Genomic DNA, 63,198 nt, shown 5'->3' with positions numbered 1-63,198 from the left:
GTTTTGTGTATACAAAAGATGTGATGGAAACGTGGTGGTATTTCTTGTACTATACGTAGATAACATTTTTGGTAGTTGGAAACAATATCAAAATGTTGTCAGAAGTAGGGGTATGGTTGTCCAAATAATTCGATATAAAGGACTTGGGAGAATGTATATATTTTTTAAGATCAAAGTAATAAGGGATCACAAGAAAAAATATATTTATTCCAAGCTTGATACATCGAAAAAATCCTTGCTCGTTTTAAGCATGCAAAACTCCTCAAAAGGTTTCTTACCTTTTAAGCATGGAGTGTCTTTATCTAAAGAGATGTCTCCGATGACATTAAAGGAGATTGAGGACATGCAGGCAGTTCTTTATGCTTCGGCAATTAGACAACCTAATGTATGCTATGCACGAGATCAGAAATCTGTTTTGCTAAGAGCATAGTTAGCAGATATCAAAGTAACCCTAGACAAGGACATTGGACTGCAGTAAAGTATATATTAAAGTACCTTAGAGGCACTAAAGATTATATGCTAGCTTACAAGGCAGTTAATTTGGTTCCTATGGGTTGTATGGATTTTGACCTCCAATCGGATAGGGACAATAATAAGTCAACCTCAGGGTTTTGTGTTTATTTTAGGAGGTAAAGTCATAACTATGGAAGAGTGATAAGCATAGGTGTTTTTCTGGACTCCACCATAGAAGCTTAGTATATGGCAAGCCTCTGAGGTAGCCATTAAAAGCTGTATGACTCAATAACCTCAAGATAGACTTAGATATGATTTCTGGTTTGTCCAAAGATTATTACAATTTATTGTAATAATGTTGGTGCAGTAGCAAACTCGAAGAAACCATAAGTCTATAAGGCAAGTAAACACAATAGAGCGCAAGTACCACCCAATACGAGAAATCGTATAAACGAGGAGAAGTTGTTGCTGCATAGATTGCATCGGATGATGACCTATTGATCCTTCCACTGAGGTCCTTAAGGCAAGAGCTTTTGATGGGCATGTTGAAGGGTTAGGAATCAGATGTATGGCAGCAGATATAGCAGCTTAGTCTTTTAGTATAAGTGGGAGATTGTTGGAGTGTATACTAAAAGCCTAGCTTTTGGTATAAACATTTATCTAGAAATAAGAATCACATTGGTCGAATGTCTACATTTATGATAAATGTAGTTGTTCAATTAATTTATATTGTAGATGACATGATGTGTGGTGTCACACACAGAAGATCATGTTATCAGTAGCTTATAAATTATAAATAGTAGCTCACGACCATGATGGAAAGGAACAAACCATTGGAAGGTCGTAGTGTAATTAGGTATTAGTTTATCTTGACTATATAATTACACTAGTACACTCAGAGTGTATTGAGTAGGACCATTTGAGGTCGTTTCTTTTATACTGACTTTATAAAGAAACAAAGACCTCGGTTATTATGGAAGTGTGTGCTCTTAATCCTAATGTAATAACAAGCACATATATTTGATATTTATTTCTTTAATTTATCAATGGGTGAGATTTAGTTCGTTGAATCAATAAACCCGATAAGTTGGGAAATAGTATCACTTATAGTGTGTGTTGTTGATTATAGAAGGAAACTGTGTCCTAGAGATACTAGGTTGATAATGTCCTCAAGAGGAGCTCATAAAGATTGTCATATTAAACCCTGCAGGTGGACTTAGTCCGACATGATAATAAGGTTGAGTGGTACTACTCTTGGTCTTAGATATTAATTAAATGAGTTGTCAGTAACCCACTTAATTAGTGGACATTTGATATCTTAAACACAGGGAGACTAACACACTCATAATAAGAAGGAGCCCAAAAATGTAATTTGGGATTGGTGCGGTAGTTCAATGATAATTCTCTAGTGGAATGAATTATCATTGATAAAATTAAAGTTGTGTGTTCGGGGCGAACACGGGATGCTTAATTTTATCGGGAGACCAAAACCAATTCCTCCTCTCGGTCCCTATCGTAGCCTCTTATTTGTAGAAGTTTTATACCCACCTATACCCACCTTCTATACCCACTAATAAGGGGCCGGCCAAGCTAGCTTGGGAACTAAGCTAGGGCCGGCCTAGGTATATTATTGGGTGGCCGGCCCTAGCTTGAACCCAAGCTAGTGGGGCCGGCCAAATTAAATTAAAAAGGGATTTTAATTTTAGTTTTTATTATGTGGAAGAAATAATTTTTTAAAGAGAATTAAAATTAAAATATCTCTCTTGTAAAAGATCTACAAAAGATTAAAGAAAGAGATTAGATCTCTTTCCTTATTTGTAGATTGATGAGTTATTTTATTTTCTCTTTAAAAATTATCCACATGTTGATAAAATTAAAATTATATAAATTTCCTTTATCAACCATGAAGAGATTTTTAAAGAGAAATTTTATTTTTAAAATTTCCGGAAACAAATTAGGAAGTTTTAATTTGTTGATTAAAACTTGTCTAATTTATTTCCTCTAGAAGTGGCCGGCCATTAGAGATTAAATTGGGAAATTTTATTTAATTTTTCTCAATTAAATCATGTCAAGGAAATTAAGGAAATTTTATTGTAATTAAATTTCCTAATTTGCCTAGGCCAAGGAATATAAAAGAAGGGGTGAGGGTGCCTTCACAAGAGATAACCTCTATTGTTTTCTCTCCCTTTTTCCTTGGTGTTGTGGCCGGCCATTACCCTCTCCCTCTCTTCCTCTTGTGGTGGCCGAATACTTCATCTTTCATGGAGTTCTTGTGGTGGCCGGATACTACTTGGAGAAGAAGAAGAAGAAGGAGAGAAAGCTAGCATCTCTTGGAGCTTGGTTAGTATTTTGATTTTCTTCTTTGGTAAAGTTCTTCCTTTGTGGCCGAACCTTGCTTGGAGGAGAAGAAGGTGGTTGGTGGTTTCTCATCTTGGTAGATCGTTGCCCACACAACGTCCGAGGTTAGAAGAGGAATACGGTAGAAGATCAAGAGGTTTTTCTACAAGGTATAACTAGTAATTTCTATTTCCGCATCATGCTAGTTATTTATGGAAATAATACCAAATACAAGAGGCTTACGTTCTAGTATTTCGAATATGTTTTTTTGAAGTTGTGTTCTTTTGTTTCTTTCTTTTCCTTGTGATTTGATTGTTCTCTTTGGTTAACCTAAAGTTATTTTAGGAAATTAAATATTAGCTTTCTATTAAAGGTTTTGTCTAGTCGATGGTGGTTGCTCCCATATCCAAGAAGGCCATGTGCCTCGCCACGTCAGTACTGGGAACCTTTTATGGAAATTAATATTTAATGAAATTAATAACTTAAGGAGACTTGGGTCGAACGTGTTAAGTTCCGCAGGAGATCCAAGTCAAAACCTAAAAGAACAAATAGATTAAGTTTTGGATCAAACGTGTTAAGTTCCGCAGGAGATCCAAAATTTAATTTAAAAGAACACATGGTAGCTAGGAAAAGGTTCAGATCTTTGTACAAAATTTTTGTACAGTGGAACCTATAGGCTTTCCGAGTAGCAACCAACAGTTAGGACTTTCCCAGTCAAGTCTCCTGTCAACCTTGACCTACTTGACTTGTCTTCTCATCAACCTAGTCAACCCTTTGACTATCTCCATAATCGGACGATTGCTCCAGCAATCTCCTTATATTGTCAAACATCAAAACTCAAATCCTGACTCAAGCTTGACTCAACTCAAGCTTGACTCAACTCAAGCTTGACTCAACTCAAGCTTAGTCAAACTGGTCAAACTTGACCTAGGAAAATTGTCCCAACAATCTCCCCCTTTTTGATGTTTGATAATACCTCTAAGTTAGGCTAAATCCCATAGCCTTAATCTCTTCTTTATACCAAGGCTAAATCCCATAGCCTTAACCTCTTCTTTATCACAAGGTTAAATCTCATAGTCTTAGCTTCTTCTTTATCACAAGGCTAAATCTCATAACCTTAACCCTTTTCTTTATCACAAGGCTAAATCTCATAGCCTTAACCTCTTCTTTATCACAAGGCTAAATCCCATAGCCTTAACCATTTTCTTTATCACAAGGCTAAATCCCATAGCCATAACATCTTCTTTATACCAAGGCTTGAATGAAGGTTTCCTTCATTCTCTCCCTTTCCTAGAGGGCAAACTCTCCCTGCTTGGGATGAAGGCCTAACTTAACCTTCCATTCTTCCCCTTTGTGGCACATCAAAAACTGAAAACAAACTCTTCTTCATAAGAGTTAACTCTACGTTGTTTACAACCTTATATGTTGTTAACAACCCCACAATGAAGATCTCATATTCTTCATTGCCGCCAAAGCTCCCCCTTTAGCTCTACTTCACTTCACAATGCTCATCCTCGAGCATGTATCAACTTTCCAATGAAACTCTCATTCATTGTATTCAATGCTCCCCCTTGAGTAGTAATCTTCTTCTCAATGCTCATCCAAGAGCATTTTTCACTTTACCAATGAAGGTCTGATCTCGTCCATTAATCTAATGCTCCCCCTTGAGCAGTAACCTACTCCACAATGCTCATCCAAGAGCATTTATCATCCTAGCAATGAAGATAACCAATCTTCCATTGTTCCCCAATACTCGACCTTGAGTATTATCCATCACGAAGGTTTAATCCCCTTCCAAGGTCCTTGAAGATAAATTTTCATGCATTCAAGGAGTAGCTCCCCCTAAAAACATGGTCAAACTTCTGTCATTGCACCAACAATGACTTGGAGTTCCTAAACAGTTAGAAAAATCAAAACTTGAAGTTTTAAGGTTCAAAATTCAATAATGAAACTAAACCCCAACCTAAACTTCTCCTAAGTTTACCTTAACCAATCCATACTTGCTTTCATCATGAAAACTCCCCATAAATGTATACAAATGTATTCCAAGAGATTTGGAATGGTTATTGGAACTTGAAGTAGCTTAAAGTGCTGAAATCAGGCTTTTCATGCCAAAATCAAACTTCCCAATCGATTGAAGTTGGGACTCAATCGATTAAAGCTACTTCAATCGATCCATTGATCGATTCCGCAAGCTTCTGCTTGTAAAAATTCCCTCTGAATCGATCGGCTGATCGATCCAGCCTGGGTCAATCGATCAGCTAATCGATCCACTGACCCTCTGTTCATGGGAATTGGCTTCCCAATCGATCGACTGATCGATTAAAACTATCCTAATCGATCGGCTGATCGATTGGGTTTCTGATTTTCTGAAATTTAGTTTCAGCGAAATTCAGAAACTCTCCAAAAATTATACAAAATTATAAAAATCATGAAAATTCATGTAGATACTCTTTAGGATATACTCTATCAAGGAAAAATAGTTTTCTATGAAAATACTTCCTATTTTCAAAGAGTGACACAAATTTGAAAACTCTTGAAAACTTCAATGTTTTCTCCTAGTTTGTGTCTAACTATTCAATGATGATTACTATCAAAAGATAGTTTTCACCAAGGTTTTCCAAAAGCCTTTTAAAATCATTTTCAAAACCAATATCCAACCATGTTCCTTGGGCTCAATGCACATGACTTGTACATTAGTTTTCCCAATGACTGGAAAACACATAACTACGTGTTTTGATGAACCTAAAACTCAACAAGATGCACTAAATCAACATCTTGAGTTTTGTTCACCATCCTAACATCTCACTTGTATCTAATGTTTACTAAAACACATACAAGTCACCTTATGATTCTTTGTGAGATGTACATTTGGTTTTGTCCTAAACTAAGGGATCATGCATAACTATCTAGGTATTATGAAACTTATGATCATCCACCTAGGATGTCACTTGGTGTCATCCTACTTGTTGAGATATTTACCATTCATGATAAATGCTTTTTGTCCTTAATTACAAGGAAATTAACATAATGTATGATGTTACATGGCATACATCAAAATAAGCAATTTTCAAAAGAAGAAAAATACTATAGCTACATGATGTATGTATGGCATGACATAGTATTTTTATGTTTTTCATACTAAAAATGAATGCAACACATGATGTCATGACATGTGATAAGAAATCAATCATGGCAATTTAGCATATATAAAATATACCTAGATAGACTATCTAAGTATCCTTAATCCCTTAGCTAAGTCTTTAAATTCTAATCCTAGATTGCCTATTGAAGAAATGCCACAACCCAACTTGGTATGTCTTTTACCCTTTCCTATTTGTGCCAATTGAAATTAAAAAATTAAATCCTCAAATTTTATTTGCCACATTTTACTCTTTCTAAGAGTGACAATTTGGATTAAGATTTATATTTCCCTTAATTCCATAGGAAAATGTCAAATTCCCAATTTGGCATTTCTTTTGCTTCTCTCAAGTGTGTCAATTTAAATTAGATTCAACTCCTCAAATTTTGACACATTTTACTCTTTTAAAGAGTAACACTAATAATCCTTCTCATTTTCAAAGGTTAGTAAAACCTTGGAAATGCTCTCCAAGTGCCAACTTCATCACGGTTGGATTCACTACCCTTCCAAATAGAGTTGACACTCTCTAGACCCATGTAGGGTGTAGAGAATATGCTCCTAGGAACCCAAAATCTATTAGTGCTCCTTGGATGCTTTAGGTACTCACTAGGGATAACTTCCCTAGTCACCTTCCTAAGGACCTTTCTAGGCTTCTTAGAAGCCTTGGTCACTTCTGCTAGGTCAACTCTAGAGATTACTTCCCTTGTGACATTCTTTGTAACTTTGTTTGACTTCTTAGAAGTCTTAGTCACATTGGTCTTGACAAACGTACTCTTAGGGATGACTTCCCTAGTATTTTTGGCTTGACCTCTAAACTTAGGATTGGTCCCATAGCTATATGGAACCCTATGATATTGAGTCTCACTCTTCTTGGCTTTAGATTTGTATCTCAAACCTTTATGACCATTGAATGACTCTTGTCTAGTCCTCCCTAGAGTTTGCTCATTTTGACCCTTAAGAATATTTTCCATTCTTGCTAGGGTCCTTTCTAAGTTATCAAGTCTTGACCTCAAGACTTGGTTCTCCGTCATTAAATCCATATATTTGGATTTTCTTGACCCCTATGAGCATTTCTATATTTTGGCATATATCTATAATCCTTAGAGTTATTGTCTAAGTTACTATCTATCTTCCTAAACTTAGGTGTGGTAGTTCTAGCATGAGGAGGAATGTATTTTCCCTTAACGCTATCATGCTTCCTACTTTCATGATAATTAGCATTAAAATGATAAGAATTACTTCTAGCATGCTTTTTATCTTGTGTCAAAGGAATAGATTCATTAAATGATACCTTGATTTTTACCTTGGAAGCTCCCCCTAGGCTTGTGCTTCCTCCTTTGACTTTGGTTGGCTTCCTCTCTTTAGAACATTGACTTCGGTAATGTCCTCTTTGTTTGCATGAGAAGCACACAATGTGCTCCTTGCTTTTGTGTTCCATGGGACCAACCACTTTAGGCTTCTCCTTAGCCTTGGTTGCCACTTGGCCTTCTTCTTGGCCAATTTTGGACACTTGCTCTTATAGTGTCCATGTTCCCTACACTCAAAGCAAAATGATATGATGTTTATTATTTACAATCGAAATTTCTATACCTTTGCTTGTAGGGGTGGCACTTAATCCTCCATTTGATTTATCTTGCATTATGGAGGTTGCATCATCTTCTTCTCCTTCTCCTCTTGAGGGTGTGGGTGCTTCCACCTCTTCAACTCTTGAGGATGTGGATACTTCCACCTCTTCCTCTCTTGAAGATGTAGAAGATCTCTCATCTTCTTCCTTCTCCTCCTCTTCCTTCTTCTCCTCGAATGTTGACCTTATGTCAACATCGGATTGGTCCTTCTCTCCTTAGGCTCATCCACTCCTTGAAATTGAGTGGGGTTCTCATGATAGGCAATGACCTTTTTCCAAAGATCACTTGCACTCGTGCATTCACCTACACTCAAAATTATGCTACAGGGTAATAGATTTAACAAAATTTTTGTTACCTCCTTATTCGCCTCCGCTTGCTCCCTTTGTTCCTCGGTCTAATGTCGAGTTCGGAGGCGCTTACCCTTCTTGTCCGTTGGATATTCAAATGTGTCCTGCAAAACAACCCATTGGTTTCAATCCATTTGGAACCATGTTTCCAACCGAGTTCTCCAAAAATTGAAGTCCTCTTTCTCATACGGGGGTGGAATTCGAATGTCCCATCCGAGGGGTCCTTCGTGTTGGTTGCTACTAGAAATATCGTACTGGTTTCCCTGTATAAAAATTTTGTACAAGTCCTGAACATTTCCTAATAACCTTTTGTGTTCTTTAGAAATTAAATTTGGAATCACAAACGGAACTTAACATTATTGATTTCAAATTCAACTTATCTGTTCTTAGTGGTTTAGACTTAGATCGCAAACGATGCTTAACATTATTGATCCAAATCCACCCATGTTACAAATTTAATTAAATATTAATTTCAGAGATCGGCTTCCAGGTTAAACATGGCGAGGCACGAGGCCTTCTTGAGTATGGGAGCATCCACCACTTCCTAGACAAAGCCTTTCAACGAAATTTAATATTTAGTTTCCTTATAGTAACCCTAGGTTTAACCAAAAAGAACAATCGAATCATAAGATCGAAAAAACAACTTTGAATCACAAATCCGAAAATCTAGAATCATTGGCCTCTTGTATTTGGTATTTCAAAATCCATACAAAGAAAACTAGTATGATGCGGAATAGAATTACTAGTTATACTTTTCTTTGTAAACAACAACCTCTTGATCTTCTATCGTATTCCTCTTCTTATCTTGGACGTCGTGTGGGCGACGATCTACCAAGATGAGAACCACCACCACCTTCCTCCTTGCAAGTTTCGGCCACCAACCTTCAAGCTCCAAGGGATGCTAGAACAAAGCCTCCTTTCTCTCCTTCTTCTCCAAGCAAAATCCGGCCACCACAAGAGCTTCAAGATAGGGTGCCACCGGCCACTAAAGAAGAAGAGAAAGGAAGACTAGGGCTCGGCCACACCAAGGAAGAGAAGAGAGAGAATAATAGATGTTAGGTTATGAGGTGAGGCATATCTACCCTCTCTTTTATATTCCTTGGTCTTGGCATATAAGGAAAGTTTTAATAAAAACTTTCTTGTTCTCCTTGCCAACAAAAAGAAAATTTAAACAACAATTTCATTTTTAAACTTCAATGGCCGGCCACCATCTTGAGCTCCAAACAAGGAAAGTTTTAAATACAAAATTAAAACTTCCTAATTTGTTTTCAGAAATTTTTAAAATAAAATTTCTCTTTAAAAATTTCCTTCATGGTTGGTTATAAAAGGAAACTTTTATAAATTAAAATCTCTCTATTAAAATATGTGGATGATTACAAAAAGGAAAGTTTTCTCCAAAATTAAAATCTTCCTTTCAATTTACAAATAAGGAAAGATATCAAATCTTTCTTTTAATCTTTTGTAGAAAGCTATAAAAGGAAAAAATTTATAATTTTTAAAACTCTCTTTTAAATCATGAGCATGGTTGCAAAAAAGGAAAGTTTTATCAAAAATTAAAATCTTCCTTTTAACTACAAATAAGGAAAGATATCAAACTTTTCTCTTAATCCTTTGTAGAAAGCTATAAAAGGAAATATTTAAATTTTTAAACTCTCTTTTAAAACCATGGCTTCCACATAAGAAAAGATTTTAAAAAATAAAATCCTTTTATTTTATATGGCCGGCCACACCAAGCTTGGGCTCCAAGCTATGGTCGGCCACCCTACTTGGCTCAAGCCTTTGGCTTGGCCAGCCCAAGCTTGGGCTCCAAGCTTGCTTGGTCGGCCACCTAAGGGTGGGTAGAAAGTGGGTATTTGGTGGATATAATTCTCTATAAATAAGAGGCTACGATAGGGACCGAGAGGAAGAATTGGTTTTGGTCTCCCGATGAAATTAAGCTTCCCGTGTTCGCCCCGAACACCCAACTTAATTTCATCAATAATAATTCATACCACTAAAGAATTATTATTAAACTACCGCATCAATCCCAAATTACATTTTGGGCTCCTTCTTATCATGAGTGTGTTAATCTCCCTGTGTTTAAGATGTCGAATGTCCACTAATTAAATGAGTTACTGACAACTCACTTTAACTAATATCTTAGTCCAAGAGTAGTACCACTCAACCTTATCATCATGTCAGACTAAGTCCACCTACAGGGTTTACATGACAATCCTTATGAGCTTCTCTTGGGGACATTATCAGCTTAGATTATTAGGACACAGTTTCCTTCTATAATCAACAACACACGCTATAAATAATATCATTTCCCAACTTATCAGACCTCTTGATTTATTGAACTAAATCTCACCCATTGATAAGTCAAAGAAATAAATACTAGATATATGTGCTTGTTATTATATCAGGATTAAGAGCACACACTTCCACAATAACAAAGATCTTGTTCTTTTATTCAGTCAGTATAAAAAGAACTTACCTTAAATGGTCCAGTTCAATACACTCTGAGTGTACTAGTGTAATTTTATAGTTAAGATAAACTAATACCAAATTACACTACGACTATTCCAATGGTTTGTTCTTATCCATCTTAGTCGTGAGCAACTATTTATAATTTATAAAAAATGATAACATTATCTTCTGTGTGTGACACCACACACCATGTTATCTACAATATAAATTAATTGAACAACTACACTTAGCATAAATGTAGACATTTAACCAATGTGATTCTTTATTTCAAAAATAAATGTTTATACAAAAGCTAGGCTTTTAGTATACACTCTAAGGGGGTGTTTGGTTCTTTCCTAGGAATAGGAATCGGAATGGGAATCATTGTATTGTGGAATGGGAATGAGTATGAGTATGAATATCACTCTTAAAAGCAATGTTTGGTTAATTGCATATTTTCTATCGGAATAAATCAAAATTTTCTTTTTTACCCTTAAAAGAAAATAAGAGAAAAAATTAGATGTGAGAGAAAGATGAATGTGAGAGAAAAATATGATGAAAGAGAATGATGAGAGAGAAAGTATGATGAGAGAGAAAGTGTAATGAGAAAGAATGAAGAGAGAGAAAGTGTGATGAGAAAGAATGAAAAGAGAGAAAGTGTGATAGGAGAGAGCATGATGAGAGAAGTTGAGAGAGAAAATATGATGTGAGAGAAAGTATGATGGGAGAGGATGAAGAGAGAGAAAAATGTAATGAAAAAAGAGGAGAGAGTGTGTGATGAGAGATATTGAGGAGAGAGAAAGTATGGTGAGAGAGAAAGTATAATGAGAGAGAAAGTGTGATGGAAAAAAAAAAAGAGAACAGTGAGTGTGATGGGAGAGATTGAGGAGAGAGAAAGTATGATGAAAGAGAAAATGTGTTGAGGAAAAAAAAGGAGGGAGTGTGACAAGAGAGATTGAGGAGAGAGAAAGTGTGATGAGAGCGAAAGTGTGATGAGAAAAAAAGAAAAAAGAGTGTGATGGGAAAGATTGAGAAGAGAGAAAGTATGATGAGAAAAAAAAAAGAAGGAAGAAAGTGATGAAAGAGATTGAGGAGAGAGAAAGTACGATGAGAGAGAAAGTGTAATGAGAAAAAAAAAGAGGAAAGAGAGTGTGATAGGAGAGATTAAGGAGAGAGAATGTGTGTGATAAAATGATGAGAGAGAAAATATGATGAGAGAGAATAAGGAGAGAGAAGTGATATGAAAGAAAAAATAAATAAATATATTTTGATATTTGATATTAAGGGAGAAAATTTTAGTTTTAGGTCAAGGGTATTTTGGGAATAAGGAAATATTTTGATTGATGAAAATAGGGTAATGACTCATTGAAGGGGAGGTACATGGGAATGAGTCATTACCCAATTTCAAGGATTCATTCCCTTATTTGTATTCTTATTCCTATAATCCAAACATTAACAATGGTAATCAATTATTCTCATTCCCATTCCCCACTCTTATTCCCCTAAACCAAACGCCCCCTAACACTTCGGACTCCATCTTCTTCCTCTAGTTTCTTGCTCTCTTGGCGGTTAGTCCATAGAAGAGCGACCTCGCTCTGATACCAATTGTTGGGACCGATGTGCCTGCTAGAGGGGTGGTGAATAGCGGCTCATCGCACGCTCGTCGGTTGCGTCTTGATGATGATATGCAGCGGAAATAAAATACAAGACTCACACAACGCTAACAAGTAGATTTACTTGGCATCCACCTCAAGAAGAGGTGACTAATCCAAGGATCCACACATGACACGCTATCTCCATTAATGAAAACCTCCTTCTTGGTCATAGCCGGAGGCGGAGAAGCCTCATACAAACTCACACACAACACAAACACAAATACAAATACAAGAAGAAACTCTAAGAATACAAGTGAATACACCTTTCTTCTTGCTACTTGTTGTTGCCTCTTGAACCTTGAAGATGCCCCTCAAGTGCTTTCAAGAACTGGCATGAGTGTTGGAGAAATCGCTGTGAAGATCGCTGAAAAATCACAGGAAGAAATCGCAAAGATCTGGCGAAGAAAACGCTCTGCCCAGGCTATATACAGTGCCTCCAATCGATTGAAATCAACCCCAATCGATTACCACGTCAGCACCGCGCCATCGCAGTTGTCCATCACCTGCATCCTGCGCAACGGTCACTTCCCAATCGATCGACCGATCGATTGGGACTACCTGAATCGATCGCTCGATCGATTCAGTGCCTTTCTGCGCTCTCGCGTCCACGTGAGAGCTTCTGCTGCCCAATCAATCAACCGATAGATTGGCAGCTCCCAATCGATCGCCCGATCGATTGGAAAAGTCTCTGTGCTCGCAATTTCATATTCCAATCGATCGACCGATCGATTGGTCCTTCCCACAATCGTAGGACAGTCCAAATCGATCGACTGATCGATTTGGACCCTGTTCAATCGATCGTTCGATCGATTGAACACTCTGAACTTGACTCAAACTCAAGTCCAAAGTCTCAAACCCAACTTCTGATCAATCATGACCTATTGGGTCTCCATGCCTAGCATTTGGCCATACCCGACCAATCTCGAACTAGCCTTCTAGCCTCCTCCATCAGCCTTGCATCCCTCGGATATCTCCTCATCCTTCACGCCTTACCTTCAGGAGCTTCCTTCGGCCTCATCCTAGTTGTCGAGTCTTCCTTGCCAAGTCATACCAGGACTTACCCTGCCAAGACCACATGCTTGGGCTTTCCAATTGCCTGGCTCCTCACCAGGACTTTCTCCTTTGCCAAGATCACACTTGAACTTTCCAACTGTCTGGTTCCTCACAAGGACTTTCTCCTGCCTAGCTCCTCACTAGGACTTTCTTGTTGTCTGACTCCTCACCAGGACTTTCTCCTTTGCCAAGATCACACTTGGACTTTCCAACTGTCTGGCTCCTCACCAGAACTTTCTCCTGCCTAGCTCCTCACTAGGACTTTCCCGCTGCCTGGCTCCTCACCAGGACTTTCCAAATGCCTAACATCCAGTTAGGACTTTCCCAGTCAAGTCTCCTGTCAACCTTGACCTACTTGACTTGTCTTCTCATCAACCTGGTCAACCCTTTGACCATCTCCATAACCGGACGATTGCTCCAACAATCTCCTTATATTGTCAAACATCAAAACTCAAATCCTGACTCAAGTTTGACTCAACTCAAGTTTAGTCAAACTGATCAAACTTGACCTAGAAAAATTGCCCCAACACATAGTACATCTAAAATTTTAGCATAAAGTTTATATCATCCATACAAGATATCCTGACAAAAATCTAATATATAAAAAAACATACCTTACTTTAGATTTTGGATATCTTAATATGGTGATAGAAATATGTAAGATCTGAAAATGATCATGGAAAATTATAATAGAATTAGAGATGTATATAATTTTTTAAAAAAATAATAGTAATATTTTTGACTGAAACACAGAGAAAAAATTAAAAGCTAAGATAAAAGATAACATATCTCAAAATGATCTACTTAGTAGGGGAATCGTCGGGATCCTCAGTCTCCTAGGACTCAAAATGATGTAGGCGCGACATCTGTGAATTGGGAGTGAACACTACTGTAAACGCTTGCATATAGTGAACTATCTCCTTAATTCAAGCATGTCACTTGCCCATCTCTCATACCTTTGCGTCCCTCTCAACCATTATTTCTTCCAATGATGAGAGTTGAGTCAATAAATCTTGATTTTCCACCCGTAATGCGTATACCTCAGTATATGAGGTAGAGGAACTAGGACACCCCCTGACCCCTAGAGCCCTCATTGTGTCAAAGATAACTTTGGCCTGAGAGTCAAACCCGTAGAGAGAGGTCTTCTTCCTTCTACCAACGACATCATAATAAATGTCATTAACCTCATTAGTGGAAAGAGGTTGTAACCCCTCTTCATGTGCACTAGGCTAAGATGCCTGTGCAATTCTAGTGGACATTACTTTCCATGTCAAAATAATAATTTTATTAACCTCCACATAAAGTCTACAAATATATACAAAAAAATAATATTCTTTTGTTAATTGCTAAGAAATGTCAATCGACAAATGACTCATCCTTCTTCTTATAGGTTTTGTTAAATATCTCTCAACAAGTGGTAGGTCTCTGTAATTCAGCAGCTTACGTATAGAGAATGCAAGTACATTAAAACTAATAAAAATATATATATAAGAAATTTTTATATAACTTAATTTTAAATTTACCAAGTCAAAGGCATGTCCCACGATAGAACAAGATCCAACAGTATAATGTGTGGTTGTGGATCCGGTGCTCAGCCCAGCAGGCTTTGAATTGGGATTGTCTCGAGCAATTGATGAATAGGACTGTCAATGTTGGGCAACCCAAATGGCCCCCTAAGCCTCCCAAACTACATCAGGGAACTCAAATGGCCTGGTGCCCCTCCTTCTCCACTTGTATAACATGTTCCTATACAGTTTAGCGTAGTTGTTGTTCTAATTTTTTTTAAAATTCAACCACGCCGCCCTCCTCCTAGACATACCTCTTCTACAATAATATATTTTTAGAATTAGTATCATGTTAATTTTAAATTACAAAATACATTTTATATTCAAAATACTTACCAATAATTCACCATAATAGAAGTCATTCATATCCTGATATGCAAGCCTCTATATAGTACCAAATAGGGATAATCATTCTTTAAACCTCTTGGATATGTAGGATGCAACCTGATGGTCATCTAAGACAAAGTTATATGGAAAATTATCATGTATGAGATATGTGTGATAAATAAAAAGAAGATTAAGTACTGGAATAATTACTAAATATATAAATACTTATTAGTCACTAGAAACCCTCAAAAAAATCTAGCTACCATGTGCTCTATGTCCTGACAGCATAACTATATATACAAAATCACAGTATAAGACACACATTTGAAATAATAATATGTTCTAACTAGGGGATGAAAAAAAATTCATATAATATACCATGATATTGTTACTAATTTTTAATCACCTGATGTCATTCTGAATCAACTAAATTAATATTGTGCAAGTTCTCATCACTAGACTCTATTAGTATATCAACCTCCTCACTTCTAGATATCTCTCCATCATCTATTTCTTCATAAGTGATATTAACATCTATAAATAATTGTGATATAGATTGTATTTCTGAATCAACTGAGTATATCTTGACTTCTTTATTTTGATATGCATCATGGTTTTGAGAAATTATGGTGTTCGACATTTTTATAGTTGATTGAGGCTTTATTTGATACACTGCAAACCATATACTAGGTCTTCTTCTCTTTGTTGGGTACTCAAGATAGAATAATTGACCAGCTTGCACCACGAAGATAAAAGACTCAAACTTGTTGAATCTTTTATTTGTGTCAACATCAACTAATTTGTAGAAACGATGTATTCTAGTACCTATTCTTAGAGTTGGATCATACCCTGAACATCTGAATAATACACACATTTTTAAAGGTAAAGCAGAATACTTAACCTCCATGATTTTCTCAAGTCTACCATAATGATCAAATTAAATATCATTGTTATTTGTGGATCATTTTACGTAAACAGTAGAATTATACATAAAAAAAAAAAAGGTAGATCCGCTACCTTAGCGGCCCCCTAGTGAATTATACATAAGCCATTGTGAATCCTTCACATGAAATTTAAATTCATTAACATAATAACCTGAGTAGACTATTATGTTATGGAAAGGTCCTAATGCAAGATCTTTTAGCCTTTCATCTTGCACATTTGATATTCTACGGTAATTCACTTATAAGAGTAGTTATGATATAAATTATATGTATATATAGTACAGTTGCATTGTAATAAATAATTAAATCGCTAATTTACATAAATTTGAAACCAAAATCCAAATTCATCCTTTAACTTGTAATCTACCTCACTTGCACTTATTGATGGATTTTGTAAGTGTAGTTATTGTTCGTGCAAGCTATCAAAGAATATAATTTGAAGACATATTAGACAACATGTCAAATATACAGACAGCCATGTGTGTGTATATATTTGAATTATTACCTTATGTATGGTTTAACATCTTTACAGTTCAGGAGTATATATGTTTGCAGTATGATATTCTTGTTTATTTAACCGTCTAGAAATAATTGCACTCATTGTCTTACCAGAAAACTTGAAATAGAAAGCATCTCCGGATCAATTGGTTGACTATCATTGGAATTTCAAGAATGCTTATGATTTCTAGTTTTCACATTATTAGCAAAATAATATAAGCAGAAGGAAGTTGCTTATTCAACCAAATATATAGTACATATTGATCCCTCAACTCTTACTTTATTACAAACATTATTCTTTAATTTTCTCAAAAACCCTTTCAAATGGATACATCCATTTGTATTGCACAAGACCTCCTAGTTGTACCTCACAATATAAATAAACGGGTAGATGTTCCATTGAATCAAAAAAATTATGTGAGAATATGTGCTTAAACTTGCAGAGTATCATTGGAATGTCTGTTTGAAGCTGAAGCATATCAAATGTCATAATAACTCTTAAAGTCAAATCTCTAAAAAAATAGACTCAATTCTGTAAGTGCTTGTCAAACATTATTAGGAAGTAGGTTATGGAAATCTATTAGAATTGGTCTTTGCATGAACATGTGACAATCGTGACTCTTCATTCCAAACATTTTAAATTTATTTATATCCACACAGTGAGACATATTTGAGGTATATCTATTAGGAAATTTGATTGCTTTCAACCAAGTACATAATGTTTACTTATCTTCTTTGTCCAATGTATAACAAGCCTTCGGATATTATCAGTTGTTTCATTTTGAAGCAACTTAGGTATGCTTACTAATTCTTTTAATTCCTCACGTAATTTTATTGTATCTTTAGTTTTTCCATGAACATTCATCACAGTATTAAAGATGTTATTGAAGAAATTTTTATCAACATGCATCACATCTAAATTATGTTGAATGAGCAAATACTTCTAATATGGAAGCTCCCAAAATATGTTTCTTTTCCTCCAATCATAATTGTTCACTCTAACAATGTACATATTTATATCATCAAAATCATCCTAATATATTGGTACAAATCTATATCTGTCAATTTCATTAAGAACTCCTTCACCTGACTTCCATACTGGGGGAATTTTCTTAACCATTTAATTCCTTTTGAAATATTTCTTATTTCGCCTGAATAGGTGATTAACTAGTAAAAATTTATGATGATTATCAAACCAGGATATCTTTCCACTACAAGATAATGAAAATACATCAGACTCCTCATGCAATATAGACATGCTAACTTGTCAACCGTGCTCCATCTTGACAACATTGAGTATACTGAAAAATCACCAATCATCCATAACAAAGCGGCATGCATTGTAAAATTTGATTTACTTACAATGTCATAAGTCTCCGACCTTATATTCCATAAATGATTCAGCTTTGCAATCAAAGGTTATAAAATCATAGTCATTTGCCCCTTTGGATTCTTAGGACCTAGAATAAGCACAGTAAGAAACATGAATTTGTCTTTCATGCATATCCATGGTAGTAAGTTATATGGTGTTAATATAACTGGCCAAAATAAATATTTTTGTCTATAACTTCCAAATGGCTGAAATTCATCTGCGAAAAGTCTAAGTCTCACATTAGTGATATATGTTGGTCCCCTGGCGGCTATGTAGAGGGGGTCAATAGCCTAAAATAAGAAAATGAACATCTTTCTCGACTTACAGCTTTATTAAAATAAACACTTGCATAAAAGAAATTAAGAAACTAATTAAAGAGAGAAAGAGACAGAGATTTTACTTGATTTGCAATTAGAAGATTGTTGATCCAAGACGTTGAAAGCCCACTAAAGTCTCCTTCAGGCGAAGAAGCCTCTTATAGTAGTCAAAGCACACAATTACAAAGCTAAACTCAAATAGAATTGTGTTCAAGTGTTCTATTTAGCTTTTAGGATCACGACTGTATTTATAGCCCTGATTGGGGTGTCTGGAAAGGTTCTAGGTGCCTGAACGTGGATAAAATTTTATTTAGGTCGCAACGGATCGTGACACATTAAATTTTGATAAACTTTTTGGTCTGGGCACCTAAAGGGGTTCTGGGCGCCCGGACAGTGTTGATACGGCCCCCACTAGGCTAGGCGCCCAGGTGATCCGAGAGTGCCCGAACCAAAGTCAACCTCCCTGTTGACTTTTCGGTTTGGGCTCTCGCTCCGACTCTGCTCACTTAGGTGATTTCGACCATCCTGAATAGGGCTCATCCAAACTCATTTTCTGACATTCTCGACCAACCTTCCGCTCTGACTTTTTGTCCCTCAGAATCGCTACGCGCTTCCTTCTCGTCCGCCAGCGTACTTCGCTCGCTTGGGTTATTTCGGCCATCCAGAATAGGGCACACCCAAACTCACTTTCCTACCTTCTCAAGCAACCTTCCGCTCCAGCTTCTCGTCCCTCTAAATCGTTGCATGCTTACTTCTCGTCCGCCAGCGTACTCTTTCGCAGCACCTCGTCCCTTAGATACACCGAGCCCGTCGACTCTCTCTCGTGTCGTCTTTCTCGTTAGTTACATCTTTCGCTCGACCTCCTCTACTACTAAGTTCCTGCACACTTAGACACAAGGATACCAAAATATAATAGGACCTAACTTGACTTGGTTAATCACATTAAAACTATCACGGAGTATTTACAATCTCTCTCTTTTTGATGTAAGCATTCCCAAGTTGAGTTAGGGTAAACCACAAACAAGTAACAGTAAAAAAGAATTGCAAGTACATGATTTTTAAAAAATGTACTACCCTCCCCCTACACTTAATCTCTAATTATCCACCTTTGATCACATTAAAAATGGGGTATTCCATGAAAATAACTTTAAAATGAATTTAAATCATAGTGTAAGGGATAAAAATAAGATGATTATTATCGAAAAAATAAAAAATATTTTTAATTATTCAAAACTTCAAAGAATTTTTATAATGGTTAAGCATAAATATCCAAAGCTGAAATAAAATTTTCATGAAATTTTGAATTTAATTTAAGCAGTAATAAATAAAGATTCATTTTCACTAAAATTTTCTTAAAAATGGTTTCTGAACTCAAAAAATCGTGAGAAGTTTTTTAATAATGTAATAGAGGAAGTATTTTTTAGAAAAAAAAATAAACTTTCAAAAATTTTAATTTTTAAGAATTTTTAATATTAAAAATTTTTATTTGGATAAATAATTTATAGAAAATTTATCAATGGTCACAAAACTTTTGAGAATATTTTTTTAGATGGAGAAAATTATAAAGTTTCACAAAAAAATAAGTTTTGTGAAAAAATAGCATTGCAAGATATTTTTAAATTAAGAAATATAATTTTTTTTGTTAGAAAATTAAAAACTAATATAATAATCAAAAATTATGATAATTTTTCTACCGATAGAAAATGAAGTCATCTTTCTAAAAATTTTAAATTATAATAATTTCTAACAAAAATTATACAAAGAAATTTATTTGAAGGCATTAGACAATTTTAAAAAAAACTCTAATTCAATTAAAGAATAGTACATGCATAATGATTTTTAATTTAAACAAGATTTTGGAACCGAATAGAGGTTCTCTTCAACTGGGTTAATTAAAAAAATTTTAAGAATATACTTTGGTGATAATTTTTTAATTTGGCGCTGATGATATCTAAAATGTCAATTTAATCAATTATAATTTCGAGATTGTTGAAAATGTGGGCATGCAAGATTTTTTATTTCTATTTTTAATTTTTTTATTTTCCGTTTTTATTTTATCGAAATCTCCTAATCGATAAAACATTGCTAAAGTTCCTTTTAACTTATTATTTTATTTTAATAAACTTTTATTTTCTATTTCTAATTTGCAAGAATTTTTTGATAATATTTTTATAAATTTAAACAATTTATCCGAAGGTATAGATCGTACCTGACTTACCTGACTTACCTTGTCGATCTGAGAATCTGATGCTCCCCCTGTAGAGCTGCTTTCTTCTAATGTTCTTCCCCTTTCATTGATGCTCTCGATGCTCATCTTGTTGGTTGCTACTCCAGAATATCGTACTGGTTCCCCTGTACAAAAATTTTGTACAAGTCCTGAACCATTCCTAACAACGTATTGTGTTCTTTAGAAATTAAATTTGGAATCGCAAACAAAACTTAACATTATTGATTCCAAATTCAACTTATTTGTTCTTAGAGGTTTAGACCCGGATCGTAAACGATGCTTAACATTATTGATCCAAATCCACCCATATTACAAATTCAATTAAATATTAATTTCAGATATTGGCTTCCAGGTTAAACATGGCGAGGCACTAGACCTTCTTGGGTATGGGAGCATCCACCACTTCCTAGACAAAGCCTTTCAACGAAATTTAATATTTAATTTCCTTATAGTAACCTTAGGTTTAACCAAAAAGAATAATCGAATCACAAGTTCGAAAAATAAAAGAAACACAAAATCAAAAACATAAATTCGATAACCTAGATTCATTAGCCTCTTGTGTTTGGTATTTCAAGATCTAAATAAAAGGATGAACTAGTTATGATGCGGAAACTAATAACTAATTATACCTTTTATAGCTTATAGACCTCACGATATTCTACCGTATTCCTCTTCTTATCTTGGACGTCGTGTGAGCGACGATCTACCGAGATGAGAATCCACCCAAGCCTCCTTCTTCTCCTTGCAAATTTCGGCCACCAAGAATCTCCTAGAGATGAAGGTCTTTGGCCACCAACCAAGCTCCAAGGGATGCAAAGAAACAAAGCCTCCTTTCTCTACTTCTTCTCCAAGCAAAATCCGGCCACCAAGGGTCTCCTAGAGAATTGATGTCGCCGGCCAAGGAAGAAGAAAAGGGGAAGAGGAAGAAGAGAGGGAGGGTCGGCCACCACAAAGAAGAGAAGAGATAAATACTAGATGTATATTCTTATGAGGTGAGGCACCTCCACCCTCTCTTTTATATTCCTTGGTCTTGGTAAATAAGGAAAGCTTTAATAAAAACTTCCTTATTTTCTTTGTCATAGAAAGGAAAATTTAATTGATTAAAAAAAATTCATTATCTCTATCAATGTGGTGGTTGGTCACCTCAATTACTCCAAATAAGGAAAGTTTTAAACACAAAATTAAAACTTCCTAATTTGTTTCCGAAAATTTTAAAAATAAAATTTCTCTTTAAAAATGTCCTTCATGATTACAATAAGGAAAGTTTTCTCAAAATTAAAATCTTTCTTTCAATCTACAAATAAAGAAAGATATCAAATCTTTTCTCTTAATCTTTTGTAGAAACTATAAAAGGAAATATTTAAATTTTAAAACTCTCTTTTAAAATCATGAGGATGATTATAAAAAAGGAAAGTTTTATCAAATATTAAAATCTTTCTTTTAACTACAAATAAGGAAAGATATTAAACTTTTCTCTTAATCTTTTGTAGAAAACTATAAAAAGAAAGATTTAAATTTTAAACTCTTTTTTAAAATCATGGCTTCCACATAATAAAAGATTTTAAAAATAAAATCCTTTTAATTTATTTTGGTCGGCCACCTAAGCTTGGGTTCAAGCTAGGGCTGGCCACCAACTCACCTTGGTTTGGCCGGCCCTAGCTTGGGCTCCAAGCTAGGCCTGGCCGACCACCTTAAGGTGGATAAGAAGGTGGGTATAAGACTTTATAAATAAGAGGCTACGATAAACTTTCATTGTCTTTATGTAGGTATTCGGCTATAAGAGTTATTCTGCTAATTTCCTCGACCTCGGATTCTTCTAACGACGACTCGGTGTCCATCGAGGAGTTGGATTTGTTTTTTTCTGGTTCTTCAAAGAGCTTCAAGAACTTTTCCCAAAGTTCTTTTGCACTCTCGTATTTTTGAATTCTGTCAAGATCCTGGGCGGGCAGAATGCTCAGAAGGTGAAACTCCGCCTTACCATTTGCCATAAAATTGTTGCGGTGCTTCTCAGTCCATCGATGCTCCTCAAGTTCTTTTCCTTCTTCACTTTTGGGCATATCAAAATTGTACTTAATCATTAGTAAAATATTAAAATCGATTTTAAAATATACCTCCATTCGACGTCTTCAAAATGCGAACTCCCCCTCAAATATTAGTGGGCAAATGCTAGGTCCGACCATTTCTTGTGTTTCGATCGGCGGTTAGTCCTTCTAAAGTGACCTTGCTCTGATATCACTTGTTGGTCCCCTGGCAGTCGGCTAGAGGGGGTGAATAGCCTGAAATAAGAAAACAAACACCTTTATTGACTTACAACTTTATTAAAATAAACACTTGCATAAAAGGAATTAAGAAACTAATTAATGAGAGAAATTAAAGAGACACAGAGATTTTACTTGGTTTGTAATTAGAAGATTGCTAATCCAAGAAGTTGGAAGCTCACTAAAGTCTCCTTCTGATGAAGAAGCCTCTTATAGAAGTCAAAGCACACAATTACAAAGCCAAACTCAAATAGAATTTTTTTTCAAGTGTTCTATTTAGCTTCTGAGATGAGGGTTGTGTTTATATCACTAATCGGGGTGCCTAGAAGGGTTCCAGGTGTCTGGACGTAGATAAAATTTTATCTAGGTCACAACGGATCGTGATACATTGAGTTCAATAAACTTTCTAGTTCGGGTGCCTAAAGGGGTTCCGGGTGCCCGGGCGGTGTCGATACGACCCCCGTTGGGCGAGGTGCCCCGAGGGTGCCCAAGTGATCCGGGTGCCCAGACTAGGTCCGAGTGCTTGGACCAAAGTCAACCTCCCTAATGAGTTTTCGATCCGGGCTCTAGCTCCAGCTCCACTCACTTGGGTGATTTTGGCCATTCGGAATAGGGCTCACCCGAACCCATTTTATGACCTTCTCGAGCAACCTTCCACTCTGGCTTCTCGTCCCTCAGAACGGCGGCGTGTTTCCTTCTCATTCACCAGCGTACTCCGCTCACTTTGATGATTTCGGTCATCCGGAATAAGGCTCACCCGAACTCATTTTCCGACCTTCTCGAGCAACCTTCCGCTCCAACTTCTTGTCCCTTGGAATCATCGCGCGTTTCCTTCTCGTCTGCCAGCGTATTCTTCCGTAGCACCTCGTCCCTCAGACGCACCAAGCTCGTCGACTCTCTCCGGTGTTGTCCTTTTCGCTAGCTGCGTCTTTCGCTCGACCTCCTCTACTCCTAAGTTCCTACACACTTAGACACAAGGATATCAAAACATAATAAGATCTAACTTGACTTGGTTGATCACATCAAAACTATCACGAGGTACTTACAGTTTCGTTGTAAATGAGAAAAATATTGTATCAAGATGTTTCCGTGTAGGGGAGTCACAAGGATGACACATTATATCTCCTTCGTGTACATGGTTTTGATGTCACCTCATGTAGCTTGTTGTTGTGATAGATGCATACAAGTGTTACAGTCTAGCAGTTAACGGAAAATAATACATGACTTTCAAGGGAATATTTTTCTTCTTCTTCCCAGATAAGCGACTATTCTATTTATAACTAGGATGATTACACATTCTGTATTTCATCAGTTCGTTATCTTTATTTCAAAAGATCATACAGTTATTGATGCCACAATGAATCTTCTCTACTGGTAAACTCAAATATCTAATCAATTTCTTTGTATTATAGAAGCTATCAGTCATGCAGTTATTAGCAGTGATTAACTGTGACATCAATTGACACATGTCATCGTAATATCGTTCAGAGAAATGATGTTATGCTTTCATGTTTCGTAATATTATAGTAGCTGATAGTTGAGAATAATAAAAAAAAATACATTCCCATAATTTTCTTTCACTAGCTTTTAACATGTCATACATGTTCTAAAGTTCAAACGTAGGTGTTTCCTTTATATTCGATTGATCATGTGCATTTATTGCATCATAAACTATTAATTGTATTGCATTCATAGGCCTTGATGATTCCTATGGAGCAATCGGGCAGGATGACGAAGCAATAGAAAGTCCAATTTAATCAAATACATACCACTCTCCATGATAATACTAATTGTATTAATTTGGAACAAACTCATACCTATATATATATATATGAGTTTTCACTGTATCTTCATCATGGAAAACTATATTTCTATATCCGTACTAATTACATGGACATTTTAATTCAATACCATTAAGCATTCTGGATGAGACTTAGTAAACTCATCAACCCAATAAAAAATTCTTGACTGATAAATTTATTATCTAACATATTGTACATTCAAATCTTATTTATATATATTGCATCTTAATGAGAATAAAATTCTCAACAAAGTTAATCATGTTAAACTAAGCATGTTTATATTTAAATTATTTTGATGGTTAAGGTTATATCTCTGTCTCAGTAAATGATATTCTCATACTTATGAATACAAAGATTTATTCTTACCATTTTTGTGCTATAAAGTTTTTTACTCACCAAGCTTACTGTTATCTTATCTAATATCAAAACTATTGTTTTTCTAATTCTTGATTTTAATACTAAACTCGGCTATGCAGCAGTAATTAATTAGACATTTGGGAAAATAAAGTAAAAAAAAAACATAACTTTGAGAATAGCATACACTCGTATTATCCAAGTATCTTGTAAGTGATAAACTTTTGTCCTTATGATATAACATAGACGGTGGACACATGGTAATTATAGCGAAATGGTCAGAGGTCGATCCCCCGGGGTGATGAATGACATGGTCGATCTCATCATACGCTCAACGTCTATGTACCTACATAAATCTCCGTTCATATCCATGAAACCGTTAAAATAGCGGATCTACCTTTTAGATATATATATATATAGAACAGCAAAATTGTTCTAAAAACCCAAACATACATGGAACATACACATAATATAATGACACTACAAGATTAGTCAAGTTCACTAGCACAACAAGCGCACAAGCATAGCAGCCTCAGAAGTACATCCAGTCTTGTAAACACAATGCGAGTTCGTAGGCAGCCTCGCAAGCATACATGACCTTGAAGGAGAAAGCTTTACCTTGCGACGGAGAGGAGCAGACAGACAGAGCTTGAAGGAGTGCTCATTGACGACGAAGAGCTAAGGCATAGTGACAACGCCGGAGAGGAGTTGGATTCTGGAGAGGAGAAGGAGGTTGAGCACACTGATGCGCGGACACCAAAAAGCACCAATGACTCAGGAACGCCGAAGAGAGTGTTGAGGAGGGTGGAGACGAGGCTGAGGCCGATGGACACAAGGCTGAGGACGCACGAAGGGACGCTAGAGAACTCACGACAGACTAGCCGAAGAGGATGCACCAAAGACAACAAGCTAGAGAGGAAGCGCACCAGAGATGTCGCGGACGGTCGTCGAACAAGATTGTCGGAGGGTGAGAGAGAAGGGAGATCGATCGCATGAATATGAGATCGGGCCGGAAACTCTATATTATTTTGATTTTACTGACGGAAGTTTAAATATTCTATCATTATTTTCATAATTTAGCGATGAAATTTTGTCGTCAAATAGAGATGAATTATTAATTTTATCGCTAAATTTGTCGCTAATTCCTGAATTTCCTGGAGAGTAAATAAATTATTGTTTAATATTTATATCATATACAGTGAAGTATATATGTTGATGAGATAAAAATTTCATTGAGTACTAAAGCCTTAAAATGAAGGAAGGAGGTGATTAACATCGATAACTCCTTTTGTGTCGAATTTAGTTACAACAAATCGAAGGATTCATCTCATAGTCATGGTGATGTAAGTATATATAAGAGCCTCTTTATGGATAAGTTGAGTCTTGCTAAAAAAATATTTTTTTTGCTAGAAGAAGTTAAAAGAGACAAATCTAAGAGAGACGTGGACCAGACTATCCTTTATAACTCCATACACTAAAAGTAATATTAATTTTGCTAACAGTTATATAAATGCGTTTCTTAAGCAAATGAATTAATTGTTGTTGTCCTTTTAACCTCGTTCAATTATCCGATTATCATAGTAATAGAGGAATGGCTAACACCATAGGATAAGAATGATAAAATTATGTTTTTAAAAATAATTTTTTAAGGTGTATAAGATTGATACCTCAAAGGTTAAGTTATATGACATAAAATTTATTAATATTTTTTAAAAATAAATTCTTCATAAATAAATCATTTGTGTTAGAGCATCTGCAATGCTCCGTTAATAGGAGGCATTAACATACGTTGTGGAGGGGTGTTATAACACCCCTCCACTTGAACGCGTTCAAGCAACGTACTTGGCTGGCCCACTCCACATGTATGTTTTTTTATTATTATTAAAAAATTAAAATTTTAAAATTAATAATTGAATAAAACGGTTATAACGACTACTTTTTAACGACTAGTTAAAATAATAATAATAATTTAAATATTTTAAAATATATTTATTTAATATGATATAATTTTAAGATAATTGAGTAGATTGTAGGACCCATAAATCATGAATATTAATGTTAAAAGAAATGTGGATGAGAGAAATATGTTGTTATAATGAGTATGTGACAATCGATCATATATTTTTTGATGAAATGACGGATATTATAATGATGATACATTGTGAATGCCCTTAGTTCATATAAATGTTTTGGTCAATGTGGAGCCAGAAAATCAAGAAGACAAAATATTGACAAACAAGAGCTTATACCTAAATGCTTTGAGGGAACAAGCTAGGTTTTAAGGGTGGAGAAATGTTTCGCCTTCTAAGAGCTTTTAGAAAGGATTTACAATAAGTTTCAACTCATGTGGCAAAAGGCGATTCGTTCGCCCCATCGCCCCAGTCAACCCGTCCCTAGGCCAACAAGGAGGAGGTAAATCATGGGTGACTACTAGCCATTAGTCAAATGGTCAAGACATGAGGGAGGTTATGCTCGGTCACGCCAAGTTTCGACCCCAAGACCTCATATGACAACACCTCATGTCTTAACTTTCGCACCACCTCGAGGGGACTACAAGTTTCAACTCATGCATGCATGGAATATTAATTATATTCTTGTATAAAGTTATAAATAGATTCATACATGGAATTTTATATTCTTGTAAAGTTATAGAAAACAGTCGACTACAATTACAATCTAGCTCTAATTTTATATAATTAAGACAGATCATATAATCGCGATACAACAAAGTTTCCTCCATTTGGAGTGCATGCAGATCATATTCATTCATTCGAGAAATCGACGGGAGACAATAAAGTATGAATTAATGCTTTTACCAAAACTACGAGAGATGGATTTATGATCGCCCTAACCAGCTAAACAATTTTCATGCATGCAGCAACCTACCTCTTAGGCCTCAGCATTAATCTATATATCAGAGTTAAGGATAACCCTGTGGAAGAAAAGCCCTTAGGCCTAAGAAGTCTCTTGTTATCCCATCATTCCCAGCTCTTCCTCCTCCTTCAATATTGTTTCCTTGGGTTCTTACCATGCCTTCCATGTAGCTGCTACTCCCTTCCCTTTTTGAACCTATCATTCCACCAAATGCATCCTCGAATGACCCACCAAACCCTGGAGTAGAAGTTGATGAGCAGAGGGGGTTGCTGTTCATCATCATGTCTTCAAGGAGATGAGTAGGTGCTGTTCCTCGTCCACCAATGTCCGTACTAGCTTCCATGCCGAGGCCAAATCCATTAGAGGCTGAAGAAGAAGAGTAATGGCTAGTGTGAGGTGCCATTTGAGGTCTGCCAGTACTTAGAGTTGCACCCATCTGGGCTGCCTTCTGCAGCAATGCAGTGGCTGACATGTGCGGAAGAGTAAGAGGAGGAGGAGGGGGAGGAGGAAGGTTGTCATGATTAGGGTACGCGTGATGATCCTGTTCCAGCAGCCTTGTGGAATAAACAGTTGGGAGTTGACCGAGACCATGGTGGTTGAGGGAGTTAGATGAGGTGCTGCCTTGGCAATTCAGCCATGGCGGGATAGTACTGCTGAACTGCTCCATCTGTTGCACTTCTTGGTGAGTGTTATGGAAGTGGAGAGAGAAGGGCTCGAGAGATGCTGCTGCTGCTGCTGCTGAGTGAGAGATTAATTGAAGTGGGTGGTGAGCTGACATGGGGTTTGCTGCGATGCCCCTTGAACTCTCTTCAGCTGCCAGGGCATCACAAAATGCTCTGTGAGTGATGAAACTGTCCCTCCTGCACCACCACCACCAGCAGCGACTTTAATTAAAAAGAATTACAATCTTTCACAAAAGGCTGCGCCAAACTCCAAAAAGAGACTCCACTTTAATGGGGATCGAAAGGGGGAAAAAAAAGAGTTATATATATATAGGAGTTAGATTGGTGGGTAGCTGTGTACCTCGAGAACAGGGTGCCACAATCGCACCTGTATTCCTTGGTGCCACAGATCTTGGAGTGAGCCTTCCAATCGGACTGGACTGCATATTTTTTGGAGCACTTGTCGCACTTCCACTTCTTCTCGCCGTGCTTCCGGCTGAAGTGCTTCTTGATGCCAGTGAGGTCGCCGAGAGCCCGAGAAGGGTCGTGGTGGACGCACGTCTGCTCGGGGCAGATGTACACCTTCTTCCTCACCTCCTTGGGCCTCTGCTTGAGCTTCCATGGGAGGTTGTGGCCCCTCCTGTGGAGCTGCAGGTTTTGATCCCTCTGAAACCCTTTGTTGCAGATCTCGCACACAAACCTGTTGGTCGCCATCAGTGTCTTGGGAGTCAGTGCCACAACCTCGGCTTCTGGATCTGATCGTTAAAATCAACATCCAAAGTTTAATTTGCATTCAGAAAGAAAAACGTGAGAAAATTGTTAGACATATTGATCAGAAACCTGGATTTCCTGGGAGATTCCTCTTTTTCTTGTTACTTGAGTTATTTGGATTTGTGGAGGCCAACGAGGACTGTTGGTTGGATGAGACACTGGCTTCCCCGGAAGGAGAGGTGAGATTGGACATGTTCTCCTCCACGACTTGGTGTTTTGGATGAATTCTGATTATCCCTTTCATGGTTAATTTCTGATCCGAATTCAGTGCGAAAGATTTGAAAAGAGATCTGATCAATCAACAGCTCAATCAGTCAAAAAACAGAAAAGAAAAAGGATCAGATCTGTGCTTTCCCTGAAAAAAAAGGAGGAAGATCTATGAATTAGTTGACAGAAGATTAACAGAAATGAAAAGTACAAACAATCTCGAAGTGCACCTTCAAATGAACTCTACATAAAATCTCTAGCTAGCTAGTTGCTCGTAAGCACTTTCTTTTCCTCCAGATCTTGCAAGATAAGAAGAACACACATACATATATGTATATAGAAGTAAAGAAATAAGAGTGGAAAATCATCTTCTTCTACAAAACTATAGCTCCCTGATCGAACATGCAAAACTTTGAAGGAGAAATCAAAGAACAAACAGATAAGTGAGATCTATGTATGCTTAATTACCATGAACTAGTACGTAGTTGCCAAAAAAATTCAGGCGACCATATGATCTAGCTAGTTACCAAAAGGCTCTTCTGATTTCAATAAATCAAGCAAAGAAATCATGCTCTGAGAGAGAGGGGGAGAAAGAGAGAGGGAGGAAGCATATGGATGAGATTAATGAGAGAAGGAAGTAAAGGTGGAATGAACCGTACAGCCTAGAATAATTCACCAAATAAGATAGCCGACTCTGACGCTAGCATTTCTGTCTTTTGCTTTGTCCCTTAGCTACATATCTACGCAGACCAAGAAATTCCTTTACTCCTCCCTGTCTACTGTAAAAAATTATAATTAAACAGATTTTACCATCTAAATTAGTTAAACAGCCAGAGTTAATATGCATAGTTGTTCTCCATAAGTAGGATTATTAGCTAAACCAGGCAGGCAGCTACCCTGTTCATTGTGTAGAATAATATAAATCAGAGGGCATCTACTTCCACTTAATTACATGTATCCATGCAGTTGCTGTGCATACTGTCTGTGTACTGTGTTTATACAGTGTGCAGTGTACTTTTAACTTTAGTCGGTTAGATATTTACTGCTCTGGTTGATTAATTTGAGCTCTCTTTTTTTTTTTGCCTTTGTTTTATTTTTCCCTGTGTGGTCTGAGAAATTAGGTTATTGCACAATAAAATCTATGCAGTACTCAATTCTAAAATGATCAAGGAACCCTCACAATTAGCATCAAAATGAGTTTCTGCATGGATCATGATGCATGTTTCCAGACTGTTTTCAGGCTGAAAAAAATCAAAAATTCTCTGGCGTCCAATCAAAACGATGAGGCATATATATATATAAGGAACAGAAATCTCGTGAGGTGTTTCAGAGCTCTATTTGGGTAATATTCCTTGCAATCCAAGGAAGGCATAGGCGACCGTGAGCCCCCTCTCACTCCCTTGTCCATTTGTTCATAGAATAACCCTAACATTCACTCATACCCTTGTTCCATGTTGCACTAAAAATATAAATTAATCAGGAAAAAAAATTGTGTATATATGTTTTTTTCTTTCATGTGATCCTGACGCAGTAGAATCTCAAGGAAAATATCGATGAAAATATAGAGTATGCGTTTATAAATATATATATATATATATATATATATATATATATATATATATATATATATATATATATATATATATATATATAGGCCTTCAGAAAGACATTAATCAGGAGCAGTACTGCTAGCTTTCTTCATGGGTACTGCTGCGAGGAACATAATGGTACAAATATATTATTGTTTTTTACAATTTTTAAGTGACAATAATTCTCTTAGTCGGAACGTGAACGTTTTGTCGTCTACGATGGCAATCAGAAATGTGGCCATGTTAATGGGGAAGAGAGGAGGAATACAGCTAATATTAGGGCCTGTGTGTCTCCTTTTTTAATGAAAGGGATGCAGTATAGGGTTGTCTCTTTAAATATTTGGGTGTTTAATAGATAAATAAATAAAATTAATTATGTGATTTTAAAATGAAGAAATTAAGAAAGGATGAACAAATAGGAAAAATGAATGAATGAATGAATGAATGGCTCCACGAGTGATGCGTAAAGATGCATGAATCGTCTGTACCTGCTACAAGATTTGTAATGCACAGAAAATCCCAGGGAGGAAACAATTATAGGAGGAGGAAAGCTGTAGGTCCAGAATTTAAGGAGATCATTTATTCTCTTCGCATTGTTGTAGAATTAAGTAGAAAATCACGAATCTATTGTAAAAGGAAGATAGAAGATATATATAGATTTTAACCGTAATTAAATATATAGGATAAAACTTCAACTTGGAAAAGGAAAAAAATGGCTTTTATATGATTAGTTATAGGGCTGTAAGGAAACTAAATCGAATTAAACTTTGAAGAGTTTTAAGTTTATTTGATTAGGTAATCTAGCTAAGACGAGTTTAAAATGAACTAATCTATTAAATTGATTATTTAAATTTGGCTTGGTTTATTTTTTATGAGCTTCGGCTTAGTTTAAACTTGGCTTAGGCTTGATTCATTTAGATGTTATTGAGCACTCAATTCAAATTTATTTAAAACTTTGCTTATTTGATTGATTATTAAGTTTGATGATTCAAATTTATTTCTTCATTTTAAATTTTTTTTTTTAATTTATCTAACACGTTGATAAAAATTTTATTAATGAATATTGTTCATTAACATTGTTCACTAACATTATTCATGAACATTAACGTGCTCAACATATATGTGTTCAAGCTTATTTGTTTAGTTTAATAAATTATTTAAATTTATTTATTTAATTGATCTTATATATTGAACGAACATAAATAAAATTTTAACAAGCCGAATACTAAACTTATTCATAAATGTTGAATTCATATTCATTTACCGTCCTAATTAGTTAATTATAGCTCCAATGGCCTATTGCTACTATTATTTAAGTAAATTTAATTATACACACACTTTTTTTAAAAAAAATATTTCTTTAGTTTTTTTATCCAGAAAATACTTGTATTCCAATATTATTATGATAATTAACATCGTACGTACTTGTTATTATGTATACCGGTTGCGGCCATAACTGATATAATAATAAAATTCCTCGGGCTTTTTCAAAATTATAAATATTAAAACATTCTTTATCGATTTAGTTAAAATGATTCAAATTTGATTAAAATGGTTCTACCATAGTTATGACCTATTATAATGTTAAAGAAAAATTAAGTTGAAGTGATCTATGTTATATTAGCTATGTATTTAAGTTCAACCTCAATTTTTGTAAGTTGAACTGAGGGTGTACACAAATCTTACACTTAGATCAACATCTTCAATTAATGTTATAGCAAAGCTAACTATATTCATCTCAGGCACTCCTCGCAACATCTCCAGATTATATGAAAAAAGGTTAGTTAATTAACTAAAGGGTGGAAAGAATTTTTTCTTCAAGGGCATGTGCCCATCAAAAATTCAACCCTTATCCCATTGTAAAAAATTTATCTTCTTCTAATCAACTGAGTATCCTATGGGACTCAGCTTCTTCATCATAATACAATATGTAGTTGCTCAGGCGCATGTCAATCTTGAGATACTAGAATTGTAACTTCCTCAACAACTATGTGCATTGCCCAAAATTTGACTCCATATGATTTGAATGAATCCATTAAACTATTGTGCTAATGCTAGGTTATTCCCCGGAAGGAACGCGTTGCAGGGTCCGACTGTAACGTCTCGGCAAGGACCGCTACATCTCCAGAACTCGGGTGTAGTGATAAATATGCAAGAGTTCGCGTTACAGGGTCCGACTGTAACGTCTCAGCAAGGACCGCTACATCTCCATGAGAACTTGGGTGTAGTGTTAAATAGGCAAGAGTTCTCACACCATAGGTTAGATAAGAACAAATATGATAGGAAAACTAATAATCTAAGATTTGGAACATGGAATATAGGAACTCTCACTGGTAAATCAATGGAGGTAGTAGATATGATGATTAGGAGAAAAATTAATATTTTATGTGTACAAGAGACAAAATGGACAGGTGAGAAGGCAAAGATGATAGAGAACTCGGGTTTTAAGTTATGGTACACTGGAAAAAGTAAAACAAGAAATGGAGTGGGTATTATTGTAGATAGTTTGTTAAAGGATGAAGTTGTAGGAGTAGTTAGAAAAGGGGATAGAATTATAACTCTTAAGATAATAGTGGCGAAAGAAACTATGAACATAATTAGCGTATATGCACCACAAGTAGGATTAGATGAAGCTACCAAATTAAGGTTTTGGGAGGACTTAGATGAAATATTACAAAATATTCCACCAAATGAAAGGATGTTAATAGGAGGTGATCTAAATGGCCATGCCGGAGTGAAAAATGAGGAATATGAGAGAGTACATGGGAGTTATGGGTTTGAAACGAGAAATGAGGAAGGGAAAACTATATTAGATTTTGCGATAGCATATGACCTTATATTAGCTAATACATTTTTTAAGAAAAGAGAAGAACACTTAGTCACATTCAAAAGTGGGAATAATAAATCGCAAATTGACTTTCTTATGGTTAGGAAGAAGGATAGAAAGATTTGTAAAGATTGCAAAGTCATCCCTGGAGAAAGCTTAACTACCCAACATAGGGTAGTAGTATTGGATATACGCCTCAAACATAGTATCAATAGAAAGAAAATATATACAATTCCTAGAATTAAGTGGTGGAAGTTAAAGGATGGGAAGCAACATATATTTAAAGAGAAGGTAGAAGTACAAGCATTAGGTGAAATATACGATGACTCTAATACAACATGGGATAAGATGGTATCAAAGTTGAAAATAGTAGCTAAGAGTATCCTCGGTGAGTCAAAGGGGCATGCACCGCTAAGTAAAGAATCTTGGTGGTGGAATGAGAAAGTACAAGAGAAAGTGAGGGAAAAACGAATAGCTTATAAGGAATTATATATTTGTAAGAACGAGAAAAATTTAAAAAAATATACAATAGCCAAGAAAGAAGCTAAGAAAGTAGTGAGTGAAGCAAAAAATGAAACTTTTGAACAGTTATATCAAAAATTGGATACAAAAGAAGGGGAAAAAGATATTTATAGAATAGCTAAAGCGAGAGAAAGAAAAACAAGAGATCTTAGCCAAATAAAATGTATTAAAGATGAATGTAATAGGGTATTAGTAAGCGATGAAGAAATAAAAGAGCGGTGGAAGAGGTATTTTCATCAACTTTTTAATGAAGGTTTAGGAGACCAACTTAACTTAGGTAATTTAATTAGGTCAAATGAGCATCGAAATTTTAATTTTTATCGTAGAATTCAAACTTCAGAAGTAAAACAAGCTTTAAATGAGATGCACAATGGAAAAGTCGTTGGACCAGATGATATTCCGATAGAGGTATGGAAGTGCTTAGGAAAACAAGGTATTAAATGGCTTACAAAATTATTTAACATGATATTGAAAACGAAAAAAATGCCTGATCAATGGAGGATAAGTACTCTAGTTCCCTTATATAAGAATAAGGGAGACGTATAAAATTGTGCAAACTATAGGGGTATTAAACTAATGAGTCATACTATGAAACTTTGGGAAAAAGTAATAGAAAAAAGATTAAGGAAGGAGACCATAGTGACAGAAAATCAATTTGGGTTCATGCCTGGAAGGTCAACAATAGAAGCTATACATCTTCTTAGAAAATTAATTGAAAAATATCGGGAGCAAAAACAAGATCTACACATGATATTCATTGACTTAGAAAAGGCATATGATAGAGTCCCAAGAGAAATTATATGGAGAATTTTAGAAAAGAGAGGTGTTAGCGTAACATATATTGAACTAATTAAGGATATGTATGAGGATGTAACGACCAGAGTAAAGACTTCAGGCGGAGTAACTGAAGCATTTCCAATAAAGATAGGGTTACATCAAGGATCAGCTCTAAGTCCCTATCTTTTTACATTAATTATGGACGAACTCACTGCACACATGGTGCATGTTGTTTGCAGATGATATTATTTTGGTAGATGAGACACGTGAAGGAGTAAATGCTAAGCTAGAATCTTGGAGGAAAACTCTAGAAGGAAAGGTTTTAAGCTTAGTAGATTAAAGACTGAATATATGGAATTTAAGTTTAGCAATATTAGAAGTAATGAAACAATTGTTAAGATAGGAGAGGACGAGTTGCTTGGAATCGAGAAATTTAAATATTTAGGATCATTTTTACAAAATGATGGAGGGATTGAGAGAGATGTCTTACATAGAATACAAGCAGGATGGGTGAAATGGAGGGGAGCGTCGAGTGTTTTATGTGACCGTAAAGTACCTCTTAAACTTAAAAGTAAGTTCTATAAAACAGCAGTTAGACCTGCTATGTTATATGGAGCTGAATGTTGGGCTATGACTCGAGCACATGAGCAGAAGATGAGAGTTGCAGAGATGAGGATGTTAAGGTGGATGTGTGGACATACGAGGATGGACAAAATAAGAAATGAGAGCATTAAAGAGAAAGTAGGAGTTGCATCTATTGAGGAAAAACTCAGAGAGACACGTTTAAGATGGTACGGACATGTACTTAGACGACCAATAAATGCTCCAGTTAGGCGATGTGAAACTATGATAAACATGCATATAAAACGAGGAAGAGGAAGACCAAAAAAGACTTGGTTAGCAACAATAAAACAAGATAAAATTTATTTAAATATAGATGATGATATAATAGGAGATAGAGCTCAATGGCGTAAAAGGATTCATACAGCCGACCCCACCTAGTGGGAAAAGGCTTGGTTGTTGTTGTTGTTGTATGATTTGAATTTGAATTGTTAAGACATCTCCATATGTTACACTCAAACTAAGTATTTATCCATTTGTAAAGAAAAAAAAAACCTTGAATTGGCACACACAAGAGGTCTTGCCTTTTTGAACTTCTTTTATAAAAGGTCTTACCTCCTGAACTTCCTCATTAAGAAGTCATACCTTTTAGACTTAAGGGTGCATTTAAACTGAGGAAAATCCAAATTTGATTGACAGAGGAAACCAAATTTACTACAAAAGATATTCCAGGATAAATATTCTTCAGTTGCATCAGGATAGTAAATTTTTTCGCCAAATATAAATCTTATTATGAAGAATGCAGTCAACCAATGAAATACACTCAACTAGAGTTCCAGGACGTTTTAAGGATAAAGAAATAACCAGTCATGTCACACATTACACATGAAGACTCCAACTAGCATAGAAATTCTCAATGCTTATTGTGAAAAGAATCTACTGTTGTTTGCAACCAGCTGACCCGTCGCTGCTCACCACCAACATTCTGTAATTCCCAAAAAGCATCATTACTAACGAACAAGATATTATAGCATCTGCATATGAAATTTACAGTAAAATTAGAAAGATGTCTTAACAATCGACCTTTTTCCTAGAGTTGGCTCCTTAGTCATCCTCATCCTCATCATCGTCCTCGTCCTCATCCTCATCCTCATCATCTTCTTTCTCATCGTCCTGTAGTTCTAACTCATCATCTTCAACAGCCTCTCCCGTGAACCATGAAATGGCATTAGGAATTAACTTGTCTTTAATTGTTGCCCTGCAGATGGCTCGTTAATTCGTTATGATATAAGCTAGGCAAATGAACAAGAGATCTTAGTAGATGACTGCATATGAGATGAAGTGCATAAACAGACAAGTATACTGAACCAAAACACGACTTACGCAATATCATAATCAATTTCCATCTGATCCTGCAACTGCTCAGCCTGCAGAATAATGGATAATGAAATTAGTTGTAATTGTATTTTCTGATTTTTGTTTTCTCACTGTTTTTTTAGGTTGGCAGAACAATCTTACAATCTCTTCATCGATATCTGCATCATCATCAGGCACTTTAGGCGGATTAAAAAAGTTAAAGAAGCTCTCACATTTCTCAGTTTTTGTTAGAGAGTTGACATCCTTTGAACCCTTCTTTGGCTTCTTAGTAACAGTCTTTTGAGTTAAGCACCTCTCTGGAAACCATTCGATCTCAGTCCTAAGCAAAACCCAAAAGTTAGTTAAATTTTGATAACTTAATTTTCATATGGTAACTGTTGGATCAATAAAGAGAAAATATAACTTACCCAATTGCTTTCTCCAAGATTGGTTCATCTTCTTCGATCATGTGATATGTTTTTGTCAGAAGAGTATTCTTGAAAAAAGGGTTAGCTTCGAAGAAAAACTCGAGTTTAAAACCCTTGGGTTCAACAATTCTTGACCACTTTATATCTTTTAGATATGTAAGAGCTTCCTCATCACGTTCTTGAATCTGGATGAAGTTATAAACTAAGCATCAAACAGAGAAGCAAACTAGAAAAGAGGTGCAATTTCACACTAGATTACCTCCTCTCCTAGAACTTCATTTAGTTTCATAGCATTCAGCCAAAATTCTGGCACACCTTTTTCTGTTGAAGGAGAAATATTATAGGTACATAATGAAATATAATAAGCACACAAACTAAGGCACGAAATAAAGCATAATACTCAAAATCAGAGCATGCCAAAATACCTTCACTAGTGTTCCCTGCTAATTCATCTGTGATACCTTCAACTTCAGAGATACCATTTACAATCTCATATCTCTGTAGTCCAATGACAAAAAGATGCACCAAAATCAGTTATACGACCCAAAATGTAAAGATTTTTTTTTTTACCAATGAGTCTAAGGTCCAAGCATAGCAATTTTTTCTCAGCAGTACATTGTAAATATGAAACTACACCACATGAAGGGCTGCAAGTGTACCTTGGTGTATAGCGGTTCATAAAGCTTCTGATACTTATCTTCAAGTGCAGCCCTTTCCTCGAAAAAATTTGCTTCTAGTGCATCATGTTGACTCTATAAAATAAAAACATGAGAAGGTACTACTCCATCAGAATATCTAAACATCGAATAGGTTTGGAAAACACTATAAACAGAAGACAGCAACAAAGCACAAGACAAGCCACTTTTCCAAATTTGTGGTATAACTTTGCTCATTTTAGAGTAGAGAGAAACAAAACAACACAAAACAAAACAGAAAAAAACGAACAAAGCTGATCAGCTAAACTATTAAAATTATGTCAAAGTGATTTGAGTGGTGAAGTATCTAATGATGGGAAGAGATTGATGACCAAATGTTTTCCATATTAAAAGAAGATGATATGAAAAAATAAAAAGAATTTTTAATCCTTGTCCACGTGAACAAACTAAGGTCCTAGTAATAAAGCATCACTAGTAGTTACTATATTCTTGTTTTCAACCAATATTGACATATGGTGCAACATAGTATGTGAACTGATTTTCGATCAAACTACATCCGAGTGATATAGTATATATCATTATAAAATTTAGCATGTTGTATTTATACCATTAGTGAGTTTATATCTCCTAAAAAAATAAATGTTATTGATAATATTTCCCATTAACCTAAAATATTATATTAAGTATAGGAAACTTAACACAGTTAAAATTGACAGGAATATGCTCAAAAATTAATCTGAATAGAGTTGATAATAAGCAGATCTAGAAAATTAGTATGAGATACAACACAAGTGTCCATTGGAAGAAACGAGCAGAGGTACTTCAATAGAATCTCTTGAAAGTCAAACAGACAATTCACATATTCCAAGTCCACTTAAAGTAAAAGAGAGAGACTATTAGTCGACTCGAAAAGAAGAAACCAACCTGGATCTCCTTCAAAACCTCGACGCGCTTCCTAACTATTGGACTTAACGTTTCCAGCACATCCGCATGTTTGTTCTGAGTTCCAATAGCAACAGCAAAAACACGTCAATCACAATACTAAAAGAACCTTTCTCCACCAAATCCCCTACGTATCACGAAAGGGCATAAAGATCGCACCTTTGAACCATCCACGACCACAAGAGCATCTCTATCCTCCGAACTCAAATCTTGTCAACAGAAGGAGTAAACACAAGAATCAAGAGGAGAATAAGAAAAACGAAGAGATAAGTAACAGTACAAGAAAAAAGAAGGGTTTGCGGATGCAGAATACCAGCATGGTCAGACAAGTTCAGGCTACCTGGCTGGTTTTCGTTGCTCATCGCTGCTCCTGACCGATGCTTCTTTTCCGAGAAGAGAGGATGTGCAAGAAGCCCTAGAGCGCAAGTAAGCAGATAGTAAGGGACTCTGTGAGACTTCGAATCCGAACGAGGCATGAAACTGGGAATATAGGGGAGATATTTATAGGCCTGATTTAGCAGACATTAAATCTTAATTAATTGATTAAAAACTAATTAATATATCATTTATCAATCCACCAACTGCCTCCTCTTATTTTTACTCAACTCTTACACCTAATTTGTATTGGAAAAAATACACGGGCCGGCCAATCATAACTGCGGAAGAAAGGAGACAGGTATAAATCGAGTAGCAACAATGTTTATTCTTAATGATGAATTGTTAAATCGGCTAGTTCATAGCTTTTCCGCAACCTGTTTCCTCTGAGGATCATCGACTTTACCTGGTTTCTCATTGGTGAGAAATCGCAGACCCGCTTGCGTATCCAGCACGCGGCGCCTCATCGATTTAATTCGTTGCTTTAAACCGGCAGCGTATCTCAAAATTCAATCTGCGATATGCCTTAACTAACATTAAGACACTTTAATTATCATAAACATCGTTTCCTTTTCCTCGTCTTGCGCCATTTGGGAGTTAAATCCTTCCAATGAAAACATCATACAGATGTCAATTCTCACAGTTTGAGTCAGTTAATTGTTGTACAATTTTGTATTAATTTGGTATTGATTTCTTTATGAGATTTTGATAATAATTGCAGAAACAAATTAAATTATAGTGGAAGGATAGAGATATAATACTCACCAAGAGGAAAGCTATATTAACTGACTCACAGTGATATTATAGTGGAAGGATAGAGATTAAATCACAGTGAACCAAACAAGGATATAAGCCTCATCCAAGAGGAAGCTACTAATTCTCACCCAAAACAACAGAAAATTACAAATTATATTAACTCAAAATGTGATTAATACGTAGAATCTTAATTTTTTATAATTTGAGAACGTGACTTATTCTTTATAAAATAACATACTTGTTTTAATAAAATCCTAGTTTTTATAATAAAAACCTAATAAACTTTCCTTTAAAAAGCTAAATAACTTTTAAAAAATTAAATCCTTAAAAGTATCCAAAATTAAGGACAGATCTAGAAATAAGAGGTGGATTGAGCTAACCTTAAGTTGGCCAAGTTTGTCAAGAGGTCCAAGTTTACTTCATGCGAGCACGTTATCATCTCACTTTTTTCTATACTTCACCTAATTAATTTTAAATTTTTATTGAATGATTTTTTTATTATTTATAAAATTACGTACTAAATTAATTTACTGATAATGATATCTATTTGATAGACACTGGAAATTTGAGGATTATGACAGAAAAGTCTTATTATTGACGTAATGTTAGAAAGTGTGTTGCCGACGATGAAATAGAGGTAGTCGGTCTGTGAGCACGGCATAAAACTGTGCTCGAGCATCTTACACAGGACCTCAATTCACAGCTGCTTACCTTTGGTATAGACATAACCTAATTAATTTTAAATTTTTATTGAATGATTTTTTTATTATTTATAAAATTACGTACTAAATTAATTTACTGATAATGATATCTATTTGATAGACACTGGAAATTTGAGGATCATGACAGAAAAGTCTTATTATTGACGTAATGTTAGAAAGTGTGTTGCCGACGATGAAATAGAGGTAGTCGGTCTGTGAGCACGGCATAAAACTGTGCTCGAGCATCTTACACAGGACCTCAATTCACAGCTGCTTACCGTTGGTATAGACATAACTCATAAGTATATGTTTTGACCATCCGATTGTGATCACCGCAGTTGAAGGTGGCCATGTGGATGACTATGCCTTCGAGAGAGAGGGTTTAGCCATGGAGAGAATGACCATGGCCATAAGTGGAGGCTTGTGCGTAAGAGAGTGAGAGTGACGCTAGATACATAAAAGAGAATAAAAAGAAAAAAAATAGAGAGAATATCTCTTATTAAAAAATTAATTAATTTTAAATCAATTAAACTAATTTAATTAAATTAAATTTAGTTTGATCAAGTCCAAATTAATTCATATTTGAACCACCATACTCCATATCTTACCTGATGTACTTTATTTCAAATCACAATTTCAATTTAGTATCTTTACTTGTTTATTTCATATTTAATGAAATTTATATAGATAATAATAAAAAAAAAGTTGGACTATAGCTTTGGATAGTACATACGTGCAATCACCCCTAAGGAAGAGTACTGAGAAGATCAAATGAAGAAGTTTGGTGTGTGAAGACTTACGTATGAGATAGTGGGAGTGAGATTGCGTAGATGGGAAAAAAATAACAAGAAAAGTGAGAAGCCAATATATTTTCTTAAAAATTTCATAACTCTTTTGAATTGATCAAACCGATTAAATCCAATTAAATTTGGACCCGTGATGACTTTATCAAATTAAATCAAAATCAATTCCATTTTAGATCAACATACTTTTTATCTTCACCTATGAATTTTGTTTTATACCAATATAATTTTAAATCAACATATTCACTTTATTTATTTATTTATTTATTTATTAAGTACTGTATTTGATTAATACTTAAGAATAAACTAATTATGAAAATTTTAATTTCAATGAACGAAATAGACTAGAATTTAATATCAGAAATCAATATCATATTATTAAATCATTATTTATTAAAATTAATTTATAATAATTCATGCTTTCCAATGTAGGTGGAGCCTTACAAGACCTTGTTGAGACCGAAATGTAGTTAGAGAGGGGGTGAATAGCTCGTCGTGATCTCGTGCTCGGCGTTGCTTGTTTCTTGTGATGATGCGCAACGGAAATATACAAGAAAACAACACTCAATGTTAACACTAGGGATTTACTTTGTATTCACCTTAAGAAGAGGTGACTAGTCCAAGTATCCACACACTCACGCACTCTCCACTAATAAAACACTCCTTTACAGTAACTACCGAAGGCGGAGAAGCCCTACAATACTCTCAATACAACAAGAAACAAGGAGAAACAAATACAAGGGAAAGCTTACACGATTTACACAAAAAAACCCTAACCCTAGCTTCTTCTTCTTGCTGTAGATCCGCCTCTTGACTTGGAAAAGCCTTCAAGAACCTTCAAAATTTGGCTGTGAGAACTCTGTGGAGAAACTGTGGAAGCACTATGAAGATCGGAGAAGAAAGCCAAGAGTACTCTCATCGAAATTGCACGCTAACAGTTATATCCTGCGCCAACGGTCGGATCCCAATCGATTGGATTGCTCTCAATCGATTGGGGAAGCTTTGGATCGATCCAGAGCGCTCTGTGCTCTCGGGAAATCGCTTGGATCGATCGGTTGATCGACCCAGGCCTCATCATGCGAAAAAGCACCTCCCAATCGATCATCCGATCGATTAGGGACTCCCAATCGATCGAGCGATCGATTGGGAGGCTTTCTGTGTGATCGCGAGCTCCTCCCAATCGATCCACTGATCGATTGGGAGGAGGTTTGTCGTGGGGACTCCCCCAATCGATCAGCCGATCGATTGGGCATGAGGCAATCGATCGGCTGATCGATCCGGCTCCTGATTTTTGCCCAAAACCAAGTCCAAAGCCCCATAGACGAACATTCGGTCAACCATGACTTGTTGGTCCATCATGCCTAACATCCGGTCACCCTTGACCTGCTAGGACTCCATCACCAAGTGTCCGGTCAATCCGTTTGACCCACTTAGAATTTTTCTCCTTGTGCTAAGTATCCGGTTAATTCCTTTGACCTACTTGGACTTCCACCAGATGTCTGGTCAACCTTGACCCATCTGGATTTCCTCGTGTCTGGTTTCACTCACCAGGACTCTCATCTAGCTTCACTCACTAGGTCTTTCACCTGGCTTCACTCACCAGGATTCCCAACACTGCCTAGCTCCACTCACTAGGTCTTCCACCTGACTTCACTCACCAGGATTTTCATTCTGCCTAGCTTCACTCACTAGGACTTTCACTTCTGTCTGACTTCACTTACCAGGACTTCCAAACTGTCTAGCTTCACTCACTAGGACTTTCCATCTTCCTGGCTTCACTCACCAGGACTTCCCCTTCTACCTAGCTTCACTCACTAGGTCTTTCCTTTCACCTAACTTCACTCACCAGGATTTTCCAGTCAAGTATCCAGTCAACCTTGACTTACTTGACTCTCCTTCACAATCTCCCTCCATGAAAATTGCACCTGCAATCTCCATGCATTGTCTCTATGTATTATCAAACGTCGAAACACAAACATCAAGACTCGAGCTTGACCCAAAACAAGCTCAGTCAACCAGGTCAACCTTGACCCTGGGGAATATTGCACCAACAGACTTAGGGTATAGTCAAAAATAGTTCGTTCTTATGTGATTCCTTCTCTATCCACAATGATGATGTGTAGCTCTCTTTCGTTACAAGAGAAACTTCTTTTTTATAACTTCACCAGTGAATGCCTACTCATTATTATTTTTTAAAAAAATTAAAATGATTTTAGAAATTTATTTTTTTAAAAAATATATATATAAATATAAAATCCTGTCTTTTGTTTAATTGTTAATTTTTTATTTTTAATATATATATATAGATTTTTTTTTTAAATAATCGAGAGATGAGTGAAGATTTTTTACTTTTATCTTGTATTGATATGGTACTATAGTGCTCATACCATCAGAGAAGCCTTAACATAGTTATTCTACTCAACCGAGAATTTGACTCCACCCAATAGAAAGGCGGGGCTAATTGAAATCGATATGGCTTTTTATAAGTGTTGTTTTATTTCTTCGACCGTTTTCTTTTTATGTCATTATGTTTCTTTACTTAGTTGTAATTGTAATAAGGCAGAGACACTTTTTATGGAACCAAATAATCATTAGTTTGTTTCTTCAACTATTATTCTTTTTTGTTATACCAATATACTTCCTATCTCACCCTTCTGTTTCTTCTACTTCCGCTGTACTGTGTTAAATATATATATATATCTATATATATATATATAATATAGTTTAATTTTCAGTTCTTAATTCTAAAGGGATCCGGTCCGCCCAAATTTCCTACCGACTGAATCTGAAAAAACACAGTTAGATTAAGGCGATTTTTTTTAAAACTTCCGTGAGCTGAAAGTCCCCATCCTTCCTTTACCAACGCGCCATGCCCTGGACCTGGAGGATTGCTGCATCATATTCTATTCTAGATCTGGGTTGGGTTGTCTTTCTATCATTAGACGGTTTTAGACCTTACGGGTTCAGTCGTCAGGGTCAAATCGGCTTGACCTTAGTTGATCCTTGCAATTTACATAGTATTATTTGATTTTGACCTGGACCTTGACCTTTGGTTTATCATCAAGGTCCACATTAGATCATCTCCACCTTCATCTGTTGTTATACAAATTGCCACACTGGAAAGAGATTTTGTAGACAAAATAAGAATTATTGATTACAGAGGAGTGTTCCTCCGTCACGGGAGAAAACGCCATAACAGAGTACTCTGTTTTTGATAAAAAACTGAGCTCCGGCAGAGTCTACAAGAAACCTGTTCCAGCCAGGCCGTGGTGCAACAAGGCGTGGGCAATGCTATCCCTTGTCTGCATGGCGCTCGCCGATTGGAGACCGTTCTCGGGCACCTTCTCGTCGTCCAGCAGCTCGAACTCTGGCTCTGGATCCATCTCTTCCTTCCTCATCTCGCATATGTTGTGGAGCACGCAGCAAGCGGCGAGGAACACTGGCAGGTCCGATAGCTTCACTTCGGTCCTCTTCTGCAGGCATCCCCACCTGCCTTTCAACCTGGCGAAGGCCTGCTTCGCCACCCGGTGCACGCCACCGATTTTCTCATTGAACTCGTGCTGTGCCCATGTAAGGTTCCTCTGCGCGTAGGGGACTAGCAGCCAGTCCATCAGAGGGTACCCGACCCCGCCGACGATCCACTGGTGGTTCAATTGGCCGTTGTTGCCGCGCTGCCAGAGCGCCGATTTCTGGAGCACTTGGTCGTCGGTCATTGAGCCCGGCCAGCCGATGCAGACGTCGGTGAAGACGCCGTCGGGGTTGACTACTCCCTGGAGGGTAACAGTATAGGAGGTCTTCTGGTTGCGATCCGTGTGGCAGCGGTTGAAGTAGGAGGCTACGGCGACCTTGGGGGCGATGATCGGTATGTGGGTCGTGTACATTGCGCCAGCCACGTTAGGGATTCCCGAGAGAGACTGGAATCGCGCCGCTGAGGCGGCTAAATCTGAAGGGGCGGGCCAGAGGAGCGACCGCGGCATTAGCACGTCCCTGATGGCGGTGCATACCTCCAGGACGAGCTTGTGACAAGTGGAGATTCCGAGTCCAAATCGTCGGGAGACCAACCGGAGGGGCTCCCCGGTGGCGAGGCGCCACACGCCCACGGCGATTCGTTGCCGGACAGGGATGGCGGCGCGGAGCGCCGTGTCCTCCTTCGCCACGGCCGAGCCAAGCTCGTCGCAGAGGAAGTCAAAGGTGGCGCGGGACATCCGGAAGGCCCTCCGGAATTCCTCCTCGGGGAGATCCGGGTTGTTGTAATGGTCCCACCAATCCCGGCTCCGGTCCTTCACCCAAAGTCGGCGTTGGTGATGCTGCGGCGGCAGATTCGTTTCCTGAACTCCGACGTCCTCCACCTCTATGGCGTTGTGCGCTGGGGACGAGGAGGAGGCGGAGCGTTTCAAGGCAACAAACCGGTTCAGTAGATCGTCATCCACCCTTGTGCGCTTCTTTGCGTTCTGGTCCATCGACGGGGAGGGGGCTGAAGAAGGTTGAGGAGCAGGGATAGATGCAGGGGTGAACTCGTCTTCGAAGGAGCAGAAATACGAGAAGAGGTCGTCGTCAATAGAGGCGGAGGCGGAGGCGGCAGAGGGGACCGGCGGAGGAGTGTGGTTGGCGGTCATTATGATTTGCAGCGGCGGCGATTTGGGACTGAGAAGAATCAGATTGGGCAGAGGATGGGTGATGAGTCGCGGAATGAGGCTGATTCATTTATATGTTGCGGCGAGAGAGAGGGTACGCGCGTGCACGCGGTCGGGACCCAGTGTCGGGACCGCGGCTCACGCGGTTGGGGCCCAGTTTGTGGACCGACGCCACTTCATCTTACTATCGTACCAGATCTAGGCCGTCCGTTTGGAGGGGCCGCGGAGGGACCCGCCCAGGTGGATGGTGGGGTATCCGAGTAGATAATGATCGGCGATCGTGTGGATCGTCGATTCTAATACGAGTAAATAGACCGGAAAAAGCGACGACGACGGAGCCCGCGGCGGCGGGAGTCCTTTATGGAGTGCTGAACTGGGCCATACGTGTCGCTGGACGGCCGATTGAGTTCCAAGCATCGTCGCATTCAATAATTAACCAGGTCCGTGATGGGTAGGCTGTCACGGCAAGGAAAAAGACAAAAAGTGCAGTTTGTGAATCACATGGTGGGGGTGGAGACGGGAAGAGGAGTGCGAGGGGAAGCTTCCAACTGGGCAGCAGAATGTTCTACCGCGCTAATGACGTGGAGAAACGGCCCACGCGTGGAGAGAAAGCGTCCGCGGCTGCTCTTCTCTTCGCACCGTTTCTTTTCCTGTTTCTATTATTATATTTTATTCTCCTATTGCGCGAATATTTTGCCAATTTTGAGGTCGGCAAATCAGATCAAAGATTCTGTCACTCCTTACATCATCCACAATACTCTAGCATTATAACACCTATTACATCATCAAAAAATATGAGACTTACTGCCACATACTCATTATAACAATATCCTTCTTTCACCCACATCTCTTTTAACATTCATACTCATTATTCATGGGTCCCACGGTCCACTCACTCATTTTAACATTATACCATATTAAATAAATATGTTTTAAAATATTTAAATTATTATTATTATTATTATTATTAATTTTACGTTTAAAAATAAATTTTTTATTATTTTTCAAAAATAATATTAATTTTTTAAATATATTTATTAAATAAAATAAATGTTTGTGAGAAAACGAAATTACAATGTTAGGAAAACGAAATTGTAAAAAGTTAGGAAAACAAAATTACAACTGAACACCTAAAATTATAAAGTTGGGAAAATGAAATTACAACTGAACACCTAAAATTATAAAATTGGGAAAACGAAATTACAACTGAGTGGCTAAAATTACAAAGTTGGGAAAATAAAATTTATTTTAAATATTAATTCATGGATTGTTGTTATATTGCCCCCAGATATGCTCAACTAAATCGGCGCGAAGTTGGTGATGAACTTGAGTGTCACGTAGCTCAGAATTTGTTCGAAGATAATCCTGAAATCCTCGGTTTGAGCCATGGATAGGTTGTGCGGGTTCGTCACCTTCTTCGTTGTACCAATTTGTCACGTGACCTCCCTCATCCTCAACAATCATATTATGCAAAATAATGCATGCTAACATGATTTGTTTTAACTTTTTCCTATACCAATACCGAGCTGGACCTCTGATAATCGCCCATCGAGATTGGAGCACCCCAAATGCCCGTTCAACATCTTTTCTTGCAGACTCCTGTCTTTCCTTAAACAACTTCCTCTCGGGATCCTCCGGGCAAGGAAAAGCCTTAACAAAAGTAGTCCACTCGGGATATATTCCATCTGTTAGATAATAGCCCTTTGTATATGCAGTGTTGTTCACCGTGAAATTAATCTCCAACATATTTCCTTACAAGACGTTGTTGAATATGGGAGATTCATATAACATGTTAATATCGTTACGTGAACCGACGACCCCAAAGAATGCATGTCATATCCACAAGTCATGAGACACGACCGCTTTAACTACGATTGTTGGTGACCCATGTCCCCTTGTAAATTGACCTTTTCCAAGCAACTGAACAATTTTTCCATTTCCAGTACATACAATCAAGGCTACCTAACATGCCAGGGAAGTCATGTCTCTCATCATGCATTTGAAGAAGATGTTGAACATCATCAGCATTTGACATTCTCAAATACCTATCACCAAATATTTCAACCACGTATTCGCAAAACTTGAAAAGACACCTGATGGCAGTTGATTCACTCATACGTAGGTACTTGTCAAGATAATCGACGGAGACTCCGTAAGTCAGTTGACGAATCATAGCGGTGCATTTTTGTAGTGGTGACAACCCCTTTCTTCGCACAACATCGTCCCTATGTTGAAAAACTACTGAATGATTCTCTAATGCATTCACTATGCGGAGGATTAACTCTCTTCGCATTCGAAATCATCTTCGAAATATTTCATCGTGATACACCGGGTTTATAGAGAAATAATCATTGACAAGTCTCTCATGCCCGGCTTCACGATTTCTTTGGACGAACCTTCTTCTGCGCGTGCCCCTCCTCTGATATGCTTCCATAAGTTGTTGGTGTTGTTGAAGAACCAATAACATCAGTTCTTCACCCGGATCATAAGTTTGCTCATCGATTTCAACATGGACTTCGTCTTCGCTTGTCAAGCTAGAACTTGAGCCAGAGCTGCCTGTAGAATGAGATATTTTTGGAGAAAACACGTTTTAGTATATGTGTTTGAGAAATGGGATGATGGTCTATATATATTGTTTATCTCATGCAACGGCTAGTTTGCAATGACGAGTATGCAACGTCGCGTTGCAACGACTAATTTGTAACGGTAAGTTTGTAACGCCTAGTTTGCAACGGTTAGTTTCCAACGGCTAGTTGTAACAACTAGTTTCCAACGGCTAGTTGTAACAGCTAGTTTCTAACGGCTAGTTGTAACAGCTAATTTCCAACGACTTGTTTATAACGACTATTTTACAAAAATATAATAATTAAAAATCACATTAATCGAAATGAGAAATACAATAATTAAAAATTACAATCACTCGAAAATATAATAATACTAGAAAATGAACGTTAAGTAAACAATTTAGATATTCCATCTCGACCTAATATCCTTACATAAGCATTCATGAATGATAAGTTGCTCTTTTGTCATCTGCGAGGTGTCTTTGTTCAATATTTCATACTCCTTCAACTTCAAGCGACGATTCTTAGCTTCAGATTTGGACAATGCAGCTTTTGCCTTAATCTCCTCTACTTCGAGTTGTTTTTGTTTCAAATCGACTTCGGACTTCTTCACGCTTGTGTACTCAGTGAACTTTGTGATAATATTGTTGTAGTTTACTGTCAGATCCTCCATGGTCGATTTTATTTGTCTTTTCCCTTTCTTTTTGCTGCCTTTTGCCCCATTGGACGAGTATCTTCATAATCCAGGTATATACTCATATCTTGGTTGGAGGAGGTGTTGCTTGCTTCAGACTCTGAGGTCCTCGTCTTCTTTGTCGCTACAAAGTGATCAGCGGACTGTGGAGTAAACATTGAACGGTCTTTGACAATTCTCCACACATGTTCGAGATTGAATGCAACACCATTATTTTCGGATAGATATTTTTCGTACGCAAACCTCAATATATCTTCATCACTGTGACCACTTCGATATGAACTATAAATACTATTGTAATTTGTGTTGAATCGATATACCTTCTTTTGGATTGTGTTGTGCCAATGTGACCGTATAACATTTGCACTTCTGGTGTTTGAACCTAGGGGAAGATTCTCATTGTAGTAGCTTGCAACCCGTCCCCAAAAAGCATCCGCCTTTTGATCATTGCCGATTATTGGATCATCACTGATAGTGACAAAACTTCTCGCTAATACCTCGTCTTCAACCTTTGTCCAACTTGAACACTTTCTTGTACGCCCTCAGCATTTGAAACCGCCTTTTCTAAATTAACCACCTCAATTGGGGATTCACGGTCGGAAAGTTGAGTCTCCGGGACAAAAGTCGGAGTTACAGGTTCATTTGACATCGAAGGAGTGAAAGACATACCAGTTGTGTGCGGGGTACCATATCCATGAACAGCCGACGACGTAAAATACGGATGACTCATGTTTAGCCAATATTCGGCTGGAAGCGGTTGATATGAACCTCGAGGGGCATAATTCAGATGATTCATAGAATTTCCAAAACCTTGAACATTTTGAAGATTTTGTGGAGGAAACGACATATTGGGAAATGAATGTGGGTATTGATAATTTGGTGGAATTTGTGGATTTTGGGAAGATGAATATTCTTGCGAGTTGTTTGTAGAATTCAAGAAATTTGTAAAAAATGCCCTATTATTTTCATCTATTTATGATAGAAAATAAGATGGTAGGAACTTGAAAAAAATAGATGGGGAGAGAATTTTAAGAGTAAAATTGAAAGAGTAGTGAGTGGAAATGAAAATATGTACACATATGGATGAATATTTATAGTCGAAATTTCAAACTAGCCGTTAAAAAGTAACTGTTAAATAACTAGCCGTTATTTAATTTTTAATTTAAAAATATAAAGCAGTTATTTTAAAAAATCATTATTTAAAAACTTATATTAAAAAAAAACCGTTGCATTGCATCTGCCGTCGGTAAAAAAACAAAAAAAAAAAAGTTAACAACTTAAAAAAAGCCGTTGCATGTACCGTTAATAAAAAAAATTAAAAAAAAAAAATTTTGCACATGGGGTGGGCCCGCCCTAGCCCACCCACAAACACTTGAACACGTTCAAGCTGTTGAACGCCATGTTGAGATGCTGCAACGCGGCGTTAACGCACAGTAGCGTTATAAACGCTGCGTTGCAGGTGCTCTTAGTCCTTAATAGAGATAACTACCTCGTGTATCTGTTCAATTATGATTAAGAAAATTATTAATGAATATAATTATTTATATTAATTTTATAAAAAATTAAACAATAATACAAAATTTTCCTTGTAATCTCTTATCTATCACACCTCTAGTCATAACTCACATGTCCACACTTGTTTCAACCAGCTATGAGCTATGCCACTTAGTTCATAGAATCATAGGTCTAACAAAGGAATGTCTCATCGTATTATTGGAGTTCAAATTGTTAACGTCCTATTGTATTATCACATGCATCGGGTTGACTAATATGGATTGTGAACGTACTTTGGCCTATTGTGTTATAACATGTAATGGGCTGTAATATGGCTGTAGTATGAACACGGACGGATTTATACGTGGATTGAGGGTCACATCCCCTTAAAGTCGATGGGTAAATGATTAACGTCAGACGTGAGGTAATTAAATTTGTAATATAATATAATTAATATTATATTACTACGTTGAAATAGTTATATATTATATATAGAATCTTTAATTATATAGGTATTATGTTTTTTTATTTGGCTTGGTTATTTTTTATAAGAAATATAATTTATATTATTATAAAATAATAAAAATATCCTATGATTTTTGCCGTGACAGTTAGTAGAAGTTGGCGACGGCAGCAACAGCAGCCGGCGGTGACAGCAACCAGCTGGCGTAAGAAATGGATTAGGGGTAAATTTGTCATATTAAATCTTAATGTTAGAATATAATCAAGATAACATGTTATTAGCCTTGTAATCTAAATTACAAAAGTTTATTATCTTTTATAATCTAGACTACATTACGATTTAAAATGATACTAAATAAAGTAATCAATCTTGTAATATAATTAGAATTACATTATAAAACTGATTTCTCCCTCACTAAACGTAACCTAATTGTTTTTAATGATTAGGATTTAAAATGACAAGGGTGGTCCACTGAATCTTTCCCATTTATATTCTTTCTCCCCAATTAAATCTTCTCCAATTCATCTCAAAATTCTTGCTGATACTTTCACCATTAATTGTGTCTTCGTCGTCGATTGCTAGAATTTGGAATTAATTACATATTTGAAAAAATCCACAATTTAAATTTTCTATCGATAATTTAGTATCAAAATTTTAAAATAATATTGCGACCTTGAAACTAACCGTCGACTCTTATTTTTTATCATGAATTTGTTCACCAGCATCGACCATCGTGCAATTTAGGATGATGATTTTTAAGAAGTTTTGAGCTCGATTCTAATCTAAAATTGAGAATTTAGATGTTGTTTGAGAATGACCAATTTTTGGATTGATTTGTTTGATTTTGATATCAATAATTGATATTTGTTGTATCTTTGGATATAGGTACAAATTTTGTATAGCTTCTAGGTATCAAACTAATTTTAGATTTGTTTGGACATTTTAAAAAATTAGCTTGTTTAATTATAGATTTTACAAGTTGTTGTATAATTCGATATTTAAATGTTTTCGTACGATAGAATCATAAAAGTCAAGTTTAGAAATCTTAATTCAAGTTTTGAAATTAGTTTTATGGAATTAGAAAAATTAGTCACTTTAAATTTATTTTAGCATTATTTGAAGCTAAAATAGAAGAATGTGACCATCTAACATAAATAATAATTAATTTTAGACATTCTAAATGGGAAAATTTATTATGATTGATTAGTTTTGTCAGAGGAAGAGAGCAAATAAATTAAATCTAATTACTTTTATAACCCCCATTAAGAAGATCAAATAACAACGATGTTCTATGTAAATTTCTTCTAAAAGATTCAAAAATACATAAACTGAATAGGTTGATCTCAATTCTTTAGAGTTTAATCAATGATTGTGTCGATAAATTTAGGTATAGACAAGATTCATCGAGCTTATTTTAATTTGGATATCAATTTATTCTTCGAGAATATCCATTAAATAAAAATATTAAACACTCTCGAAAGTTTCAGTCTGTTTGGTATAAATAATTTTCTTAATTAGAGTATTTATTAGCTGAAGATAAAGTATATTGCTTTCAATGTTTTATTTTAAACAAGCTATTAGGATACTTAAATCAAATTGTATGTACTATTTATGCATTTGATAATCGGAAGAAAGTTTGAAATGGATAAGTTGGTGCTTTCTTATGCCATTCATGGAAAGATAATGTACGTTCACTCAGTCATAATGCTAAAAAGATATATTATCAAGGAGATTCGACAATTTTAATGTCGAATAAGTCGTAAATAATCATCTTCGATTAAAAGCTCATATACATGCATGTTGTTGGTGCAGTAAGCATTAATAGTCAAAATCAGGTTTTGATAAAAGATAAATGGATTAAAATTAGGTGTTATGTTTGCCTAATCTTTTTACCGAGTGTGTAAGAATTGACGGATCTAGATGATCTAACACCAAGCTGTAGTCCAGTCAGGTCCGAGGACTTAATAAATGGCAAGAAGTCCGATTTTGCCTCATTCGTTGCCGATATGATAAAAGGTAAGTTGCTGCTTTATCACGAACTTCTTCTATCAGATCCAGTTCCATAAGACGTCGACCTGCATTATCTTCATCATATAATTATCTTCGATCAGATTCTACCCCAACTTCAATGGGGACTACTGCTTCGCCACCATATACTAGTTGGAATGATGTTATTCCTGTAGCCTCTCGAGGAGTGGTACGATACGCCCATAACATATTGGGTAACTCGTCTACCCAACTACCACCGACATGATCTAACTTAGTCTTGAGTCCTTTGATAATTTATATGTTGGTTACTTTTGCCTACCCATTACTCCGTGGATATATCATAAAGGTGAATGCTTGTGTAATGTCATACCTCGCACACCATTCTCTGATTCTTTCTCCTTGAAATTGTCTTCTATTATCAGAAACCAATTTATGTGGAATACCAATTCTGTAAATAAAGTGTTGCCATAAAAATTTAATAACTGCGTTTTCAATTATTCTTGCCAATAGTTCAGCTTCCACCCATTTTGAGAAATAATCCACAACTACCAATAAAAACTTTCTATGTCATTGTAAGGGAAAATGAACCTACTATATCCATACCCCATTGATCAAAAGGACAAGAAACTATAGAAGTTTTCAATAACTGAGTAGGATGATGTGAAATATTTTGATGCTTCTGACAAGACATACATGTTCTTACGAGCTGAGTTGCATCTTCTTGTAGAGTAGGCCAAAAATATCCTGTCAATAATATTTTATGAGCTAAAGATCTCCCTCCAATATGACTACCACATGAGCCCTGATGAACTTCTTGTAGGCTATATTATATGTCTTCCGGTCCAATGCACTTGAGCAGATGACTAGAGAAAGCCCTCTTATAAAGATGATCCCCTACTAAAGTATACCGAGCAATCCTCTTTTTAAAGACTCTTGCCTACTCTTCATCTACTGGTAGGTCGCCCTGTTATAAAAATAATATAATTGGTGCCATCCAATCACCTTGTATCTCCATATCAACTTGTCTTTCGATACAGGATACCAGCACTGTCTGTTCTATCGGTTGATGTAGGCTCCAAGGTATTATTACTGATGCGAGCTTAGCTAATTCATCAGCTACCTGATTTTCTGATCGGGGAATCTTCTATATATTCACTTTTTGAAATTCAGCTTTCAGTTTACCAAATGTTTCTGCATATAACCTGAGCCACTCATTGTTGATTTCAAAGTTACCTATCAACTGCTGTGCTGCCAATTGAGAATCAAAATAAATCTATACCCGAGCAGCTCCTACATGTCGAGCGGCCTGTAAGTCAACTATCAATGCTTCATACTCTGCTTCATTATTAGTGACTCTATAATTCAATCGGACGAAAAGTTGAACCCGATCTTCTCTTGGAGATATAAGAAGAATCCCAATTCCACTGCTCTGTCTGGTAGAAGACACATCCACATATATTTTTCAAGTTCCCTCTTCCTCTGGACCTTGTATTTCTGTTATAAAATCCGCCAGAGCTTGTGCTTTAATTGCTGAACAAGGTCGATATTGTATGTTATACTCACCAAGTTCAGTTGTCCATTTGATTAACCGCCCGGATGCCTCTGGATTGAGGAGCACTCGACCAAGAGTACTATTAGTTAGTACTATAATTGCATGTGACAAGAAGTAAGGACACAATCTTCTACCTGTTAACACCAATGCGTAAGCTAATTTTTCGAGTGTAGTATATCTACACTCGGCTCATTTTAATAAATGACTTGAAAAGTACACGGGTTGTTGCTCTTTACCCTCCTGCCTCACCAACACTGAGCCCACAGCGTGCTCATTTGCTGAAAGATAAACCCATAAAGTTTCTCCTACTACATGTTTGGCTAAGACAGGTAAGGTTGATAAATAGTTTTTTAATTCTTGGAACGCCTTGTCACATTCCTGGTCCCATTGAAATTTAGTATCCTTCCGAAGTATCTTGAAGAAATGGAAGCTTCGGTCGACCTATCGAGAGATGAAGCCAGATAAAGCAATGATCTGACCTGTCAATCTCTGAGCTTCTTTCATGTTGCACGGAGGTTCCATGTCCTGGAGTACTCAAACTTTGCTAGGATTTGCTTCTATTCCTCACTCTGTTACCATATAGCCCAATAATTTACCGCTTTTAGCTCCAAATAAACATTTGCAAGGATTGAGCTTGAGTCCATACTGCCTTAGGGTTCTGCATGTTTCCTATATGTCCTTACTAAATCACTAGCCTGAAGAGATTTAATTAATATGTCATCTACAAATACCTCCATATTCCTTCCAATCTGTTTTCAAAAAACTTTGTTCATAAGCCTCTGATAAGTTGTCCCTGTATTCTTTAGTCCAAAAGGTATAACATTATAGCAATAAGTACCTTCAGCTATTATAAAACTAACATTTTCCTGGTCATCCTTGGCAAGAGGGATGATCCTGTCTGGAAGCTAAGAAGACGAACCTGCCGGTGTGACGTGTCTGGAAGGTTGACCGCATCCCCATGACCCGGTCGATGAGCTGTCCGCTGCGTTGACCAAGTCGTCTGAAGTCCTCCTCCGGTCAACTGTACCTGTATCCAGCGACCGGGTTCCCCCGGTCTCTGGTACCTCGGTGCTCGAGGCGAATCCCACAAATGTATGAATAACCACATAATAGTATAGCAGAAATATTAACTAAATGCAGAAAAGGTACGAGAACGTACCCTGGCCCAGGGGGGCGCCCTCGGATGGATGGACGAGCTGGTCGAGCTACTGATCAAGTCGTCGTGGCCCTGGATCCGGAAAGCGGCATGTAGGCCAAGACATAATGGCTCGTAGGCCGATATGCGGCACGCAAGCCGGATAACACAGATAGCTCGTAATCATAAGAGAGATGCACAGAGTAAAACCCAACAACTCGATGGCCGGAACAACCTCGGCTCGATGGCTGAACCCAATCTCGGCGCGACGGTCGGAATAAACAAACCTGAGTCCGCCGAATGGCGGTTGTCCCGTGGGTGACGATGGCTGCCCGGAGGTGTCGGTGGCTGCGGTAGGAGCTGCCGGAGGTGACGGCGCTAGACGCCGGAGGCGTCGGCTGCCAGAGGCGGCTGTGGCCGGAGGCGGATCCCACTGTAGGGTGATGTTGGGGGCTGCCGGACGAAGCCCGCGCCGGAGGAGATTTCCGGCAAGAAGAGGAGCCATGCTCCTGTTCCGGTAGGTGACTACTGACAAAGGAGGAGGACACGAGGTGTCTTCCTCGCGGTGGCCTCTCGTGCCAAGGTCGTGACTGCCGACAAGAGGAGAGGGAGAGGAGAAGGCCGACGGCGGCAGCAGCAACAACGAACCTAGCGAGCCCCCTATTCCCTCCTCATGGCGGCGGCGCTGGAATGAGAAGGCCGGAGTAATGGAGGGTAGAGGAGAGGAAGAAGGGAGCGCCGGCGGCTTCGTCGGCGCTAGCGGAGAACTTGAGAAGGAGAGAGCCTCTCCCTGGTGGCTGGCGGCGGAAAGGATCACGAAACCCCCCTAAAACGCGAGCCAGCCTCCTCCTCTGGTGTGAACGGCGATTCCCAAAAAAACCCCTCAGCCCTAGCAATCCTCAATCCCCAAAATGCCCCTGACCACTTCTCTATTTACTTCTCATGCCCTAATTTACCTCCGGATCACAAGCCTCCCCCTCGAGTCTAGTCGAAGGAGGTGCAAGTCCGACTGACTAGACAAGTCTATCGCAAAGAGTTGAATCACTCTCGATGTCAAAGCCAAATCGCTGAACCAATAATATAATGTCGCTCGAGCGGTCGCTATAATAGTGGTGTCGAATGAGATAGTAATCAAGCCGAGCGGATCAAGTCGATAATCGGCCCGAGGCCGAGCGAACGACAAAACATCAAATGAGCGGCAAAACAACAAGCGCATGGCGAGTGCAAGCATAGCAGACCGAACAACACGCTGGACAACAAGTAGACCGAGTGGACGAGCGATGCCTAGTACGCGACCATGAAGATACCGACCGGATGATCGAAGTGCAGTCGATCGGATGGATAGATGCTAGACGAACGCTGTCGTGCGAGCGATCGAAATGATGCCGATCGGATGGATAGATGCTAGACGGACGCTGTCGTGCGAGCGATCGAAATGATGCCGATCGGATGGATAAATGCCGGGCGGACGATACCGCGAGTGCGACCGTAATGATGTCGATCGGTCGGATAAATGCTGGGCGGACGATACCACGCGTGCGACAGGAAAGATGTCGATCGGTCGGATAAATGCTTGGCGGACGATACCGCGCGTGCGACAGAAATGATGTCGATCGGTCGGATAAATACCAGGCAGACGATACCGCGCGTGCGACCGGAATGATGTCGATCGGTCGGATAAATGCTGGGCGGACGATACCACGCGTTCGACCGGAATGATGTCGATCGGTCGGATAAATGCTGGGCGGACGATACCGCGCGTGCGACCGAAATGATGTCGATCGGTCGGATAAATGTTGGGCGGACGATACCGCGCGTGCGACCGAAATGATGTCGATCGGTCGGATAAATGCCAGGCGGACGATACCGCGAGTGCGACCGGAATGTCGATCGGTCGGATAAATGCCGGGCGGCGATACCGCGAGTGTGACCGGAATGATGTCGATCAGAAGAATAGATACCTGGCCACGACGACTGCTCGACCCCGAACGAGGGAAATAGATGATCATGAATCTGGTACGTGACCAGTGAAAGTCGCTCAACCCCGAACGGGGGATATAGATATATGATGTGCTGGTCCGCTGAACTGATCCGAAACTGGTGATGATCGCTTGAATATAATCCTCCCGGCCGATCGGCTCGGGGGTCTTCGCCATCGAGCCCCTGGCTCGTATATAATCCTCCCGGCTGCTCGGCTCGGGGGTCTTGGCCATCGAGCCCTTGGCTCGTATATAATCCTCCCTACCGCTCGGGGTTCGCCATCGAGCCCCGCTCAGATATAATCCTGGGTTCACATCGAGCCCGCCACGGCTCAGATATAATCCTCCTACCGAACGGCTCGAGGGTCTTCGCCATCGAGCCCCGGCTCGATATAATCCTCCCTGCTCGGCTCGGGGTTCACATCGAGCCCGTGAGCGCCACTGGCTCGTATATAATCCTCCCAGCTGAACGGCTCGGGGTCGCCATCGAGCCCCGGCTCAGATATAATCCTCCCGGCCTCCGGGGGTCTTCGCCATCGAGCCCCGGGCTCTATATAATCCTCCCACGGCTCGGGGCCTTTGGCCGAGCCCGTGGCTCGGATATAAACCTCCCGCCGATCGGCTCGGGGGCCTGTGGCTCGGATATAAACCTCCCGACCGAACGGCTCGGGGCCTTCGCTCGAGCCCGTGGCTCGGATATAAACCTCCGGCCGAACGGCTGGGGGCCTTCGGCTTGGCTCGGATATCAACCTCCTACCGAACGGCTCGGGGTTTTCGCCGAGCCCGTGGCTCGATATAAACCTCCTACCGACGGCCGGGGCTTTCGCCGAGCCCGTGGCTCGATATAAACCTCCTACCGATCGGGGCCTTGAGCTCCGCTCAGATATCAACCTCCCGGCCGGGGCCGAGCCCGTGGCTCGATATAAACCTCCCGACGGGGGGCCGTGGCTCGATATAAACCTCCTACGAACGCCGGGGTTTGCCTCGAGCCTCGCTCAGATATCAACCTCCGGCCGGGGCCGGCCGAGCCCGTGGCTCGATATAAACCTCCTACCGATCGGCTCGGGGGCCGAGCCCGTGGCTCGATATAAACCTCCTACCGATCGGCACGGGGTTTCGCCTTCGAGCCGTGGCTCGGATATAAACCTCCGCCGATCGGCAGGGGGCTCTTCGAGCCCGTGGCTCGATATAAACCTCCCGGCCGATCGGCTCGGGGTTTCGCCGAGCCCGTGGCTCGATATAAACCTCCTACCGAACGACTCGGGGTTTCGCCTCGAGCCTCGCTCAGATATCAACCTCCTACCGAACGGCCGAGGGTTTTCGGCCGAGCCCGTGGCTCGGATATAAACCTCCGGCCGATCGGCCCGGCCTCGAGCGCGTGGCTCGGATATAAACCTCCTGCCGATCGGCACGGGGCCTTCGCCTTCGAGCCCGTGGCTCGATATAAACCTCCGACCGACGCACGGGGTTTTCAGCCGAGCCTCGCTCAGATATCAACCTCCGGACGAACGGCTCGGGGCCCGCCGAGCCCGTGGCTCGATATAAACCTCCTACCGATCGGCCGGGGCCTTCGGCCGAGCCCGTGGCTCGATATAAACCTCCCGAACGGCTCGGGGTTTCGCCTCGAGCCTCGCTCAGATATCAACCTCCCTACCGAACGGCTCGGGGGCTTGGCCGAGCCCGTGGCTCGGATATAAACCTCCCGGCCGATCGGCTCGGGGGCCTTCGGCTTCGAGTCCGTGGCTCGGATATAAACCTCCCGGCCGATCGGCACGGGGGCCTTCATCTTCGAGCCTGTGGCTCGGATATAAATCTCCCGGCCGATCGGCACGGGGGCCTTCGGCTTCGAGCCCGTGGCTCAGATATAAACCTCCCGGTCGAACGGCTCGGGGGCCTTCGTCTTCGAGCCTGTGGCTCGGATATAAACCTCCCGGCCGAACGGCTCGGGGGCCTTGACTCGAAGAACTAATACAGATCATATAACTAACCGAGAACAAATAACGGAAAAACTGACCTAGGTCATGAGAATAGCATAACTCTCCGGCGTCGTCCATCTTCACGTTCCAGATCAGGCGCGTTCCCACAGACGGCGCCATTTTGATCCTGTCTGGAAGCTGAGAAGACGAACCTGCCGGTGTGACGTGTCTGGAAGGTTGACCGCATCCCCATGACCCGGTCGATGAGCTGTCCGCTGCGTTGACCAAGTCGTCTGAAGTCCTCCTCCGGTCAACTGTACCTGTATCCAGCGACCGGGTTTCCCCGGTCTCTGGTACCTCGGTGCTCGAGGCGAATCCCACAGATGTATGAGTAACCACATAATTGTATAGCAGAATAATTAACTAAATGCAGAAAAGGTACGAGAACGTACCCTGGCCCAGGGGGGCGCCCTCGGATGGATGGACGAGCTGGTCGAGCTACTGATCAAGTCGTCATGGCCCTGGATCCGGAAAGCGGCATGTAGGCCAAGACATAATGGCTCGTAGGCCGATACGCGACACGCAAGCCGGATAACACAGATAGCTCGTAATCATAAGAGAGATGCACAGAGTAAAACCCAACAACTCGATGGCCGGAACAACCTCGGCTCGATGGCCGAACCCAATCTCGGCGCGACGGTCGGAATAAACAAACCTGAGTCCTCCGAATGGCGGTTGTCCCGTGGGTGACGATGGCTGCCCGGAGGTGTCGGTGGCTGCGGCAGGAGCTGCCGGAGGTGACGGCGCTAGACGCCGGAGGCGTCGGCTGCCAGAGGCGGCTGTGGCCGGAGGCGGATCCCACTGTAGGTGTTGGAGTGTATACTGAAAGCCTAAGCTTTGTAAACATTCATTATGAATAAAGAATCACATTTGGTCTAATTATCTACATTTGTTTGTAGTTGTTCATTTAATTTATATTGTAGATAACATAGTATGTGGTGTCACATACAGAAGATGATGTTATCAGTACCTTATAAATTATAAACAGTAACTCACGACCAGAATGGAAAGGAACAAACCATTAGAAGGTCGTAGTGTAATTAGGTATTAGTTTATCATGACTATATAATTACACTAGTACACTCAGAGTGTATTGAGTAGGACCATTTGAGGTCGTTTCTTTTATACTGACTTTATAAAGGAACAAAGACCTCGGTTATTATGGAAGTGTGTGCTCTTAATCTTAATATAATAACAAGCACATATATTTGATATTTATTTCTTTAATTTATCAATGGGTGAGATTTAGTTCGATGAATCAATAAGCCCGATAAATTGGGAAATGATATCACTTATAGTGTGTGTTGTTGATTATAGAAGGAAACTGTGTCCTAGAAATACTAGGTTGATAATGTCCCCAAGAGGAGCTCATAAGGATTGTCATGTTAAACCCTGCAGGTGGACTTAGTCCGACATGACGATAAGGTTGAGTGGTACTACTCTTGGACTTAGACATTAATTAAATGAGTTGTCAGAACTCACTTAATTAGTGGACATTCGATATCTTAAACACAGGAGACTAACACACTCATAATAAGAAGGAGCCCAAAATGTAATTTGGGATTGGTGCGGTAGTTCAATGATAGTTCTCTAGTGGAATGAATTATCATTGATAAAATTAAGTTGTGTGTTCGCGGCACGGGATGCTTAATTTTATCGGAAGACCAAAACCAATTCCTCCTCTTGGTCCCTATCGTAGCCTCTTATTTATAGAGTTCTATACCCACCTATACCCACCTTCTATACCCACCCATAGGGGCCGCCAAGCTAGCTTGGGATCCAAGCTAGGGCCGGCCTAGGGTGGCGGCCCTAGCTTGAACCCAAGCTAGTAGGGCCGGCCAAATAAAATTAAAAAGAAATTTAATTTTAAATTTTATTATTATGTGGAAGATATATTTTAAAGAGAATTAAAATTAAAATATCTCTCTTGTAAAAGATCTACAAAAGATTAAAGAAAGAGATTAGATCTCTTTCCTTATTTGTAGATTGGAGAGATGTTTTATTTTTTTTAAAAAAATTATTCACATGTTGATAAAATTAAAATTATAGAAATTTCCTTTTATCAACCATGAAGAGATTTTAAAGAGAAATTTTATTTTTTAAAATTTCCGGAAACAAATTAGGAAGTTTTAATTGTTGATTAAAACTTGTCCTCTTTTGTTATCCAATGATGGCCGGCCACTTGAAATTAATTGGGGAAATTTTATTTTATTTCTCTCAATTAAATCATGTCAAGGAAATTAAGGAAAATTTATTGTAATTAAATTTCCTAATTTACCTAGGCCAAGGAATATAAAAGAAGGGGTGAGGGTGCCTTCACAAGACACAACATCTATTATTCCTCTCCCTCTTTTGTTCCTTGGTGTGGCCGGCCAACCTCTCCCTCTCTTCCTCTTGTGGTGGCCGAACCCTACCCTTCTATTGGAGCTCTTGTGGTGGCCGGATACTACTCGAAGAAGAAGAAGAAGAAGGAGAGAAAGCTAGCATCTCTTGGAGCTTGGTTAGTATTTTGTTTTTCTTCCTTGGTGAAGCTTCCTCTTTGTTGGCCGAACCTAGCTAGGAGGAGAAGAAGGTGATTGGTGGTTTCTCGTCTCGGAAGATCGTTGCCCACACAACGTCCGAGGTTAGAAGAGGAATACGGTAGAAGATCAAGAGGTTTTTCTACAAGGTATAACTAGTAATTTCTATTTCCGCATCATGCTAGTTATTTATGGAAATAATACCAAATACAAGAGGCTTACGTTCTAGAATTTCGAATATGTTTTTTCGAAGTTGTGTTCTTTTGTTTCTTTCTTTTCCTTGTGATTTGATTGTTCCTTTTGGTTAACCTAAAGTTATTTTAGGAAATTAAATATTGGCTTTCTATTAAAGGTTTTGTCTAGTCGGTGGTGGTTGCTCCCATATCCAAGAAGGCCATGTGCCTCGCCACGTCAGTACTGGGAACCTTTTATGGAAATTAATATTTAATGAAATTAATAACTTAAGGTGACTTGGGTCGAACGTGTTAAGTTCCGCAGGAGATCCAAGTCAAAACCTAAAAGAACAAATAGATTAAGTTTTGGATCAAACGTGTTAAGTTCCGCAGGCGATCCAAAATTTAATTTAAAAGAACACATGGTAGTTAGGAAAAGGTTCAGACCTTTGTACAAAATTTTTGTACAGTGGAACCTATAGGTTTTCCGAGTAG

General features: G+C 38.2%; 3 protein-coding genes across 5 annotated transcripts; all 3 read right to left on the bottom strand.

Annotated features, from left to right (window-relative positions):
• Positions 1-27,388: 27,388 nt before the first annotated feature.
• Positions 27,389-29,899, bottom strand: LOC122014815 (protein indeterminate-domain 11-like). Of its 3 annotated transcripts, none has more exons than XM_042571252.1 (5): positions 29,707-29,899; positions 29,469-29,537; positions 29,101-29,321; positions 28,622-29,015; positions 27,389-28,458 (listed from the first exon to the last, which is right to left on the bottom strand). In XM_042571252.1, the coding sequence occupies exons 3-5, from the start codon at positions 29,273-29,275 to the stop codon at positions 27,645-27,647; spliced, it is 1,383 nt and encodes a 460-aa protein (XP_042427186.1). In that variant the 5' UTR covers positions 29,276-29,321; positions 29,469-29,537; positions 29,707-29,899; the 3' UTR covers positions 27,389-27,644. The 3 variants fall into 3 exon arrangements, with proteins under 3 accessions (XP_042427186.1, XP_042427185.1, XP_042427187.1); XM_042571251.1 differs by having other exon boundaries at positions 29,101-29,386; positions 29,707-29,898; XM_042571253.1 differs by lacking the exon at positions 29,469-29,537.
• A 6,381-nt stretch (positions 29,900-36,280) lies between these two features.
• On the bottom strand, positions 36,281-39,373 carry LOC122014816 (nucleosome assembly protein 1;2-like). Its single transcript, XM_042571254.1, has 11 exons — positions 39,210-39,373; positions 39,056-39,105; positions 38,879-38,953; positions 37,958-38,050; positions 37,724-37,796; positions 37,558-37,619; positions 37,299-37,483; positions 37,033-37,210; positions 36,898-36,941; positions 36,598-36,772; positions 36,281-36,499 (listed from the first exon to the last, which is right to left on the bottom strand). Exons 1-10 carry the CDS (start codon positions 39,370-39,372, stop codon positions 36,619-36,621), a joined length of 1,077 nt encoding a protein of 358 aa, XP_042427188.1. The 5' UTR covers position 39,373; the 3' UTR covers positions 36,281-36,499; positions 36,598-36,618.
• Positions 39,374-44,645: 5,272 nt separating this feature from the next.
• Positions 44,646-46,226, bottom strand: LOC122016926 (protein ALP1-like). Its single transcript, XM_042574362.1, has one exon. It carries the CDS (start codon positions 46,145-46,147, stop codon positions 44,771-44,773), a length of 1,377 nt encoding a protein of 458 aa, XP_042430296.1. The 5' UTR covers positions 46,148-46,226; the 3' UTR covers positions 44,646-44,770.
• Between the last annotated feature and the right edge of the window lie 16,972 nt (positions 46,227-63,198).

This window comes from Zingiber officinale, chromosome 8B (genome assembly GCF_018446385.1).
Source record: "Zingiber officinale cultivar Zhangliang chromosome 8B, Zo_v1.1, whole genome shotgun sequence".
Taxonomy (NCBI): domain Eukaryota; kingdom Viridiplantae; phylum Streptophyta; class Magnoliopsida; order Zingiberales; family Zingiberaceae; genus Zingiber; species Zingiber officinale.
This window is presented reverse-complemented; position numbering and strand designations above follow the sequence as displayed.

What these genes read in the sequence shown, in the direction of transcription:
- LOC122014815 (XM_042571252.1), bottom strand. Translation starts at nt 29,275, where the DNA reads ATGAAAGGGATAATCAGAATTCATCCAAAACACCAAGTCGTGGAGGAG. An exon ending in GAATCTCCCAGGAAATCCAG is followed by an intron (nt 29,016 to 29,100) that starts GTTTCTGATCAA and finishes TTTAACGATCAG; the next exon opens with ATCCAGAAGCCGAGGTTGTG. An exon ending in TGTGGCACCCTGTTCTCGAG is followed by an intron (nt 28,459 to 28,621) that starts GTACACAGCTAC and finishes GTGGTGGTGCAG; the next exon opens with GAGGGACAGTTTCATCACTC.
- LOC122014816 (XM_042571254.1), bottom strand. Translation starts at nt 39,372, where the DNA reads ATGCCTCGTTCGGATTCGAAGTCTCACAGAGTCCCTTACTATCTGCTT. An exon ending in CAGATATCGATGAAGAGATT is followed by an intron (nt 36,942 to 37,032) that starts GTAAGATTGTTC and finishes ATTATTCTGCAG; the next exon opens with GCTGAGCAGTTGCAGGATCA. An exon ending in GAAATTGATTATGATATTGC is followed by an intron (nt 36,773 to 36,897) that starts GTAAGTCGTGTT and finishes AGCCATCTGCAG; the next exon opens with GGCAACAATTAAAGACAAGT.
- LOC122016926 (XM_042574362.1), bottom strand. Translation starts at nt 46,147, where the DNA reads ATGACCGCCAACCACACTCCTCCGCCGGTCCCCTCTGCCGCCTCCGCC.